Source organism: Triticum aestivum, chromosome 1A (genome assembly GCF_018294505.1).
Source record: "Triticum aestivum cultivar Chinese Spring chromosome 1A, IWGSC CS RefSeq v2.1, whole genome shotgun sequence".
NCBI classification, from domain to species: domain Eukaryota; kingdom Viridiplantae; phylum Streptophyta; class Magnoliopsida; order Poales; family Poaceae; genus Triticum; species Triticum aestivum.
The window spans coordinates 469039750-469111838 of record NC_057794.1 but is presented as its reverse complement, the minus strand read 5'-3'; positions in this window follow the sequence as shown (position 1 = coordinate 469111838).

The window sequence follows — 72089 nt, the reverse complement described above, 5'->3', positions numbered from 1 at the left end:
GGGCGGTTGACGGGAGGACTTACTCGGGAAAGTAAGGCACGAGGAAGTTATCCTTATCTTGATTTGCCAGAATGACGCCTTCGAGGTAAGAAGTCGCGACTTGCCGATCCCCAGCGCTGCCCATGATCTTGGCACGCATGTAGAAGGGGTCGACTATCACGATGTCCGGGGTCTTGTCGCGAATGATCCGCATCTCCATACTCAGCGAAAATAGCCGAACGAAGGTGTAGTGCAGCGGATGAAGGTTCAACATAGTGTGGATGTCATCAAACGGCAGGACGATCTTACCCTCGATGGAGTTATCCACAAAGCCCTTGCCCTCTGGCACCTTGGCCGCGAAAACCGGGTATGCCACATCCTTCTCTCCGAGACGCCACTTCTCCAAAGAAAGAACACTATCATGCAGACTCCGCATAGCACCGGTTGCAGCATCGAGCATATTTCTCGGTAGCATCGGCCTACCCGCCACATGCACCCTCCTCGAGATATCCTCAGGTGAAGGTGGCCCGTCCTGAGCACGGATCGTACTCGGTGCCGGCTGGCCCACACCCTTGTTAGTCTTTCTTTTGCGTGCCTTCTTCTTCTCCTGTAATGGGACCGAGTTCTGCTCACAGACCGCCTTCTTGAGTGTGTTGGGGCTGATAATATTTCGCACCTCGCCTATCTGAGGCTCGGTGAAGTTGGCAGCTGGAGGCGTCTCCTGAGAGCTGAACGGCAGACGATGCCTGTTGCAACTTGGCTTCTCCGCGGTACCAGCTAAATCGCGCACGTCTTTTGTTGGGTTGGGTTCTTGAGAAGGAGGCCCCATGAAGTCGCCACTGTACCCATGATCCGCAAAGTACTGATCAACGTTGGCAAATGTATCGTCGTCGTCGTCGTTCTGATCCTGTGCCATATGCATGTTTGGATCCAGTGGCATAGGGATGTCCGGCACCGTTGCCGTGTTCTTGCCATGGGGCCGACTTGGCGCCGGCACGACTGGCGGTGTTGTCTTTGGGGTGGTGTCCCCCTCCCCCAAACGAATCTGGCTCTTCGGCCAAAGCAGGGGCCAGCTCAGGCAGGCGCTGAGGGTAATCACGTCATCATCGTCGGCCCCGACGGGTCGAATCGGAGGTAACAACTCGTCGCAGCCTGGCAGCACCTGAACCAGTTGAACCCTAAACAAGTTGGGTGGCATCTGGGTACCGTGGAACAAGGGGTTGCTCGGTTGAATGATTTTGCCCTTGGCGACATCGACCAACTCGTTGTTCACGAAGTGCAGGAGAGTGGAAGGAACGTCGGTGGCACCCTTCGAAAACATGTAGGGCGTCAGGGATGCCCAGTCAACGGCAAGGAGATGAAGTCCTCGGCCAAGAGAGGCTTAATTAGTTACCGTGATGATGGCGTCGAGCTCGGCTAATGTCGAGGCACCGCCAACGGCGGGCGTGTAGTTGACGGAGGGGCCGCTTGCTGCAGAGGTGCCGGCCGGCGTACACCCGGGTGCATTAAGCTCCCGTGCCGTCGTCGGAGACGCCAATGGCCCCGCCTTCGCGTTCTACGAGTTGCTGGCCGTGAAGCTAGGAATCAGGGGCGGCCCCTGTTGGCCGCCCGCAATCCACGCACTAATCCCCTGGATCAAGGTAGGCACAATGGCGGTGATCGTCCCTCCGAGTTGTTGTTCCACTTGCTCTTGGACAATCTCCGGAATCCGCACCACCTGTGCCCTGAGTTCTTGAACCTCGCGCGCCTGGCTTTCCGAGCTGGTCTTTTTCTCCTTTCGCCCACCAGTGTTATAGTATGACGACCATTTTGTCGACAAGCCTTTGCCGGCCACACGACCAGCTGACATCGGCTTACTGAGCTTATCCTTGTTCTTCATTACATTCAACGCCCTATTTAGAGTGGTGTCCCAAGGGTTGCTCTTAGTCGACCCCGCGCTACTGCTTTCAGTCGCCTGCGGAAGGAATGTGAACCATTTAGAAATTTGGCTTCATTAATTAGAATGCAACCATATGGAGCTAATTACGCGGGGGTGTATTCCTTACCAGAAGAAGCTCAAGCGCCCGGGTCTTCGGATCCGTGGTAAGCTCCTTTGTTTTCGGGTCCTTCTTGTACCGGGCCCTGACAAAGTTCCTGGTCTGCTTGTCACCGTATTTATCGAAGAGGGGCGGTAGGCCTTGCTCGGCACGGTCCGCCTCCTCCTTGTCCCATATAGGCTCCGCCACTCTGTAACCGCCGGGACCAAGTGTGTGTTCCCCTAAGTTCAGCTCCCGCATTTCTTTCCCCCACTTACTTGATTCGGAGTTTGCGGTGCTCGAGCAATTGATCTTGAAGTCGTTGTAGTCATCTTCGTTGATCGAAGGAGTTTTCTCCTTGATCTTCTCATAACTCTCACCTTTCTCGATCATTCTCTTCACATTGCTTTTCCAAGTAGACAGGGCCTTGCTCATCTTCGTGAGGGCAGCATTGTTCACTTTATTCCTTTTGAGGCTTGTGTTTTCAAATTCAGCGGGGAACTTGTATCATTCGTGCAACTTCGTGAAGAGGAGGTTGTGCAAATTCCCTCGGTCAGGATGCCTCAGGTTCTCGGTGTTGATCGAGACGGTGCTCCGGAGAATGCACCCGAGATGAAGCGAGTACCCCTTGACTATTCGTTCAGGCGCCGTTGGATTCCCATCGGAGTCCACTTCAGTAACTTCCTCCTTGAGGGTGCGGAGCACGGTCGGGCGCCGGTCCTTCCGTTGCCTTTTCGGTTGGCTGCCATCTGTGCATGCGCCGCCATCATCAGTGGTGGCATCCTCGGCGGCACCATCAGTGGTGGCATCAGTGGGGTCATCCTCGGCGGTACCATCAGTGGTCTCAGGATCGGTGGGGAAGGCGGCATCCTCATACAAGTGAGGTTGTTCCTCCATCTCCTGGGACAGCTCCCAGAATGCCTTGACACCCGAACCCCCGGCCTCATCGTTGTTGGCCATGTTTCTCTCTAAATAGGAACAAAGTTTGGTCAAAAAGTTGGTTACTGTCAAGGAACAAGATCATGGTCTCATCATTTAGGGTTTGTCGACACCGAGGCATCCTAAAAGCTAAGCTTTTATCATTGAGGGTTTTTCGACGCTGAGGCACCCTAAAAGCCTAATCTTTCATCATTTCGGTTTTTATCGACACCGAGGCACCCTAAAAGCCATGCATTAGTCACAAGTACGCCGGGGCACTTGATCCTACTTAATTAACTACTAAGATACCCCGGCCCATGCATTAGTCACAAGTACCCCATATGTCCTATTTTTAGCAAAGTCATGCTAAAATTCACGGAAAATTTCAGCATGACCTTTGCTGAAAATAGGACATATGGAGTACCCGAATTTGCCAGAACGGAAGTTAATCGACATTCCAGCAAACTCAAGGGCCTCTCGGGTGGACAAGGCAAAAAAGGCCTCCATCACAACATGGAAAATACATTGGCATGTGAAGAGGTGAAACAATATATGCATCTCCAAGCAGTATCTTCTGTGTCGCCAACTGGACTAAAAGATGAGTGTTTTTTTATGGTTCTTAGTTAGGCATGAAAACTAAAGCAGCAGCAGCCTGCAGAAAAGCAAGCACCAGCAGGGAATAATGGCCAACCAAAAAAAGGAAGAACTTAATTGCATTCATCACCGGCGGCTTAAATATTGATAAGATGACAGTGAAGCAGTTTCAGTTTCCGTGTAAAGGTGCTGGATCAGAAAATACTGAAAACAGAGCAATGACTTTCCCTATATATATAGCAAGCAAATAACACCCCCTAAATAACAGCACCGAGAATCTAAAAATACTTTGCGCGTAGATCATGGAGCAAACACTCATAAGATTTTACAATTAACCAAACCGATAAAAGCCTTACAAAAAATACGAATGGACCAGGAGAGGTCCATGTGAGTTATTACAAAAAAAGAAGAAGAGATAAGACCATGTGTTGGGTATTTTGTATGAAACACCCTATGCCCAAAACAAAGCTACTGAAGAAACCTGTACCTGTAGTGCTGCACAAGTGCCTACACACAAATTGCCCAGAAATCAGTATGAACCAACTCAAAGAACATGGTAATAAATTCCAAACAAGTACCATCTCAGCAGCACAAATTGGGCAAAAAATGAATGCTTTCTCTCCGTAAGATCGTCGCGTACACCCTACCCATGAGAACAATAGTGCTATCTGAACTCTGAAGTCCTTCCTTCCTTCTCTGTAGAAGCAAGAGAACATGCTAGTACTAATACTAACTGTACCACTCTACCAAGTGGAGTCCATTGCTTAGGATGCACTGCCACTGAAGCATTGGGTACAAGACTGTTACATGAAAGTAAATGCAGCAGTTGAAGCAGAGATTTGTGTATAAGCAAGAACAGAGCAAGTTCTTCTTATCCTCTGCAATTATAATAGGAGCCAATCAAATGGATAAAAGGAGAATTGGTTGATTGGGCATGAAAACTAAAGCAGCAGCAGCAGCCCTGCAGAAAAGCGAGCACTAGCTAGGGAATAATGGGCAGCCAAAAAAGGAAGAAGTTAATTGCATTCATCACCGGCGGCTTAAAGAGTGTATCATCATCGCTTTGATGCGCCTGCCTTTTGACACGGCGGTTAAAGGAGGGAGGAATGAGGATGAAGCCCATGCGCAATGACACAAAGTAGGCTACAAAGGTGGCGCTGCTGGCTATCTTTTTCTCACGCAAGCACACAAAGGCTTGACTTGCTTTGCAGCAGCAGCCGCCAAATCTTCTCTAATTTTAGAAAAATAAGAAGTAGAAGAAGATAACATATGCTCGTTTTCAAAGTCTGCCATTCTAATAATGGAGCTAAACTACACAGCACATGGCAAGTCTCTAGCAATTAACTTCAGTTTCCATCCTATCTCAAGCATCACTCAAAAACACATTTTTCGATGAACATGGTTATTTTAAATACCTTGTACAATATAGATACTAAAAACCTGTATTCGTATTATTCGATCCCAGAAGTGGCTACGCTTGACAACATAGAAAATTTAACAAGCAGGACACATATACATTTGTAATTTCACACATCAGAATCATCCATACTAAGCTACGGCGGGGGAGGATCCGCACGAGGACGGATCCGGGGCCGCGCGGCGGCGGGGGAGGATGGGAGGGGAGGGGAAGGGAAGGGCGGCGGTTGCTCACCTGCGCTTGGCGGCAGGAGGGGAGCGGCAATGAGGAGGACGACGAGAGGGAGCGGGAGCGCGAGCGCGAGCGAGAGGAGCCCAAGGACGCGTTGCGGGAGGAGGAGCCCGACGAGGTGGACGGGGAGGTGTGGACGGAGCAGCGTCCGGGCCGCCGGCGACGAGGGGGGAGGAAGGGGAGAGTGAGGCGGCGGGGGCGCGTGGGCGGCTGCGGCGCAGTGGGTCGGGGCAGCGGCGGCGGCGGTGCGGTGGAGGGAGGGATGAGGGAAGGAGCGGCGCGGTGGATCGAGGGAGAGGGAACTGGCGAGGGGGAGAGGGAAGGGAGGATTGGGCGAAGGGGGAGAGGGAAGGGGGGATCGGGCACAATACTAATGGCGCACCACCCCTCGGTGCGCCATAAGTACATCCATACTAATGGCGCACCTCACCGTGGTGCGCCATTAGTAGTTTTTTTTCTTATAGCAATGGCACGATACTAATGGCGCACCACCCCTCGGTGCGCCATAAGTACATCACCGTGGTGCGCCATTAGTATTTTTTTTTTGATTTCTGCTCGAGCCAACAGGTTATCTTCCACCTGACCTGATCCACACCAAGTTCCCTCTACTAAATCGACTGGTCAGCAGCCAGTTCTCACACTAGGAGGTCCTGGGTTTGATTCCCAGGCTCCACAATTTTTTTATGCATTTAAAATGCTGTTTGATACTTATTTGTGTTTAAATATGTTCAAACTTGTTTAAATCATAACAGTAATATTTTTTTATAAGACGGTAATAATTTTTTTTTAAATATCATCAAACAATAATGCCGGTGGAGCGGGGGACGGTGCGCGGGGTGCGGGGGGTTGGCGGCGGCGGTTGAGTAGGGGAGGGGTGCGGGGGGTCGGTGGCGGCGGTTGAGTAGGGGAATCGAGGGTGCGGAGGGTCGGCGGCGGCGGCCGGTGGACCGGGGGGTGCTCGACAGCGAGGGGGACCGGATCTGGCGAGGTGGGATAGCGATCGAGATGGAGGGGTCATTGAGATCGAGTGTCCATGAAATTTAAAAATATTCATGATAGTTCAAAAAGTGCCCATGAAAAACAATCGAGAAATGAAGGCTATGATTTAAATACAATCGATCTTAGCTAGCTATCTGTTCACAATCTTCTTGCCCTTCTTTTTCGCAAATGGAGTTCTTCTGTGGAACGGACGTCCTTTAGGTAGGGTGGTCCTGCTTCTTCTTGTGGTGTATGCTGCTACTTCATCATTGTCGTCATGTTCGATCCTCGGGTCGCCGTACTTGTCGAAGTCTTGCTCATTGGCTACTCCATCCATTCCGATGATATTCCTTTTGCCTCTCCTCACGACAACACGACTGGGCTTTGACGGGTCGGTAATGAAGAAGCATTGGTCCACTTGGGAAGCCAGTACCCATGGCTCATTTTTCTCGGTGACGTTTGCGCCCGCGGTCTTGGATTTGGCTTCGGGTATAACCATGGTGGTGAAATACCGGTCTTCTTTTTGGACGCTCTTGGCCCATCTGACACGGAACATCGGGACCTTCTCTCCAGCGTAGCTCAGCTCCCAGATCTCCTCGATCCTTCCGTAGTATCTGTGCTTGTCGTTACCGGTGTAGGATTCCATTGTTACCCCGGAGTTCTGATAACCATCACTCTTCATGTCCTTGGCCTCGGTGTAGAATGTGTAGCCGTTGATATCGTACGCCTCATAGGTCATCAGGTTGTGCTCGGCTCCCTGTGACAAGGCGAATATGAGTTGTTCTTCCGCAGAAGAATCCTCATGTAAAGGGTACGACAGAAGCTTCTGCTTGAACCAACGCATGAAACATGAGTTGTGCTCTTTGAGTATATCTCCGTCCGTCCTCTGTTGGCCTCGGTCATTGTACGTCTTCTTAATAAAGGTTTTGTGCTCTACCACCCAAGGATCGACCACGTCTATGTGTTGTAGCGCGACTAGGTTTGCTCTTTCAAAGTCGGCGAGTCGACCCTCGAAGTCGACATGCATTTTGCGACGACCCTCACGGTGACCCCATCCAGCGAGCCTGCCGAGGTGCCTGTTGACGGGCAGACCAACGGGGTTCTCGATGCCTAGATAATTCGTGCAGTAGGAGATGCACTCTTCGGTCAGAAAGCCCCTGGCTATGCTTCCCTCTGGACGTGACATGTTGCGAACGTATCCTTTGATGACACCATTCATCCTTTCGAACGGCATCATGCTGTGCAGGAACGTCGGCCCGAGTTGGATGATATCGTCCATGATATGGACCAGCAGATGCACCATAACGTCGAAGAATGCAGGCGGGAAGTACATCTCAAGCTCGCATAGTATCACCACGATCTCTTCCTGTAGCCTTCTAAGTTACCTCACGCCAACAGACTTCCGAGAGATGACGTCGAAAAAGTTGCATAGGCCAAATAGGGTTTCACGGACGTGCACATCCATGATGCCACGGATTGCAACTCGAAGTATCTGTGTCATCAGCACGTGACAGTCGTGAGACTTCATCCCGCTGAACTTCAGCTTCGCTGGGTCTAGGTATCTGCTTATCTTCCCCGCGTAACCGTAAGGAAGTTTTACTCCTACGAGGCAGGTGAAAAACTGCTCGATCTCCTCCTGACTTAGAGTGAAGCACACGGGAGGGTAGTCATTTCCGGTCTTCTTGGCCTTTTTGCCTTTGCGACGACTTTCCGTGTCCTGCTTCGCCTCATCATCATCATCATCATCATCATCATCATGATCATCATATATAGCGTGAAGCTCCTGCCTGATGCCCATTGATTTCAAGTTTGCCCTTGCTTTTGGCCCATCTTTGGTCCTCTCTGGCATGTTGAGCAGGGTACCAAGCAGACTCTCGCACACGTTCTTCGTGATATGCATGACATCAAGGCTGTGAGGCACACGGTGGATCTTCCAGTACGGCAAGTCCCAGAAAACAGACCTCGTTTTCCATACCTTCAGCAGCGGCTCTGGCGCCTTTCACTTCTTTCCCGGCTCTGGCTCCTTTTGCTTCTTTCCCGGCAATTGGCAGTCTTTCCAATTTTTCAATAGCTCTTCTATTTCCTTGCTGCTCCTCGTACGCGGGTGTCCTCGGGGTTCGGTTTCACCATCGAACAGATCCTTGCGTTTTCTCCACGGGTCATCGTCGCGAAGCCACCTTCGATGTCCCATGAACACGGTTTTCGAAGACCCGGGATCTCTATCTAGCTGGCGATACGTTGTGTCATCCATGCACCTGACGCATCCAGAAAATCCGTGGACCACCTGCCCCGCGACATATCCATAACCGAGATAGTCGTGAATCGTCGTGAGCAGCGCGGCTCTCATAGGGAAATATTCTTTCTTTGCAGCGTCCCACATATTGGCTGGCGTTTTCCACAGCGTGTCAAGCTCCTCTTTCAGCAGCCCCAGATACAGATTGATGTCGTTCCCTGGTTGTTTCGGTCTTTCAATTAGCATACTCATGTGAATGTACTTCCTCTTCATGCACAACCAGGGGGGAAGGTTGTACATCCACACAAACACAGGCCAGGTGCTATGTGTGCTTCTCTGGCTGCCAAACGGATTGACTCCATCGGTGCTCGCGCCCAGCACGATGTTCCTTGGATCGTTCCCAAATTCTGGGTCTTCAAAGTTCAACGCATGCCACTGGCTCGCATCCTTAGTGTGACTCAGCATCTTGTCTTTTTTATCTATCTCCGGATCATTTGCGTCATCTTCTCGCTTCTTCTCCTCCCTATCCGCATGCCAACGCAGGAGCTTTGCTACCTTAGGGTCCGCGAAATACCGCTGCAGACGAGGAGTGATCGGAAAGCACCACACCACTTTTCGAGGAGCTTTCTTCCTCTTCTTGTATCGAGTGACGCCACACATCGGACATATGGTAGACTCCGCGTGCTTGTCCCGATAAATGATGCAATTGTTCATGCACACATGGTATTTCACGTGCGGTAAATCCAGAGGACACACGATTTTCTTCGCCTCCTCCAAACTGGTCGGGCACTTGTTCCCCTTGGGAAGACGTTCATGCCAGAATGACATGTTCTCGTCGAAGCATGCGTCGGTCATTTTGTGTTTTACCTTCATCTCCAGAGCCATGAGCGTTACTTTCAGGCGGGTATCCTCGGGCCTGCATCCTTCATACAATGGAGTAACCGCGTCTAACTCAAGTTGATCCATCTTGGATTTCTCTCGGGCGGTAGCTCTTGCGTTATCCGTCTGCTTGAGAAGCAGCTCTTGAATATGAGGGTCCTACACCCAGCCCATCGATGGTCCAGCGTCGTCTGCTCTGCCGGCATCATCATCTTCATGATCATGCCCGTCGTCTGCTCTGGCATCTTCCTCATCATCATGTCCTGCATCTTCTACATGATGACTGTGTACAGCATCACCGTCGTGATCATCTCCTGGGGATTCTTCGTCTTCTCGCCCGCCCGAACCGCGGTGGTTGTCTTGCTGCCCTTCCTCATTTCTTGCCCGGCCCCCATGGACGACTTCATAGTCATCTTCATCACCTTGCCACCGATAGCCATCCATGAAACCATGCAAGAGCAGGTGGTCCCGCACCTGCCCGGATTCCGGGTCCGCAATAAGGCTCTTCAGCTTGCATCTTCGACACGGACATCTTATCTCCGTCTCGTTCTTTTGAAGCATCTCGGCCTTCGCGGACCTCAAAAACCTATTCACGATGCCTTCGGTCATCATACGGACCATGGTCGCCTGCGGGGTAGAGCAAAACGATATTTTAGAACCAAGAAAAAATTTGGCATGACTTTCCCTAAAAATAGGACCAAAAAGAATGCTTAATGCCAAAATTATCGCTGAAACGGAAATGAATCAACATTCCGGCAAAATATTGGCAACCATCGCATTTCAAATACCGGTACACCTCCAAACACAAACACATATGCAACACCACAAACATATGCAACACCACGAACATACATAGATCTAGCTAGGCCATAAAAAGTGCAGGTGCACATTGTTGTAGGGAGAACAACATAAATATAACTTCCCCCCTTACTTATCTATCAAAACAAGGTAATTTAACCACTTAAATTGAATGAATCTATGGTGGAAATGAGGTGAAAAAGAGGAGGCACCCGAGACAAGGAGGAGGTGGAGAGAATGAAGTGGGGAGAAAGTGAGTGTGGGTAGGAGAGGCTGTCCAAAATATCTTGTTGCTGCCCACTTACTAATGGCGCACCAACTCTAAATGCGCCATTAGTAATCCAGGTTACTAATGGCGCACCTTCTGGTGGTGCGCCATTAGTAGTTTTGCAAAAAAAACATACTAATGGCGCACGGTGGACCAGTGCGCCATTAGTAGTTTTGCAAAAAAGGGAATAAAAATATAATAAAAAAACAACATTAGTGGCGCACTTTCCGACAGGTGCGCCATTACTAGTTACAACTAGTAATGGCGCACTGTGTCTGGATGCGCCATTAGTATGTTTGGACAGGCGCACTAGTTAAAAAAAATTGATACTAATGGTGCACCCTGGGCCAGGTGCGGCATTAGTAGTTTCAACTCTAATGGCGTATCAGAAGGTGGTGCACCATTAGTATATACTAATGGCGCACCGCTTGTTTGGTGCGCCATTAGTGTCAATCCCATCTATAGCCATTTTTCTAGTAGTGTTAAGGTCTGTTGGCTTAGCCAATTGTGACAAAGCTCGGATTTTGGCTGGGTTTTCTTTGATTCCTCTATTGGAAACGATAAAGCCCAGCAGGTTTCCAGCGGGGCGCCGAAGACACACTTTTCCGGGTTGAGCTTAATGTCATACGCCCTGAGGTTGTCAAATGTAAGACGTAAGTCGTCTATTAGTGTTTCCACGTGCCTGGTTTTGATGACAATGTCAGCAACGTAAGCTTCTACTATTTTGCCAATCTGTTTCTCCAGGCATGTTTGAATCATGCGTTGGTATGTGGCGCCGGCATTCTTGAGCCCGAAGGGCATGGTATTGAAGCAGAATGGCCCATATGGGGTAATAAATGCTGTTGCAGCTTGATCGGATTCCTTCATTTTGATTTGATGGTATCCGGAGTATGCATCGAGGAAACACAGTGAGTTGTGTCCTGCGGTGGCGTCAATGATTTGATCAATGTGGGGAGGGGGAAGGGATCCTTAGGGAAGGCTTTGTTGAGGTCTTTGAAATCGACACACAGGCGCCAGGATTTGTCCTTCTTTGGTACCATCACCAGGTTTGCCAGCCAGTCCGGATCTTTGATTTCTCTAATGAATCTGGCCTCGATGAGTTTGGCCAGCTCCTCCCCCATGGCTTGTCGCTTAGGTTCGGAAAAGCACCGCAGTGCCTGCTTAAGTGGTTTAAACCCCTTTAATATATTGAGGCTATGTTCGGCCAGCTTGCGTGGGATCCCTGGCATATGCAAAGGGTGCCAGGCAAATATGTCCCAGTTTTCACGCAGGAATTCTCGTAGTGCGGTGTCAACTGTTGGGTTTAGTTGAGCTCCGATGGATACCGTCTTCTTGGGGTCCGTTGGGTGGACCTTGAATTTGATTATTTCTTCTGTTGGTTTAAACGAGGTGGATTTGGGGCGTTTGTCGAGGATCACATCATCCTTGTCCACTGTGGAGCGTAGTGCAGTTAATTCTTTGGCCGTGAGTGCTTCGGATAGGGCCTCTAGGGCCAGGGATGCGGTTAATTCTTCGGCTGCACAGTTTTTGTAGAACACTGATATTGCATCCTCGTCACGACAATATTTTACCTTGTTCCTGACAAGGAGGAATCTGGCCCAAAAGTGGTGGACCTTCTCCTAAGACTGTTGTTTTATGCTCATGAGATCCTCTATGTTCGGGTGGGTGGGTGGAATTAAATCCGAACCCCGACCTAACCGGTTGTCCGGGGTCCGACGACCTTTCGGACTAGACAGTCCGGGTTCAGGAACATCTTCTGATTGTTGGGACCCGCCGTCCGATGCCATATTCGGAGGGCTGGTTGTGTCCTTTCGCGGGTGAGTATCCGACTCTTTATGAACGGTGACCCAAACATATTCCGCCTTCGATATAGAAGAAGACTCGCCGTCCTGCTGGGCGCGCTCTCTGCCGCCAACGGACCCGCGCCGTCCCGTTCCGACAAAACCTGCCCTAAGCTTCTAATCCTGGTCCGTTGAGCATCGGAGTGGAGCCAGTGGACCTCCACGTTGATGGCCAACCCCCTAAAATTCCCGACCTAGCACTGCACAGCCGTAATCCATCGCCGGAGAACTCCGTTCACGGCCACCGCCTCGGGTTGCCTATAAAAGGGGACCCCGAGCTCGCCCTCGAGCACGCACCCCCTCTGCATCTCACCAGCACCCCGCCAGGCCAACAGGGGGACCTCGAGGAGGTCTCCTCCCCCGACTCCGGCCGCCCCGTTCCGCCTCGGCCTCCACCTCGATTCGCTCCGGTGAGGCCGTCTCCGGCGCCCAAGCCCCATCAGTTACCCCCTCTAGCTACCAGAAGCCTAACCCCCTCCTCAATTTGATCTCCGCAGCTCTCTCCGACGAGGCCCTCGATCACCCGAACCACCGTCCGCCGGAGCAAGGCTCACCGTCGACGTGGTACTCGCCGGCGACCACCACCACCATCAACCGACGCGGAATGGCACCCTAAACACGGAGGTACTCTCCGATTCCCCTACCTCGCCGTGGATCGCCGCCAGCGACCACCGCGGCTCTCGGGCTCCGGCGAAATCTGCCGCCCCGTTTGAATATTCAAACCTGACGGGCGGGACCCGCCGTCAGCTTCTCTGTCCTTTCTATGCGAAGCGTTTTCTGAAAATGCCTTCTGCCAAATGCGCTTCCCCTCTGGGCAGGCGTAGTCGCTACCGAAGTGTTTTCTGTTTTTACAAGCTAGCCCCTGGGAACTTTCTATTTCATTACAGATGGGTCCTTGGGTTAAAACCCTTATAATTTTTTAACAGAAAAGTATTTTTGAGTGATTCTTTTTCTGTCCTCTTCAGATTTTTGTCTAGTTTTTTATCATATTTATTTGAAAAATATTTGGTATAATTTTTGTGCACCTCGCGGTATTCACGATAGAGCGTATATTTTCTTTATACCGTAGATACCGAAGGAGGTGACGGGACCGCAAACTTCACCGAGCTAGGCTCCGACTACTCCGAACCAGGCAAGCATGTTTGAACTTTTGACATGATGATTGTTTTGGCATGTTTGCATTAAGTGGTTTATGGCATGTTGATGAACATACCGACGAAAGTCATGTTACTTGCAACGATGAGGCAAGTGAGTTTCGAAAATCCATGAGTGGATGGATGTGAGTATGCATGGCCATGTGTTGGCATGTAGATGGGTAAGATGGAAGTGTTGTAGCATGCCTGGCTTATGCCAGACTATGTGACTTCAATGTCAACTCGTACCATTCCAGTTCCTTCCATTCTTCCTTCCCTGTACTACCACATGTTTTCCGCAAGGAATATGGCTTAGTAAGTTGTAAACCGCTTTCCTGGTACACACCAAAAAGGAGAGGCCGTGATGATGGTTCCATGGCCCTGGATTAAAGCCAGTTATCCGGTCAGGGGGCATGGGTGTTTCCGGTTGGGACCGAGAGGGGGGCACCCCTTAGAGCACGCGTATATAAATTTGATCCCATGCTATTCGAGATGGTGATCTCCCCGTCTCAAAGTTTTTCTTGGACGATGTCTAGGGTGATTCCTAGCATCGAGAGGTAGGATGGGTGTGTACTGGTTAGCTGTGTTTTCTTCCGAAATACCGTAAACGGAACTAGTCCTTCGTGACTACGGAAATCCATTGGCTGTGGGAAAAACTTTGTACAAACTCTGCAGAGTCATATATTCCTTCGAATCATCTATTCCATGTCCAAGTTCCATATTATATTATCCTGACCAAATGTCAGTTTTGATGACAGAGACTCCGGTGAATCGCATGAGTGCTAAGTCCGGTTAAATGATTATTCCTGTGGATGGACTAACCCGTTTATTTTCATGAATTGAATGTTTGTTATGAGTATTATTTAGTTGTGAATAAAAGCCCTTTCTATGATGTCGCTCAGACGTCCGACTGTGGCGTTTCTTTTAAAGCCCTTTATGTGGCGTCGCTCAGACGCCCGACTGTGGCATTTCTTTTAAAGCCCTGTATGTGGCGTCGCTCAGACGCCCGACTGTGGCCTTTCTTTTAAAGCCCTTTATGTGGCGTCGCTCAGACGCCCGACTGTGGCATTTCTTTTAAAGCCCTTTATGTGACGTCGCTCAGACGCCCGACTGTGGCATTTCTTTTAAAGCCCTTTATGTGACGTCGCCTAGACGCCCGACTGCGGCGTGATTTATTTATTTATCTTCCTATCGAGGTGTCGTTTTAGACCCCGGTTGTGTTTACCATTATTTTGTTGGGTTTTCGAGCGGACTACCGCCGACTCCCTTTTTACCTGTCTTGTTTTTACGAATTAATGTGCCACTGTTAAAAGTTAAACATGTCGCATCCATGCTTGCATTTGTTATATCTCACGTCCGAACTGTCTTGCGAGTACATTCAAAGTACTCACCTGGCTTGTTGATTTGGCCAGATGCTGACGAAGGCGATCTCATGGATGAAGATTTTGATAGCGAGTCCGACGCCTAGAGGAATCCCAGTCAGTCTCGCGTGACCCTGGATTTGGTCACTGTATCATATCCGCTTCCGCTACCAAATAAATTCATCGAGCCTCACCTCGACGCTCGATGAGATGCCAGTTTTAGAGTCTTGCATCTCTCTCCCCGCTGTGTTTTTCCACCACCGCCCTATCCTCGAGTCAGTAGTATGCCTCCACACCATTGTGTCATGTCCGCCATTATGTATAATTATTGGCGTGCTTGTAATAATTTGGTTGAGCAACCGTAGTTCGACCCTGTAATATATTTTATGCTACTGGCTTATTGTATCAAGAATTTGTCTACCGGTAAGGAGGATTTTTGTCATATTGGACTCAAAAGATTGGTTTCTCAATAAATATTTTTATTGGAAAACCGGTCGTGACACGCCCAGCCGGAGGGTTTGGCCCGGGGCCAAAACTACCCCCGCGGTAACATTGTATTTAGCGACAAGGAGAGCCATCGAGCCTTTCATCGACGACACAGTGGAACTCTCAATGAAAGCACCAATGTCAGTGTCAAAACCAGTGGATCTTGGGTAGGGGGTCCCGAACTGTGCGTCTAGGATCGATGGTAACAGGAGACAGGGGACACGATGTTTACCCAGGTTCGGGCCCTCTCTATGGAGGTAAAACCCTACTTCCTGCTTGATTGATCTTGATGAATATGCGTATTACAAGAGTTGATCTACCACGAGATCGTAATGACTAAACCGTAGAAGTCTAGCCTATGAATATGGTAATGAGTATATGTGGTGTCCTTTCCGGACTATCCCCTTCAGTTTATATAGACACCGAGGGGATCTAGGGTTTACATGGAGTCGGTTACATAAAAAGGAATCTTCGGTCGCCAAGCTTGCCTTCCACGCCAAGTAGAGTCCAATCTGGACACGGTGCAATCTTCGGTCTTCATGTCTTCACAGCCCATCAGTCTGGCCCATGGATAACAGGTCGGACGCCCGAGGACCCCTTAGTCCAGGACTCCCTCAGGTAGAAGTTATTCCAACTAGTAGTGCTGATCATAACACCTCTATTAAGATGCTTAAAGAAGTTATTTTTCTGAGGTTTGGAGTCCCTAGATACTTAATGACTGATGGTGGTTCACATTTTATTCATGGTGGTTTTCGTAAAATGCTTGCTAAGTATGATGTTAATCATAGAATTGCATCTTCATATCATCCACAGTCTAGTGGTCAAGTAGAATTGAGTAATAGAGAGCTTAAATTAATTTTGCAAAAGACTGTCAATAGGTCTAGAAAGAATTGGTCCAAGAAACTTGATGATGCATTATGGGCCTATAAAACTGCATATAAAAATCCTATGGGTATGTCTCCGTATAAAATGGTTTATGGAAAGGCATGTCACTTACCTCTTGAACTAGAACATAAGGCATATTGGGCCATCAAAGAGCTCAATTATGATTTCAAACATGTCGGTGAGAAGAGGCTTTTTGACATTACCTCACTTGATGAATGGAGAACCCAGGCTTATGAGAATGCCAAACTGTCTAAAGAAAAGGTTAAAAGATGGCATGACAAAAGGATACAAAAACGTGAGTTTAATGTAGGTGACTATGTATTGTTATACAACTGTTGTTTAAGATTTTTTGCAGGCAAACTTCTCTCTAAATGGGAGGGTCCTTACGTTATCGAGGAGGTCTACCGTTTTGGTTCAATAAATATCAACAACTTTGAAGGCACAAACCCGAGGGTGGTGAACGGTCAAAGAATCAAACATTATATCTCAGGTAATCCCATAAATGTTGAAACTAATGTTATTGAAACTGTAACCCCGGAGGAATACATAAGGAACACTTTCCAGAATGTTTCAGACTCCGGAAAGGAATAGGTACGTGGTATGGTAAGTAAACCGACTTCAAAACAGTTCTAATGGCAATTTTTTATCCGTTTTGGAATATTTAAGAAAATAGGAAAATAAGTAGTCCGGAAAGGACACGAGGCTTCCACGAGGGTGGAAGGCACGCCCCTGCCTCGTGGGCACCTCGTGTGCCCTATGGACTCCGTTTTCTTGCACGATGCTTCTTTTGGTCGGTAAAAATTCATTATATAATCTCCTGAAGGTTTTGACCACCGTATCACGCAAATATCTCATGTTTGGTTTGAGCTGTTTCTGCTGGAGATTAGAGCAATATGTCATCCCAAGATTCGGAGAGAGAAAGCTATGTGGATGATTACCTTGCAGATCATAAGGTCTACGGGGACTTGGAGCATTGCGGTTGGACCACGGAGGAAGAAGAAGACTATGAGCCTAAGGGAAAAGAGGAGACGAGCTCAGATGAAGAGGAAGTCCCATTACCTCAACCTGGGGACATGCATCTGGAGTTCAAAAATTCAAGTCTCCCCAATAGAGCAAAGAAACCTAAGATCGAGTTTATCCCTTTTCGTCTCTTGAAGGAGAACAAATAAGAACTATGCAAAAAGTTATTAAGCCTTGAGCGGGAGATCGAGGACCTAAGGGAGCAAAATTCTATCCTCAAGCGCAAATTAAGGAAGAAGCATCCATCATCGCCAACACATTCTTCACCAACAAAAAAGAACTGAGTATTGGGTATGGGCATTCCCCTTGGCAACTGCCAAGCTTGGGGGAGTGCCCCGGTATCGTATCACCATCACTTTTATCTTTACCGTTTTCTTAGTTCGATCCTTTTGGTAATATCTTGATCTAGTAGAATAAAGTTTTAGTATGATCTAGTTTTTTAGTTTTGCTTTATGATCCTTCTATGTAATCGAGCCCGTGGGCTATATATAATAAAGATTAGTGTTGAGTCAAGGGCTTGATTATCTTACTATGATCTTGAGGAAATAAAATAAAAGAAATAAAGAGATCATATGGATTTTATGGAGAGTAATGACTTCACATATAAAGAGTATCTTATATTTACTAATCGGAGGCACTAAACGAGCTTCCACGTTAATCCTGGTGGTTAGAAAATTTTGACCATTAGATTTACTAATGATACACCGATGGCCGTCAGATAATATCCTGATGTGCACCTTCATGTATGGGAGACAATCTCTCTATTTGCACCTCCTCACGTGATAAAAAAAGAAATAGAGACCAACGGGGATGCACCTCTTTACGTGCTGGAGACAGACTCTTTTCTTTCCACCTTTTTATACATGATAAAAAAACTGAAATAGAAGCCAACGAAAGAAAACACGGCTGGGTAATCCTCGCCTCCTGCCTCCCACCACCGTTTCTTCTCCACAAGTGCGTCCCCTCGATCTGCTGACCTCCGATCTCCCTCATATGGTCATCAAGGCCGCTCCGACACCATCTGTCTCCTACTCTCCTTACTCAGGCAAACTTCGAGATTGCCTCCTCAATTTATTGAGGTGTCAGCTCCTCTCTATGCTCGCCATGTACTTAAGTAGGTCAGGCAGATTGGCCACACGTACATCGGAATTCATCAGCATGTGTTGCATTGGAGATGCACGAGAAGAATCGATCTCCCTACCCCTTTTTTCTGCAGAGGTAGGTATACATTTTCTATCTGATCTACTATTTTGTATCTATATAACAAGGGACACTAGCAGCAAAGTAGCGTTAAATCGTATAATTTTTACCAATTCAACTACTATCCATGCAGTTGGCCATCCTTAGATTTGAGTGGAACAAAAAATTGATACCAATCCGCTGCTATAGTATGCAATTTACTAAGATTAGATGGCAGTGGAACTAATCAGGTTTTTATTCAATCTGATTTCTACTATATACACCCAGTTTTGTTCCAATGTCAATGGAATAAAATATTGAACAAATTAATGTAAGAATAATTTTATACAAAGACTAAAAAATATTCTCTCCTTGATTTTTTTATTTTGTTTCCATATCTCACTGGACTGAAGATAAACAGCGGTGTTAATCGGAGGCACTAAACGAGCTTCCACGTTAATCCTGGTGGTTAGAAAATTTTGACCATTAGATTTACTAATGATACACCGATGGCCGTCAGATAATACCCTGATGCGCACCTTCATGTATGGGAGACAATCTCTCTATTTGCACCTCCTCACGTGATAAAAAAAGAAATAGAGACCAACGGGGATGCACCTCTTTACGTGCTGGAGACAGACTCCTTTCTTTCCACCTTTTTATACATGATAAAAAAAACTGAAATAGAAGCCAACAAAAGAAAACATGGCTGGGTAATCCTCGCCTCCTGCCTCCCACCACCGTTTCTTCTCCACAAGCGCGTCCCCTCGATCTGCTGACCTCCGATCTCCCTCATCTGGTCATCAAGGCCGCTCCGACACCATCTGTCTCCTACTCTCCTTACTCAGGCAAACTTCGAGATTGCCTCCTCAATTTATTGAGGTGTCAGCTCCTCTCTATGCTCGCCATGTACTTAAGTAGGTCAGGCAGATTGGCCACGCGTACATCGGAATTCATCAGCATGCGTTGCATTGGAGATGCACGAGGAGAATCGATCTCCCTACCCCTTTTTTCTGCAGAGGTAGGTATACGTTTTCTATCTGATCTACTATTTTGTATCTATATAACAAGGGACACTAGCAGCAAAGTAGCGTTAAATCCTATAATTTTTACCAATTCAACTACTGTCCATGCAGTTGGCCATCCTTAGATTTGAGTGGAACAAAAAATTGATACCAATCCGCTGCTATAGTATGCAATTTACTAAGATTAGATGGCAGTGGAACTAATCAGGTTTTTATTCAATCTGATTTTTACTATATACACCCAGTTTTGTTCCAATGTCAATGGAATAAAATATTGAAAAAATTAATGTAAAAATAATTTTATACAAAGACTAAAAAAATATTCTCTCCTTGATTTTTTTATTTTGTTTCCATATCACACTGGACTGAAGATAAACAGCGGTGTGGGGACGTTGTAATAACCATGGGCGTTGGGGCTGAGGGCCAGAGATCGTGATAGAGAATGTGTGCTAGAGCTCAGTACAGAGGGGTCTGCATCAAGGAGCATTTGGAACATACAGTATACAGCAGGGTGGAGTTTGTTCCGGAGGAAGTAGCATTTATACACGTAAATGTTGTTCTATTGTATAAGCAGTAGAAATAGAAGTCTTGCGACTGCCATGTATGGCTGTTTAAGGCAGAAAATATAGCATGAAGTGAGCAGCCGTGGAATGGGAAAAAAGTTCAGGAAGGACAACACCAACATTGTAGGAGGTATAGAGTTCTGTATTATTTTTATTTTTGTAAAACTATGAGATACAGAGGCCGGATGCGGAAGTGAAAGTATTTTTCGCGATTGTATCACCTACATACATAACAAAATCACTAAAAGCCGCAAAACATGATATTAGTTCATTGGCGCTAAATCTTAGGTTGCTCAAACGGAACTAATATATCTGAGATATATGACGCTAAACTCTGATAGATCAAACTGAGTTGATACTTTTTTATATATGGTGCTGCACTCATTCTCTTCTATGAACATTAAATTCAAAATTTCCTTTCTTAAATTCTGTACACATGGCTATGAACACATGGTTTTCAAAACAAACTAAATTACCAACTATGTTTTGGAGTACGCTTCAGGTGGTTTGTGTCCGGTCTGTGTGTGCGGTGATATTCCAGAGAATATTAGAAATAACATAATGTGTGTCCGAAAAGCAATAGTCGCTTTATAATTTCTATTGTAATTATTTCAGTAAAACATACTTTAATTTTCACCAAAATTGTGTGTACTGTTATCAACATAACTACGTAGAGATTAAATTATATATTTATCTGCGTTACAAAAAATTCTTATTAACAGATCGAGCGAAGTCCTCTTGGTGTACATAATTTTATGTAATGCATGATGTGCTTCCAGGTTATTGGTTTCTACAACATATCAGTGTCATTTTTCTTTTTTAATATGTTGAAAACCCTATAATTATTTTTAATATTGTACTTAAGTATTATTTTTCTCACATATGTACTGACCTCCATGCTATACTCTTTTCTCTGATATTTCTTGAAGGCATATGGCAAATATGGGGACAAAAAAGATTTGTTTATTGCCTAACCAAAACTAAATTCAAGAAGGTAATAATGTCAACATGTCGAAGCTTTATACTATTAAATTAGGAACTTGTAGATGGTCGCAAGTTAGTGTATTTGTAATTTACTACTGAGTGAAGCACTAAACAGTAAACTTTTCGCCAAAAAATGGTTGTAAACATGTGTAAACTTAATCCTATTACTTATTGATCCTCCGGCAAACGTTAGAATTCCAAGAAAGTACCGCCAATTTCTCTTTATTTAAAACAAATTATTTCCTACTTTCTCAGTTGTTATAATACTCCAATTACTTCCATATTAAATCATTGTTTGGTGTAGAAACATGGCAATCTTGAAACCGGTGAGATTTGTATCAAAAAGAAATGAAGCAGATATTGCTACTTCTGCATTTCCTTGCTTAAATTTAATATCAATTGTGATTAATTCGATATGTTTACATTATATATATGTTTTAAAAGGCCCTGCCTTGATGATGTTCAAATCTAAAATGAAACATTCATATGGATACTCCTACAATTTTAGTCATGCATAAGGAATCCATATTCTAAAGGTTTGTTTCTAACGACATATGTATTTTCTCTTTGTAGTTCCATTATTTAGATTTTAGATCCTCCATTCTAGAAAACATAAGAAATTAATTAAGACGCGTTATCATTTCCTAATTATACCATACCATCAATATTTATCACTAGTAGAAAACAGGGCTATGGTCCAGGCCGGCTCAGCCCATTAGTCCCGGTTCAGTGTAGAACCGGGACCAATGTGGGCATTGGTCCCGGTTCGTGAGCCCAGGGGGCCGGCCGGGCCACGTGGGCCATTGGTCCCAGTTCGTCTGGACCTTTTGGTCCCGGTTGGTGGGACGAACCGGGACCAATGGGCCTCGCTCCTGGCCCACCACCATTGGTCCCGGTTGGTGGCTTGAACCGGGACCAAAGGCTCCCCTTTAGTCCCGGTTTATGCCCCCAACCGGGACCAATGAGGTGCCTATATATACCCCCTCGCGCAAGAGCAGAGCACAGTGCTCTGTTTTTTCTGGCCGAGGGGGAGAGGGCTTTGTGGTGCTCTAGCTCACCTCCTATGCACATGAGGTGTTCGATGGAATGCCCGAGCCACACTACTTAAGCTTTCTCCTCTTGAAGCTCGGCCTCGAAGGTCCATTTTCCTCGAGATTTGTACACTTCTATTAATTTGGACACTTAATTATATATAATGCACGCAGATGAACCGGCAATGGATGTACGGTGACAGACACACCCGCGAGTACATTAAGGGCGTGCATGAGTTTCTCGATGCGGCTGAGGCAAACAAGCAGAATGGTTTTATGTGTTGTCCATGCACTGGATGTGGGAATACGAGGTCTTACTCTAACCGGAAAATCCTTCACTTCCACCTGCTTTACAAGGGTTTCATGCCACACTATAATTTTTGGACGAGGCACGGAGAAATATGGGTTATGATGGAAGACGGCGAAGAAGAAGAGTACGATGACAACTATGTGCCCCCTGAATACGGTGATGCTGCAACGGGGGGAGCTGGTGAAGATCAAGAGTAACCAGACGATGTGCCCAATGATGCTGCCACGGGTGAAGCTGCTGAAGATCAAGAGGAACCAGACGATGTGCCCGATGATGATGATCTCCGCCGGGTCATTGTCGATGCAAGGACGCAATGCATTAGTCAAAAGGAGAAGCTGAAGTTCGATCGCATGTTAGAGGATCACAAAAAAGGGTTATACCCCAATTGCGAAGATGGCAACACAAAGCTCGGTACCGTACTGGAATTGCTGCAGTGGAAGGCAGAGAATGCTGTGGCTGACAAAGGATTTGAGAAGCTACTGAAAATATTAAAGAAGAAGCTTTGAAAGGATAACGAATTGCCCGGCAGTACATACGCAGCAAAGAAGGTCGTATGCCCTCTAGGATTGGAGGTGGAGAAGATACATGCATGCCCTAATGACTGCATCCTCTACCGCGGTGCATACAAGGATCTGAACGCATGCCCGGTATGCGGTGCGTTGCAGTATAAGATCAGACGAGATGACCCTGGTGATGTTGACGGCGAGCCCCTCAGGAAGAGGGTTCCTACGAAGGTGATGTGGTATGCTCCTATAATACCACGGTTGAAACGTCTGTTCAGAAACGAAGAGCATGCCAAGTTGATGCGATGGCATAGTGAGAACCGAAAGAAAGATGGGAAGTTGAGAGCACCCGCTGACGGGTCGCAGTGGAGAAAAATTGAGAGAAAGTACTGGGATGAGTTTGCAAAGGACCCAAGGAATGTATGGTTTGCTTTAAGCGCGGATGGCATTAATCCTTTCGGGGAGCAGAGCAGCAATCACAACACCTGGCCCGTGACTCTATGTATGTATAACCTTCCTCCTTGGATGTGCATGAAGCGGAAGTTCATTATGATGCCAGTTCTCATCCAAGGCCCTAAGCAACCCGGCAACTAAATTGATGTGTACCTAAGGCCATTAGTTGAAGAACTTTTACAGCTGTGGAATGGAAACGGTGTACGTACGTGGGATGAGCACAGATAGGAGGAATTTAACCTTAAGGCGTTGCTATTCGTGACCATCAACGATTGGCCCGCTCTCAGTAACCTTTCAGGACAGACAAACAAAGGATACCACGCATGCACGCACTGTTTAGATGACACTGAAAGTATATACCTGGACAAATGCAGGAAGAATGTGTACCTGGGCCATCGTCGATTTCTTCCGACCAACCATCAATGTCGAAAGAAAGGCAAGCATTTCAAAGGCGAGGCAGATCATCGGAAGAAGCCCGCCATGCGCACCGGTGATCACGTGCTTGCTATGGTCAATGATTTACACTATGTAATCTTTGGAAAGGGTCCTGGTGGACTAGCTGTTCCGAATGACATTGAGGGACACACACCCATGTGGAAGAAGAAATCTATATTTTGGGACCGACCCTACAGGAAAGACCTAGAGGTCCGCTCCTCAATCGACGTGATGCACGTGACGAAGAACCTTTGCGTGAACCTGCTAGGCTTCTTGGGCGTGTATGGGAAGACAAAAGATACACCTGAGGCACGAGAGGACCTGCAACATTTGCACGAAAAAGACGGCATGCCTCCGAAGCAGTATAAAGGTCCTGCCAGCTATGCTCTTACAAAAGAAGAGAAAGAAATCTTCTTTGAATGCCTGCTCAGTATGAAGGTCATGACTGGCTTCTCGTCGAATATAAAGGGAATAATAAATATGCCAGAGAAAAAGTTTCAGAACCTAAAGTCTCATGACTGCCACGTGATTATGACGCAACTGCTTCCGGTTGCATTGAGGGGGCTTCTACCGGAAAACGTCCGATTAGCCATTGTGAAGCTATGTGCATTCCTCAATGCAATCTCTCAGAAGGTGATCGATCCAGAAATCGTACCAAGGCTAAGGAGTGATGTGGCACAATGTCTTGTCAGTTTCGAGCTGGTGTTCCCACCATCCTTCTTCAATATCATGACGCACGTCCTAGTTCATCTAGTCGACGAGATTGTCATCCTGGGGCCCGTATTTCTACACAATATGTTCCCCTTTGAGAGGTTCATGGGAGTCCTAAAGAAATATGTCCGTAACCGCGCTAGGCCAGAAGGAAGCATCTCCATGGGCCATCAAACAGAGGATGTTATCGGGTTTTGTGTTGACTTCATTCCTGGCCTTAACAAGATAGGTCTCCCTAAATCGCGGTATGAGGGGAGACTGACTGGAAAAGGCACTCTTGGAAGAGACTCAATAATATGCAGGGACGGATATTCTTGGTCTCAAGCACACTACACAGTTCTACAGAACTCTACCTTGGTGACCCCGTATGTCGATGAACACAAGAACAGTCTGCGCTCCAAACACCCGGAGCAGTGCGACGACTGGATTACATGTGAACACATCAGGACTTTCAGCAGTTGGTTGGAAACACGTCTCAGAGGTGACAACACTGTTTGTGATGAGTTGTACTTGTTGTCCAAGGGACCATCTTTGACTGTATTGACTTACAAAGGATACGAGATAAATGGGAATACATTTTACACGATCTCCCAAGATCAAAAGAGCACCAACCAAAACAGCGGTGTCCGCTTTGATGCAGCAACCAAGAGCGGAAAGGACACATATTATGGTTACATAGTGGACATATGGGAACTTGACTACGGACCTGATTTTAAGGTCCCTTTGTTTAAGTGCAAATGGGTCAATCTGTTAGGCGGCGGGGTACAGGTAGACCCACAGTACGGAATGACAACAGTGGATCTGAAAAATCTTGGGTACACTGACGAACCATTCGTCCTAGCCAATGATGTGGCACGGGTTATCTATGTGAAGGACATATCTACCAAACCGAGAAAAAGAAAAGATAAGGAAGCGAATACATCATACGATGATCCAAAGCGCCACATAGTTCTTTCAGGAAAAAGGGACATCCTGGGAGTGGACGACAAGACAGACATGTCTGAAGATTATGAAAAGTTTCATGAAATTCCTCCCTTCAATGTCAAGGCTGACCCAAGCATCCTGATAAACAATGAAGATTATCCATGGTTACGACGCAATAAGCAAATGACACAAGCGAAGAAAAAGTGAAGACTTTCTCCCGCAATAAGCAAATGCTATGTGGGTGAAATTATGATACCATCCCAACTTTCAACTTTTTCAGAGTTCATTTGAAATGCTTTCATGTCTTATGGTTCGAAACTTTGATACTTCGAAAGTGATTGTCCATTTTGTACACGAAGTGCATCAAGTTTTTGTCATAACCCTCTCTACTTTTTGGAACATGCTATGTGGGTGAAATGATGAGACCATGCCAACTTTCAACCTTTTTAGAGTTCATTTTGAAATGCTTTCCAATTTCAGAGTCATTTAGCTCAAAGAATGAATTAATAGCAAACAGAATGAACTACAAAACTTTTATGAAAATAAAAACAATCAATTAAAATATTATGTTATGATCAACTAAAACAAAACTATAATATTCTTCAATAGCAAAAAGAATATAATTTGTGTGACCTAAAATCAAACTATAATTTGTGTGACCTAAAATAAAAAATAAATAGCAAAGAAGAAAAAAATAAATAGAAAAAAATTCTAATTTTATAGTAAAGTTATTCATAAACTAGTGATTCACACAAATTTTTAAAAATTCAAATTTAAACTATTTAAAATTTAAAACTAATGGCAGTAACAGAAAGTTTATAATTTTTGTGACCTAAAAGCAAAAAGAAATCACTAAAAAACTGTAAGTATTTAGTTGTAAGTAGAAATAAAAAATAAAAAAAATTCTAATTTTATAGTAAAGTTATTCATAAACTAGTGATTCACACAAATTTTGAAAAATTCAAATTTAAACTATTTAAAATTTAAAACTAATGGCACTAACAGAAAGTTTATAATTTTTGTGACCTAAAAGCAAAAAAAACCAACAAAATGTAGAAATAAAAAAGAAAAAACCAAAAAAAATGCCACCTACTGGGCCTCCACGGCCTGAATACGACTAGAAACCCTACATGGGCCAGGATTCAGGCCCGCAGAAGGCCCAATAAGCCCACAGGCAAAGCAGTGTCAAATTAGGCCCATAGGCCTACAGTTCAGAGGAGTTCGAGAGGGAGGAGGCAGCAGAGCTTATAAACTGGTGTTGGGCGCTGTCAACTAGCGATGTGGGACTAAACTTTTGGGCGCGGGGCGCACAAGGGCATTGGTCCCGGTTGGTGGCACCAACCGGGACTAAAGGGTGCATTGGTCACGGTTCGTGGCACCAACCGTGACCATTTCCCCCCTTTAGTCCCGGTTGGTGCCACCAACCGGGACCAATGGGCTTCGCTTCCTGCCCTTTGGGCTGCCGAAAAGAGGCCATTGGTCTCGGTTCGTGGCAGCAACCGGGACTAATGCCCACCTTTAGTCCCGGTTGCTGCCACGAACCGAGACTAAAGCCTCTGCTATATAAGGCCACACTTTGGAATTTTTCATTCTCATCTTGCAGTTGCAGTTGTCGATGCCGCCAGGCTGCCCCGACGCCGCCCGCACCCATCGTCGCCGTCGCCCGCGCCCATCGTCGACGTCGCCCGCAACGCGCGCCGCCCCGGCCCGCCCCCATCGCCGTCGCCCTTGTCCCTGCCCCGACGCGCCCCGCCCCGTCCCGCCCTTGCCGTCGCCCGCGTCGGCCGGCCCCTTGCCCGACGTCCGCCGCCCCGGCCCGCCATCGCTGTCGCCCGTGTCTCCTACCCCAAGTGCGCGCCCACTGCCCCGTCGCCATCCTCGCCGCCGACTCCGCGGTCCTCCTCTGGTCCGGCCGGTGCCCTAGCTAGCATTTTTTTCATGTATATGTTTTTTTTCATATATATATGCTTGTTTTTTTATATATGTATACATATGTTCTCTGTGTATATATCTATGTTCATGTATATATGCAAAAGATTAGGATTAGAAGAGGGAGAAGAATATTAGGATTTTTTATATATATGTATACATATGTTCTCTGTACGTATATATCTATGTTCATGTATATATGCAAAAGATTAGGATGAGAAAAATTAGGATTTTTTTCTGTTCATAGATTTTTTTTGGTGATATTAATTATTGTAAATATGAAAATGTTTGTATATTCATATGAACAAATGAATTAGAAGAGGGAGAAGAAGAGGGGGTCGAGGGTCGTCGAACATGAGAGGAGGAAGAGGATAAAAAGAGAAGAGGAATAAGAAAAGAAAAAAGAGGAGAAGAAAGAATAGAGGAGATGATCTTCTCCTCTATTCTTTCTTCTCCTCTTTTTTTCTTCTTCTTCCTCTTTTTTTATCGGTAACGAGGGTTGTCGAGGGTCGCCGAGCGGTAGAGGAAGAAGAGGATAAAATATAAGAGGAAGAAAAAAAAAAGAGGGGTCGACGGTCGCCTAGGGGTCGAGGGTCGAGAGGGGGTCTAGGGTCGCCGAGAGGGGAGAGGAAGACGAGGAGAAATAAATAAGAAGAAGAAAAAAGAAGAAAAAGAAGAGGAGAAGAAGAAAGGAATAGTGGAGAAGAAGAGAAAATAGAATATATTCTATTTTCTCTTCTTCTCCACTATTCCTTTCTTCTTCTCCTATTATTTTTCTTCTTTTTTTTCTTCGACACGTGGGGTGGTGGTCGAGAACGTCGGACATTCATGAGAGAGGCGAGGAAGAAGGGGAAGAAGAGGGAGAAGAAGAGGAGAGAAAGAAGAGGAAGTCTTCTCCTCTATTCTTTCTTTTCTTCTTTTTTCTTCTTCTTCTTCCTCTTTATTTTATCGGGAACGAGGGTCGTCGAGAGGTCGAGGAGCGGTAGAGGAGAAACCCTAAATAGAAAGTATCGTCGGTGTGAGATACATGTACCGTCGGTGTCGGACACTACACCCACATCCCACAAGTGGTGCGGGCTTCGACGCCCACGTCACTTGTGGGACGTGGATGTAGTGTCCGAGACCGACAAAAAGAAGAGGAGAAATAAATAAGAAGAAGAAAAAAGAAGAAAAAGAAGAGGAGAAGAAGAAAGGAATAGAGGATAAGAAGAGAAAATAGAATATATTCTATTTTCTCTTTTCTCCACTATTCCTTTCTTCTTCTCCTCTTTTTTTTCTTCTTTTCTTCTTCTTCTTCTTCTTCTTCTTCTTCTTCTTAGCCGGAAGTAGAGAGAGGTTTCCTAGTGTCAAAGTATTGAAGAAATCCATGCCTTCATCATTAGCCGGAAGTAACCAGGGCATGTTGGTACGAAGTTCTGCAAAGTTATTCTAGAATGGAGTCCCGGATAGAATAATCCGCTTTTTGGTACGAATTCAGCAAAGGCCTTCCAAATAGCGATATTCGGAAGGCTCTTGCTGAACTTTGTACCAAAAAGCGAATTATCCTATCTGGGACTCCGTTCCAGAACAACTTTGAAGAGCTTCGTACCATCATGCACATGTTACTTTCGCCTAATGATGAAGACATGGTTTTGTTGAATCCTTTGACACTAGGCAACCTCCCGACCCCTCGGCGATCCTCTCGAACATGATGTAGTGTCGTCGTTGTCGATATATACCCCCTCCCGATAGCTTACTATGATTAGGTAGCTAGTTCTACGTTTGGCACTAATATATCCATCTGTCATGTTTGAATAATAATTGCCATGTTGTAAATATTTGTAGAAACTATGGACACCGCCCTAGACGAAGCAACAAAAGAAGCATTGTTGAGGGACATAATCGCAGAAGGAAGTGATGCCATCTCGTTGTTTCTCAACGAAACCGATGGTCTGGAAGGAGAGGGTGAACAAGCTGGCTACGGTGACCTAATGCCGGTGCAAGAAGAAGAACATGAGGACGGCTCCGGTGACCCAATGCCGGTGCAAGAAGGAGACCGTGATGACGGCTCCGGTGACCGAACCGAGTCCGGCCAGGTATATATATTAGTTAAGCCTATGCTGACTAGCTGATTGATGCATTCATTGTTTTGGTATGTACACATATTAATTAAGTCTTTGTTCTTTTTTCTAGCCCTCCGAATCGAGCACAACTTCGGTAAAGAGACGAGGCCCGAAGAAAAAGTTGAGCTCGGATGAAAAGTTTGAGATCATAGCAATCGTGCCCGACGGCCAACCTATTGATCCCCTCCGGACAAAGAACACATTTGTTGCTCAGTGCGGGGTTCTGGTTAGGGACAAGATCCCGATAAGCATCCAGCAATGGTTTAAGCCGGCTACAGAAGACCCTGAGGTGTCTTATGTCAATGATATGCAGAAAAATGATCTTTGGACTGAGCTGAAGTCAAATTTCACCCTACCGCCTGAGGATAATCCAGAGAACCCAGTTAAAGAGAAATTAATCAAGTCTTTTGCTCTGAAGAGGATGGCAGAACTATTCAGGAGGTGGAAGAAAGAGCTAAATAAGTTTGTCGAAAATAATGAGACACCAGAATTCAAGGGCAGATATGAGAAGATCAGAGATCACTGGCCCGCATTTGTGGCCCCCAAGACATCAGAAAAGAGTAAGAAGATATCGGCGACAAACAAGCAAAATGCTGCGAAGAAGAAGCTTCACCATCGCACGGGGTCAGGTGGCTACCTCGTAGCCCGGCCTAAGTGGTCCAAGAGTGAGAATGATCTGGTTCATAAAGGGATCGAACCAGAGACAAATAACTAGCCAGACCGTTGCCGGACTTGGTTCTTCGGGGCTGGCGGAACCCTGGACCCTGAAACAGGGAAGTGCATTTGGACGAACGATCAAATGGACATACCAGTCAGTAAGCTTAAGCAGTATATCGAAGCAGCGCAGAAAGGGATGTTCCTTCCAGACAGAGAGAACGACGAGCTCACAATGGCCCTCGGGAATCCTGAGCACCCTGGACGGACAAGAGGCACGCCAGGCTCCGTTCCGTGGAAGGTTGGGTTTCCGGACGCGAGCGGTTACAAATCCCATGAGAGGAGGAAAAAAGTGCAGCAGACCCAAATGCAGGCGCTGCAAGCAAGGGTGGACGCGATAGAGGAACGAGAAGCAAATCGTAGCAAACGTACTGCCGAAGCCTCCCCCGAAGCTACCCCGCCATCTCAGCGCAGAAGCAGCGTGGCTTCCACCGAGCTGCTTCAGTCAGAGCATGCCTTGACGGCTCTTGCCAGCTATCCCGTGGATGCTATCATGGAGTCTCAAAATTGCCACCTTATGACGCAATGGCTGAATTTGAAGGTCAAGGTGGCTGTTGGCTCTGTTTATCCTACTGAACCCGACGCAACTTTTCACTGCCGGCCGATTCCAGAAGGATATGCTAGGGTGATGGTGGATGAGATAACGGAGGGATTTGAGGACCTCCAGCTTGACCACCCTACCGGTGAAGGGGAGACTCGACTGGGGTCTGCTTTGAAGACTCCATGCCTATGGCGGAAGGAGCTCATCAACCTTCTGAACTGGACGCCTCCGCCTCCTCCTCCTCCTCTGGCTAGTCAGGGCACTCCGCCTCCACCGCCTCCTCCTCCGGCGAGTGACGATCAGGGCCCTCGGCCGGCTCCTTCTCCGGCGCGTGGCGGCACTCCACCTCCTTCTCCGCCTGCGTCGACGCGCCCGAGCAGCCAGCCTCCTCCTTCTCCGCCTCATCAGCAAGGGCAGAAGAGACCTGCCGCCGCTCCAGCTGCTCCAGCGCGTCGTAGTCCTTCTCCTCCACCGCTTAAGCAAGTAAAGAAGACAACTGCTATGTCTGCTCGGTTGGCGTCTAGCAGTACAACTAGAGGCGGGAGGACATACATATTCGGTCCTTCTCTGAAGACTCCAGAGAAGTTACCGTACGAGAGGACCCAGGAGGAGAACGCCGAGATCGCGCGAGAAGAAGTGAAGAAATTCTTTGAAGGGGTGAAAGCAAAGAAACATCCACCTCCGGAGGAGAAGGTAGATCAGGTGAAAGTGAAGCGCACTCTGGCTGCCCTGACAAAACCACCAAAGTATGATCCGCAGAAAGGAAACTATGATCGCATTATTAGAAAAGACTTTGCCGAAGCGGAGCGGTCGGGAAGTACTATCAGTGATCAAAGGCTGAAAGAATGACGAGCTGGGAAACAAATTGCCCAGCTCGGCGAACAAGCGAAGCAATCGTGCCCCCCGCTCAAGGTGCCTAGCCACAACGTCGATAATGATCCGAGGATGGTGCCCGGTTATAGCAATCTTGCAGATTACCTGCCCGACGAAGTACATTATGAACCCATGGACGTGCAGATACAAAGATACGAGTACGGGAAGCCTCTCGTCAAAGATGAAAGATCTCTATCAACGATGATGCGAAGTTTTCATGATTGGTACTTGAAAATCTGCAGAGACTCTGGGGGAGGAGTACTTTGTATGCGAGAGTTAAACCGGAGCATGACCTCGTTGGAATTGATCTATTGCCTGTTCCATTTGAGGAGTTCTATCAGTTTTTCAATCAATTGGCCCTCGATAAAACAACGGTCGCTTGCTACTGTCTGTAAGTAGTACTACTTCTGTCATTAAGTTTCTCTATATAGCTTAGCTCTTTCATTGCATGTATTTATAATCATCCTCACTATATTATGCAGATTGAAGATCGTCGAATTGAAGAAAAGACAAGTCGGTGATATTGGGTTCATTAACACATATCTCATAGATGCAACTCAGGTTAAACTTCATGCTGCAGCTACCGAGGCCAGCTTGCTACGATCGTTCGTAATAAATCAAAACAAAGATATAATACTCTTTCCTTACAACTTCAGGTGAGTGTTACTGTCTTGTGCGTATTCGGTTTCCCTTATATATTAGTCAAGGTTATAGTAATGTAATTGATGAGTTATGCATGTGTGTGCAGTTACCACTATATTCTCCTAGAGATTAAGCTTGATCAGGGAGTAGTAACCGTCTTGGACTCTAAACGAAAAGATCCCAAGGAGTATGCGGACATGACTGAAATCCTCAAGAAGTAAGTTAAATCGATCATTATCCACCATATTAGCAACTTTGTTCATTTCCTGATATCAAGTAATTGTTTTCTTTGTCCGGCAGGGTTTGGAGAAAATTCAGCAAAACAGTTCCGGGACTGCCGAAGGAGCTGGAATTTAGACACCCGAAAGTAAGTACTATAGTAGCATGTTCCGCGCATCTCCTAGTGATTCAAGCGCTAGTTTCATCAGTACCATTTAGCATTCTTGCTTATCAGTTTGATTGACCTCTATTTCTTGTAAAGTGGTTGTGGCAGGAACAAGGGAATGATTTCTGTGGATACTACATCTGCGAGTCCATCCGCCACACGACCTGTGAGCGGGGCGGGTACTCTAACGAACAATATGAAGTACATAAATAACAGCATTCACAATTTTATTTTATTACCCTCATTTGTGTTGAGTTTCATTCATTTATATATATATATATATATATGTATTGACCCCCTTCTTCAAATTAGATGTTTCGGAAGTGGGATGAACTCCTAGCACCAGCTCGCATGCGAGCAATTCAAGAGGAATTGGCGGCATTCTTTCTTGACCACGTGATCCCTGAAGACGGAGAATTCTATGTGGATCCTGAGTCCGTATGATTATATTTGTAAGAGATAATTATTGTATATATGTAGCCGGTAGTGTCAGATAGATATATGAAAACTTGTTGTTCGACCAATCTCTCGGAGAAGGAGAGGTGGTCGATATCACTTCTCTCTGTATATATGCATATATGTTCATGACGATCTTCTGTTTCCTTTGTTTGCTTACTAGCTAGCTAGCGTGTCTAGTCCTCTCTATATACGTATGTATAGTACGTAGCGTCGACCAAGCACGGACATAAGAGAGGACACTTCTCTCTATTAATTATAACTAGCTAACACAATATATGAAACACCTAAATTAACCCCGCAAAACCCCCAACCCCCCCCCCCTTTCAAAAAAAACAAAAACCCCAGCCACAGAAGTGCTGACGCGTGGATGCCTATTGGTCCCGGTTGGTGCCACCAACCGGGACCAAAGGGTCTCCTGACTGGACTCTGCGCACTGCCCACGTGGAGGGCCTTTAGTCCCGGTTCTGGATTGAACCGGGACTAAAGGGGGGAGGTATTAGTACCGACACTTTAGTCCCGGTTCCGGAACCGTGACTAAAGGCCCTTACGAACCGGGACTATAGGCCCTTTTTCTACCAGTGTAGTAATGTCTCAACATATATATCCATTCAAAATAATAATAATTGAGGGATCATCCTTCACATAAAGTTAAAAGTTATATGAGTGCCCACAAAGTATATATGCATGTTGTTTAACCCACAAAGTATATATGCATGTTGTTTAACAATACCATAGATTTCAAAATAGCGGTAGAACCCCTAGCCCATGCAGGTGCACGGGTTGATGACTTGTGATGAATAAAAATTGTTGAGAGTTGACAAGCATAGTTTTGGTCATCGTTGCAATTAATAGGAAGTAATAAAGAAAGAGAGGTTTTCACATATAAATATACTATCTTGGACATCTTTTATGATTATGAGCACTCATTAAAATATGACATGCTAAAGAGTTGTTGTTGGACAAGGAAGACAATGTAATGGGTTATGTTTTCTTACATCTGAAATAAATTATATTGTCATGGATCATCCAACATGTTGAGCTTGCCTTTCCCTCTCATGCTATCCAAATTCTTTGCACCAAGTAGAGATACTACTTGTGCTTCCAAATATATTTAAACCTAGTCTTGCCATGAGAGTCTACCATATCTACCTATGAATTGAGTAAGATCCTTCAAGTAAGTTGTCATCGTTGCAAGCAATAAAAATTGCTCTCTAAATATGTATGATTTATTAGTGTGGAAAAAATAAGCTTTATACGATCTTGTGATGTGGAAGAAATAAATGCGACGGACTACATAATAAAGGTCCATATCACAAGTGGCAATATAAAGTGACATTCTTTCTCATTAAGATTTTGTGCATCCAACCATAAAAGCAGATGACAACCTCTGCTTCCCTCTGCGAAGGGCCTATCTTTTATTCTTGTCTTATACTTCATGCAAAGAGTCACGGTGATCTTCACCTTTCCTTTTTACATTTTATCCTTTGGCATGCACAATGTGTTGGAAAGATCATGATATATATAGCTAATTGGATGTGAGTTTTCATGAACTATTATTGTTGACATTACCCTTGAGGTAAAAGGTTGGGAGGCAAAACTATAAGCCCCTATCTTTCTCTGTGTCCGATTAAAACTTCATAACCATAAATATCTCGTGACTGTTAGCAATTGTGAAAGGCTAAATAATGGTTGAGTATGTGGACTTGATGAAAAGGTCTTATTGACTCTTTCTGATGTTATGATAAATTGCAATTGCCTCAGTCACTGAGATTAGAGTTTGTTGGTTCTCAATGAAGTTTATGTTTCATACTTGAAATTGTGATTGAATTGTTACTTTAGCATAAGAGATCATATGCCAATATATATGTGTGTGTTGCTATTCCAAGAATGATCATGATGCCCTCATGTCCGTATTTTATTTCTATCGACACCTCTATCTCTAAACATGTGGACATATTTTTCGATTTGGGCTTTCGCTTGAGGACAAGCGACGTCTAAGCTTGGGGGAGTTGATACGTCCATTTTGCATCATGATTTTATATCGATATTTATTGCATTGTGGGCTGTTATTGCACATTATGTCACAATACTTATGCCTATTCTCTCTTATTTTACAAGGTTTACATGAAGAGGGAGAATGCCGGCAGCTGGAATTCTGGGCTAGAAAAGGAGCAAATATTAGAGACCTATTCTGCACAACTCCAAAAGTCCTGAAACTTTACGGGAGCACATTTCAGAATATATAAAAAATATTGGGTGAAAGAAGTACCAGAGGGGGGCCACCCACCGTCCAAGAGGGTGGGGTGCGCGCCCTACCCCCCTGGGTGCGCCCCCTGCCTCGTGGCCCCCCTGGTGGCCCTCTGATGCTCATATTTGGCTATATGGAGTATTTCATTGAGGACAAATCATAAGCAAGCTTACGGGACGAAACTCCGCCGCCACGAGACGGAACCTTGGCGGAACCAATTTAGGGCTCCGGCGGAGCTGTTCTGCCGGGGAAACATCCCTCCGGGAGGGGGAAATCATCACCATCGTCATCACCAACGATCCTCTCATCGGGAGGGGGTTAATATCCATCAACATCTTCACCTGCACCATCTCATCTCAAACCCTAGTTTATCTCTTGTATCCAATCTTTGTCCCAAAGCCTCAGATTGGTACCTGTGGGTTGCTAGTAGTGTTGATTACTCCTTGTAGTTGATGCTAGTTGGTTTACTTGGTGGAAGATCATATGTTCAGATCCATTATGCATATTAATACCCCTCTAATTATGAACATGAATATGATTTGTGAGTAGTTACGTTTGTCCCTGAGGACATGCGAGAAGTCTTGTTATAAGTAGTCATGTGAATTTGGTATTCGTTCGATATTTTGATGAGATGTATGTTGTCTTTCCTCTAGTGGTGTCATGTGAACGTCGACTACATGACACTTAACCATTGTTTGGGCCTAGAGGAAGGCATTGGGAAGTAATAAGTAGATGATGGGTTGCTAGAGTGACAGAAGCTTAAACCCTAATTTATGTGTTGCTTCGTAAGGGGCTGATTTGGATCCATATGTTTCATGCTATGGTTAGCATTACCTTAATACTTCTGTTGTAGTTGCGGATGCTTGCAATAGGGGTTAATCATAAGTGGGATGCTTGTCCAAGGAAGGACAGTACTCAAGCACCGGTCCACCCACATATCAAATTATCAAAGTACCGAACGCGAATCATATGAACGTGCTGAAAACTAGTTTGACGATAATTTGCATGTGTCCTCGAGAGTGCTTTCCTTTATATAAGACTTTGTCCAGGCTTGTCCTTTGCTACAAAAAGGATTGGGCCATCTTTCTGCACATTATTTACTTTTACTATTTGTTATCCTTTACCAATTACCTTATCACAAAACTATCTGTTACCGATAATTTCAGTGCTTGCAGAAAATACCTTGCTGAAAACCGCTTATCATTTCCTTCTGCTCCTCGTTGGGTTCAACACTCTTACTTATCGAAAAGGCTACGATAGATCCCCTACACTTTTGGGTCATCATGGAGCAGAGAGGGTATTTTAGGCACTTGATGGCGAACTTCACAAAAAAATTCAAAGATGATGTGTTTGGTAGGATGTGGCCTACTGCTAGGGCATATAGGCCTAAAGTTTTCTCCCATCATATGCAGAAAGTCTTGGCAGCTTGTAGCTGTGTGCATGAATATTTGTCAACCTATCACAGTATGAAGTGGATGAGATGTAGTTTCAATGCAGACATCAAGTGTGATTAGATAGACAATAATATGGTTGAGTCTTTTAATAACTGGATAAAGGACTATAAAGACTTGCCATTTGATGAGCTTGTTGACACATATAGAGAGTTGTTGATGAAACTAGTATACAAAAGAAGGAGAATTGGGGAGAAATTGAGGGGAAAGATCATTCCTGCTGTTATTTAACAGATTTTCAATAGGACTAGAGGGCTTGGTCATCTAAAAGTTGGAAAACCAGGTAATGGTAGTTGTGAAGTCAGGGACACAAGCAAAAATAGTCTTAGGCATGTTGTGAAGGTTGAGAAACATGAACGAACTTGTTTGGAGTGGCAGCACACTGGAAAGCCATGTGAGCATGCTCTAGTATTTTTTATGGGGTTGAGAAACCCAAAATGGGTATACTATGCTCATAATTATTTCTCCTTGGACAAGTTTAGGGCAGCTTATGCAGGTGAGATTGAGCCCATGACAGATAGGAGTCAATGCCCTCATGTGGATGTTGGTTTCGACATGGATGCACCGATTCACAAAGGAAGACCGCCTGGAAGGCCTAGAAAGAAGAGGTACAAGAGTGCCCTCGAAGGTGGAAAGGGTGGTCCAAAAAAGAAAGAACCTAAACAATTGGGCAGCCAAAACAGATGCAAAAGATGCAATGAATTAGGTCACATACAACCTGGTTGCCCTTTAAATGGTCCTCAAAAAAGGTAACTATATAACCAACTATATTTTGCATTACTTTTGTCATGTTATGAATTTTTTCCAGTTATATGCATTTTGTATCATGTTGTAGGAAGAGAAAACAGAGAGCAAGAACATATCCTGCTAAAGATGATGAGCCAGAACCTCAAATTTGTGGTGCTCCTGTTGGCACACCCAATAGGTAAATGTTTACTATTCCTGCCTGTCTCCGTGATAGTCCTGGGCTAGTGACAAGAAGGTAATATGCAGTAAAATAATTATTTCATTGCAGTGCAAAGTTGATCTCTCATGTTTACTATTCCACTCTTTATAGGATGTTGTCTATGGCCTCGGCTGATGAATCATCAGAGCCAGCAGAGATGCCTTCAACCTTGCATGCCAGAAAGTTAACCCCTAAGAGAAAAAGAACATAGATCGTGGCGTGCTTATGTGGTGAACTAGATGTTGTGCCATGTGACTTTTTTGGGCTAAACATACTAAGTCGTGTCCTTTTGTGTCAAACTATGTTTGCTGATTCTTATGTATGGATGTCATACTATCTATTATTGTAACCAAATGTTTGCACTTGCCATGGTTTGTGAAGAAAAGTTGTCCAAGTGGTAGCCTAATGATGCACAAGTTTTTTGGCCAAAAAATCAAACTACCCGGAAAAAGTTGAAACAATTCCAGAAAATAAAGAGTTTTGAATTGAGAATTATGGGAAAATTTGAGCTCATTTGGCCGAACAGAAATTGAGAAAATTCAAAACATATCATTTCTAGCCTATTTTTGGGTCAAATTTGTCCTAAAATGGAAATTATGCAGGAAACATTGAAACAATTACTGAAAACCATGAATATTACACTGAGCATCATTTGGCTCAACAGAAAATGAGGAACTAAAAAATCATTTTCAGCCTTATTTCAGGTCAATTTGGTCTAAAATTGAAATTATCCAGAAAATTTGACATAATTCCTGAAAATTACGATATTGCATTGAGTATTCTGGGAGAATTTGAGATCATTTGGCAGAGCAGAAATTAGAATCTTAAGAAGTACCCAGAATGACAAATATGAAGTTCACAACTTTAGAAAGTACACAAAACGACAAATCCGAAGTTCCTTAGATTTGGGAGAGCACGGACCTGTTGCTACTTCTTGAGCTTGCGTTGGTTTTTTCCTTGAAGAGGAATGGGTGATACAGTAAAGTAGAGATAAGTATTTCCCTCAGTTAAGAACCAAGGTACCAATTCAGTAGGAGAAGAACGCGCAAATCACCAATACCTGCACAAACAATCAAACGCTTGCACCCAACGCGATAAATGGGTTGTCAATCCCTTCACGGTCACTTGCAAAGGTGAGATCTGATAGAGATAGATAAATAAAAGGTAAATATTTTTGGGTTTTTTGGTTTATAGATCAGAAAGTAAAAGATTGCAAAATAGTAGATTAGAAACTAATATGATGGAAAATAGACTCGGGGCAATAGGTTTCACTAGAGGCTTCTCTCATGATAGCAAATAATGCAATAGGTGAACAAATTACTGTCGAGCAATTAATAGAAAAGCGCAAAGTTATGACGATATCCAAGACAATGATTATAAAATATAGGCATCATGTCCGTGTCAAGTAGACTGACTCCTGCCTGCATCTACTACTATTACTCCACACATCGACCGACTCCTACCTGCATCTAGAGTATTAAGTTCATGAAGAACAAAGTAATGCTATAAGTAAGATGACATGATGTAGAGGAATAAACTCAAGCAATATGATGTAAACCTCATCTTTTTATCCTCAATGGCAACAATACAATATGTGCCTCGCTACCCCTACTTTGTCACTGGGTGAGGTCACTTCAAGATTGAACCCAAAGCTAAGCACTTGTCCCATTGCAAGAAAAACCAATCTAGTTGGTCAAACCAAAATGATAGTCTGAAGAGAATTACAAAGATATCAAATCATGCATATAAGAATTCAGAGAAGATTCAAATAATATTCATAGATAAGCTGATCATAAACCACAATTCATCGGATCTCGACAAACACACCGCAAAAGAATATTACATCAGATAGATCTCCAAGAACATCAAGGAGCACATGGTATTGAGAATCAAAGAGAGAGAGAGAGAGAAGAAGCCATATAGCTACTAGCTATGGACCCGTAGGTTTGTGGTAAACTACTCATGCTTCACCAGAAGGGCAATAGAGTTAATGCAGATGCCCTCCGTGATTGAATCCCCCTCCGACATGATGCCGGAAAAGGCCCCAAGATGGGATCTCACGGGAACAGAATGTTGCGGCGGTGGAAAAGTGCTTTCTTGGAGGCTTCTGGTGGTTTGGGAATATATGTGAATATATAGGAGGCAGAACTAGGTCAGGGGGTCACCGAGGGGCCCACAAGGTAGGGGCGCTCCCTACCCCCCCTAGGCGCGCCATCCCCCCTTGTCACTACCTCATGGCTCTTCTGACTTGAACTCCAAGTCTCCAGGGTGTCTTTTGGTCCAAGAAAAATCATCGCGACAGTTTTATTCCGTTTGATATTCCTTTTCTGAGAAGCTAAAAACAAGGAAAAAACAGAAACTGGCATTGGGCTCTAGGTTAATAAGTTAGTCCCAAAAATAATATAAAATAGCATATTAATCTATACCAATATAAAAAGACCCAAATGGGAAGATCCAAACCATCTCGACCGTCAAATCATGTTATCTAGCGGTTCAAATCGCTCCAATGTTGAGCACCAAACACGTTTAACGCTCTAATTACCCACCACTGTCGTTGGTTATAAACACGTTTTGAGTCAACGCTATCCCTTGAAATCTGCAATGAAATTAATATCCTACCATTCCCGTGAAAAACTAATTGATATCTTACCAAATACCAACATGCAACAGATATATCTTACCTAATATAACGTGCAACTAATATCCTACCTAATATAAACGTGCATTGCACGTACATTATTACTAGTGCATATAAAACATACAAAACAGATAATATAATAGCATGGAACAATAAAAAATTATAGATACGTTGGAGTCGTATCAAGCATCCCCAAGCTTAATTCCTGCTCGTCCTCGAGTAGGTAAATGATAAAAACAAAAGTGTTGATGTGGAATGCTACCTAACATATTTATCCATGTAATTTTCTTTGTTGTGGCATGAATGTTCAGATCCACAAGATTCAAAACAAAAGTTTAATATTGATATAAAAATGATAATACTTCAAGCATACTAACAAAGCAATCATGTCTTCTCAAAATAACATGGCCAAAGAAAGCTATCTCTACAAAATCATATAGTCTGGCTATGCTTCATCACACAAAATATTCAAATCATGCACAACTCCGATGACAAGCCAAGCAATTGTTTCATACTTTTGGTGTTCTCAAACTTTTTCAACTTTCACACAATACATGAGCGTGATCCATGGACATGGCACTATAGGTGGAATAGAATATGGTGGTTGTGAGAAGACAAAAAGAAGGAGATAGTCTCAACTAGGCGTATAGGCTATAGAGATGCCCATCAATAGATATCAATGTGAGTGAGTAGGGATTGCCATGCAACAGATGCACCAGAGATATAAGTTTATGAAAGCTTAAAAAGAAACTAAGTGGGTGTGCATCCAACTTGCTTGCTCACGAAGACCTAGGGCAATTTGAGGATGCCCATCATTGGAATATACAAGCCAAGTTCTATAATGAAAAATTCCCACTTGTATATGAAAGTGACAATATTGGAGACTCTCTATCATGAAGATCATGGTGCTACTTTAAAGCACAAGTGTGGAAAGGATAGTAACATTGCCCCTTCTCTGTTTTCTCTCATTTTTTATGTGGGATTCTTTGGCCTCTTATTTTATTTTATTTTTATTTTCCGTCCGGAGTCTCGTCCCGACTAGTGGGGGAATCATACTCTCCATCATCCTTTCCTCACATGGGACAATGCTCTAATAATGATGATCATCGCACTTTTATTTACTTACAACTCAAAAATTAAAAGTCGATACTTAGAACAAAATATGACTCTATATGACTGCCTCCGGTGGTGTACCGGGACGTGCAATGAATCAAGAGCTACATGTATAAAAAATGATGAATGGTAGCGTTGCCACAAATACGATGTCAACTACATGATCATGCAAAGCAATATGACAATGATGAGACATGTCATAATAAACGGAACAGTGGAAAGTTGCATGGCAATATATCTCGGAATGGCTATGAAGATGCCATAATAGGTAGGTATGGTGCCTGTTTTGAGAAAGGTATATGGTGGGTGTATGGCACCGGAGAAAGTTGCACGGTACTAGAGAGGCTAGCAACGGTGAAGGGCGAGAGCGTGTATAACCGATGGACTCAACATTAGTCATAAAGAACTCACATACCTATTACAAAAATATATTAGTCATTGATACATCCATTTTGCATCATGTTTTCCTACTGTTATTTATGATGTTTTTATGGATAATAATGCTTTTTGGAGTAATTCTAATGTCTTCTCTCTCATAAAATGCAAGGTACACACAAAGAGGGAGAATTCCGGCAGCTGGAAATATGGACCTAGAAAAGCTATGACAGGCTACCTATTCCACACAACTCCAAACAAGCTGAAACTTTACCGAGAATTTTTATGGAATATATTAAGAATATTGGAGCCAATAAGTACCAGCGGGGGCCCACCATGTGGGCACAACCCACCTGGGCACACTAGGGAGCCCAGGCGCGCCCTGGTGGGTTGTGCTCACCCAGGCGCACCCCCGGTGCCCATCTTCTAGTATATAAGTCATTTTGACCTAGAAAAAACTAAGGAGAAGACTTTCGGGACGGAGCGCCGCCGTCTCGAGGCGGAACTTGGGCGGGAGAACTTTTGCCCTCCGGCGGAGCGATTCCGCCGGGGAAACTTCCTTCCCGGAGGGGGAAATCACCGTCATCATCATCACCAACAACTCTCCCATCTTGGGGACGGAAATCTCCATCAACATCTTCAACAGCACCATCTCATCTCAAACTGTAGTTCATCTCTTGTGTTCAATCTTGTTACCGGAACTATAGATTGGTGCTTGTGGGTGACTAGTAGTGTTGGTTACATCTTGTAGTTGATTACTATATGGTTTATTTGGTGGAAGATTATATGTTCAGATCCAATATGCTATTTAATACCCCTATGATCTGGAGAATGATTATCATTTGTGAGTGGTTACTTTTCTTCTTGAGGTCACGGGAGAAATCATGTTGCAAGTAATCATGTGAACTTGATATGTGTTCAATATTTTGATAGTTTGTATGTTGTGATTCCATTAGTGGTGTCATGTGAACGTCGACTACATGACACTTCACCATATTTGGGCCTAAGGGCATGCATTGTGGTGTAGTTATTAGATGATGGGTTGCGAGAGTGACAGAAGCTTAAACCCTAGTTTATGCGCTATTCCGTAAGGGGCCGATTGGATCCAAAAGTTTAATGCTATGGTTAGAATTTATTCTTAATACTTTTCTCGTAGTTGCGGATGCTTGCAAGAGGGTTATCATAAGTAGGAGGTTGTTCAAGTAAGAACAACACCTAAGCACCGGTCCACCCACATATCAAATTATCAAAGTAGGGAACACGAATCGAATCAACATGATGAAAGTGACTAGATGAAATTCCCGTGTACTCTCAAGAACGCTTTGCTTACTATAAGAGACCATTTTGGCATGTCCTTTGCCTCAAAAGGATTGGGCTACCTTGCTGGACTTTTGTTACTACTATCTTTACTTGCTCGATACAAATTATCTTGCTATCAAACTACTCCGTTACTTACAATTTCAGTAATTGCAGACATTACCTTGCTGAAAACCACTAGTGATTTCCTTTTGCTCCTTGTTGGTTTTGACACTCTTATCAAAAAGAGCTAAAATTGATCCTATATACTTGTGGGTCATCAAGTCCATTTTCTGGTGTCGTTGCTGGGGAGTGAAGCGCCTTTGGTAAGTGGAATTTGGTAAGGAAACATTTATATAGTGTACTGAAATTTACTGTCACTTGTTACTATGGCAAACAATCCTTTGAGGGGTTTGTTCGGGGTATCTTCACCTTGACTGGAACCACAATTATCTACCCCGCAACCTACTGCACCTACTGAAAATATTGAATATGAAATTCCTTCGGGTATGATAGAAGAACTGCTAGCTAATCCTTATGTAGAAGATGGAACCGAACATCCTGATATGCACTTGATATATGTGGAAAAAATTTGTGGATTGTTTAAGCTTGCAGGTTTACCCAGATATGAAGTGAAGAAGAAAGTTTTCCCCTTATCTTCGAATGGAAAAGCATTGGCATGGTGTAGGCTATGCGATGATATTGGATCTAGGAATCGGAATTGATTGAAATTGGAGTTTCACCAAAAAAATTATCCTATGCATCTAGTTCATTGTGATCGGAATTACATAAATAATTTTTGGCCTCGTGAACGAGAAACTATCGCTCTAGCTTGAGGGAGGCTTAAGTCAATGTTATACTCATGTCTCAATCATGACACTAGTAGAAAATAGGGCTTCGGTTGGAGCCTGCCAAGACCATTAGTCCCAGTTCAGTCAAGAACCGGAACCCATGGGGGGCATACGCCCCGGTTCGTGCGCCCAGGGGCCCGGCCGGGCCTCGAGAGGCATTTGTCCCGGTTCATGTGGACCTATTTGTCCCGGTTCTAGACACGAACTGGGACCAATGGCCATTGGTCCCGATTCGTGGCTAGAACCGGGACAGAAGGGGGTTCTTTAGTCCCGGTTCCAGCCATGAACCAGGACCAATGAGGTGGTGATACGTCTCCATCGTATCTACTTTTCCAAACACTTTTGCCCTTGTTTTGGACTCTAACTTGTATGATTTGAATGGAACTAACCCGAACAATATATAAAAAATAATAGAAAAAGAATCCACGTCAGGGGGCCCACACCCTGTCCACGAGGGTGGGGGGCACGCCTACCCCCCTGGGCGCGCTCCCCTGCCTCGTGGGCCCCCTAACGCTCCACCGACCTCAACTCCAACTCCATATATTCGTGTTCGGGGAGAAAAAAATCAGAGAGAAGGATTCATCATGTTTTACGATACGGATCCGCCGCCAAGCCCTAAACTCTCTCGGGAGGGCTGATCTGGAGTTCGTTCGGGGCTCCGGAGAGGGGAATCCATCGCCATCGTCATCATCAACCTTCCTCCATCACCAATTTCATGATGCTCACCACCGTGCGTGAGTAATTCCATCGTAGGCTTGCTGGATGGTGACGGGTTGGATGAGATTTATCATGTGATCGAGTTAGTTTTGTTAGGGTTTGATCCCTAGTATCCACTATGTTCTGAGATTGATGTTGCTATGACTTTGCTATGCTTAATGCTTGTCACTAGGGCCCGAGTGCCATGATTTCAGATCTGAACCTATTATGTTTTCATGAATATATGTGAGTTCTTGATCCTATCTTGCAAGTCTATAGTCACCTATTATGTGTTATGATCTGTTAACCCCGAAGTGACAATAATCGGGATACTTACCGGTGATGACCGTAGTTTGAGGAGTTCATGTATTCACTATGTGTTAATGCTTTGGTTCGGTACTCTATTAAAAGGAGGCCTTAATATCCCTTAGTTTCCAATAGGACCCCGCTACCACGGGAGGGTAGGACAAAAGATGGCATGCAAGTTCTTTTCCATAAGCACGTATGACTATATTCGGAATACATGCCTACATTACATTGATGAATTGGAGCTAGTTCTGTGTCACCCTATGTTATAACTGTTGCATGATCGATCGCATCCGGCATAATTCTCCATCATCGATACAATGCCTACGAGCTTTTCCATATATTGTTCTTCACTTATTTACTTTTCCGCTGCTACTGTTACAATCACTACAAAACCCAAAAACATTACTTTTGCTACCATTACTTTTTTCCACCGTTACCACTACTATCATATTACTTTGCTACTAAATACCTTGCTTTAGATATTAAGTTTCCAGGCGTGGTTGAGTTGACAACTCAGCTGCTAATACTTGAGAATATTCTTTGGCTGCCCTTGTGTCACTTGGGATTTTATATCTACCTATCGCTATGAAGAACTTGAAAGATCAAAGAACCAAGATTTTCCCCTCAACTACGAGGGGAGGTAAGGAACTGCCATCTAGCTCTCCACTTGATTCACCTTCTGTTTTGAGTAAGCTTGCGACACCTAAACCTGCTTCTGCTATTAATTCTGATATGTCGCATGTTATTGATGATGCCACTTCTGCTTTGCATGATACTTATGATGAAACTACTTCTATGCTTGATACTATTGTGCCACTAGGTGAATTTCTTGATGAACAACTTGCTAGGGCTAGAGAGAATGAAATTATTGAAACTGATAATATTGATGAAAGTGATGATGAAGATTCTCCCCCTAGATATGAATTGCCTGTTGTTCCTGAGGGTTATGTTATGGATGAAGAAACTGCTAGAGACTTCTTAGCTTGCAATGATAGATCTGATCTTAAGAAACTATTAGCTAAACTAAAAGAAAAATCTCTAAATGCTAGAATGAAATATGATCCTACTTATGCTACTTCACCTATCTTTATTACTGATAAGGATTATGGTTTCTCAGTTGATCTTGATATAATTACTTTGGTTGAATCTGATCCTTTTTATGGCTATGAATCTGAAACTGTTGTGGCACATCTTACTAAATTAAATGATATAGCTACCCTGTTCACTAATGATGAGAAAACTCACTACTAGTATATCCTTAAATTATTTCCATTCTCATTAAAGGGTGATGCTAAGATATGGTTTAATTCTCTTGATCCTGGTTGTGTGCGTAGTCCCCGGGATATGATTTATTACTTCTCTGCTAAATATTTCCCATCTCATAAGAAACAAGTTGCTTTAAGGGAAATATATAATTTTGTGCAAATTGAAGAAGAGAGTCTCCCACAAGCTTGGGGGAGGCTTCTCCAATTACTTAATGCTTTTCCTGATCAGCCCCTCAAGAAAAATGAAATATTTGGTATCTTTTATAATGGACTAACCGATGCTTCCAGAGATTACCTGGATAGTTGTGCTGGTTGTGTTTTCAGGGAAAGAACAGTTGATCAAGCTGAATTGCTATTGAATAATATGTTGACTAATGAAAATAATTGGAAACTTCCTGAACCAGCTCCTAAGCCAACTCTAAAGAAAAGGGGTATTCTATTTCTCAGTCCTGAAGATATGCAAGAGGCAAAGAAATCAATGAAAGAAAAAGGTATAAAAGCTGAAGATGTTAAGAATTTACCTCCTATTGAAGAAATACATGGTCTTAATTCATCACCTATTGAAGAAATACACGGTCTCGATAACCCGACATAGGTAGTAAAGGTAAAGTCTCCCTATAGATATGATAAAGCTGAAATCCCTCCTGCTAAGTTTGCTAGCCAATGCTTAGATGAATTTTATAACTTTATGGTTAAGCAAGAAGATTTTAATGCTTATTTTGGTAGACAACTGAAACGCAATGCTTATATGATTGAACACTTGAGTGATTATATTGCTAGTGTTAAAGGTGAACTTAAACTTATTAGTAAACATGCTTCTATGGTTACCACTCAAGTAGAACAAGTACTTAAAGCTCAGATTGATTTGTTCAATGAATTGAATAGTAAGAATAATGACTTTGCTGTTAGAGTTGCAACTAGAGGAGGTAAAGTGACTCGGGAACCTTTGTATCCTGAGGGACACCCTAAGAGAATTGAGCAAGATTCTTAGAGAAATAACGTTGATTCACCTAGTCCTTCTAAGAGGAAGAAAAAGAAAAATGAGAGGACTTTGCATGCTTCCAGTGAACCTATTGTAGACACACCTGAGAATCCTAATGATATTTCTATCTCTGATGTTGAAACACAATCTGGTAATGAACATGAACTTAGTGATAATGTTAATGATGATGTTCATGTTGATGCTCAACCTAGCAATAATAATGATGTAGAAATTGAACCTGTTGTTGATCTTGATAACCCACAATCAAAGAATCAACGTTATGATAAGAGAGACTTTGTTGATAGGAAGCACAGTAAAGAAAGAGAACCATGGGTTCAGAAACCCATGCCTTTTCCTCCTAAACCATCCAAGAAAATGGATGATGAGGATTTTGAGCGCTTTGCTGAGATGATTAGACCTATCTTTTTGCGTATGCGTTTGACTGATATGCTTAAAATGAATCCATATGCTAAGTACATGAAAGATATTGTTACTAATAAAAGAAAAATATCGGAAGCTGAAATTTTCACCATGCTTGCTAATTGTACTTTTAAGGGTGGAATACCAAAGAAACTTGGAGATACAGGAGCACCAGCTATACCATGCTCCATTAAAAGAAACTATGTTAAAACTGCTTTATGTGATCTTGGAGTTGGTGTTAGTGTTATGCCTCTCTCTTTATATCGTAGACTTGATTTGAATAAGTTGACACCTACTGAAATATGTTTGCAAATGGCTAACAAATCAACTGCTATACCTATCGGTATTTGTGAGGATGTGCATGTTGTGGTTGCAAACGTTACTATTTTAACGGACTTCAATATTCTTGATATTCCCGAGGACGATAGTATGTCTATTATTCTTGGAAGACCCTTTTTGAATACTGCAGGGGATGTTAATGATTGCACCAAAGGGAATGTCACTTTTCATGTTAATGGTAATGAGCATATGGTACACTTTCCGAGGAAACAACCTCAAGTCCACATTATCAATTCTATTGGAAAATTTTCAACAATTACTATTGGAGGTTTTGAATTTCCTCTTCCTACTGTCAAGAAGAAATATGATATTCTTATTGTTGGGGATGTGCATATCCCCGTAGAGGTAAACTAGTGTTATTCGAAAATTCTCCGGTTTCATGTTATTCTAAATGAGTTTGTTAACAAGACTTGATCAACCTTGTTAGTGGATTCCTTTTGATGAGCATGAGATGGATGAATTTACAAAACACAACTCTCTGTACCCTATTTTTACTTTCTGTTATTTATGTTAATAAAGAAAAAATAGTATTTTCGGTCTATTTTCTGACTTATCCAAGCAATAAAAAAGTACCCCGAAAATAAAAGTTCTCCAAATGCCCTGAAATTTAAATATGATTTTTTCTAGAATATTTGAGAATATCTGGCACTGAGAACACACCAGGGGGAACAAGCACCTAGCCACGAGGGTCCAGGGCGTGCCCCCTGCCTCGTGGGCCCATGGTGGCTCCCCTCCACTTATTCCAGCCACCACACACTCCTTCTTCCTCCCAAAAAAATCACCAACCAGCTCAAGCATTAGTTCTAGCTCATCTTGCTGCCATTTTCGATCTCCTAGCTCAAAGCTCCATTCACAAAACTACTTTGGGGGATTGTTCTTTGGTATGTGACTCCTCCAATGGTCCAATTAGTTTTTGTTCCAATACTTTATTCATTGCAAATTTTTGCTGCCTAGGTGACCCTATTCTTGAGCTTGCATGTCAAATTTATGTGGTCAAAAGTAGTTTTAATGCATGATATAGTCTCTAGGCACTTGTGGGAGTGGTTGCTGTCAATTTTGTTGAGTTTGGTCCACTTTTATTTTTAAGTTACTAAAAATGTCAGAAATTTTCAGAAAAAGATGAAGAGATTTTTGAGGGGCTCATCCACTTGAAGCTCGAAGGATAAACAGAGTGATGAGAACAAGAAGCCAAAGTATAATCTCCCTCGCACCACGGAGGTTCGGCCTTGTGAATGGCCTTGTGATGATTTCTTCAGAGCAACCGGGATTTATGATGATTTCTATGAGTTGGCTGAGAATGCAGGCCTCACCGCCTTCCTCCACGACCAACGCGAGCAGTATCTCTTACTCACCAATATCTTTGTGCAAAACTTTCATTTCCATGCTAGGAGCTCACCACCTTTGGTGGAATTTTATTTATATGATGAGCATAAGGAGATGTCACTTCGTGATTTTTGTCTGGTTTGTTTGATACCTTTTGAGGGCAGCATAGAGGAACCACATCGTGATGATGTGGAGGGATTTATTGATATGATTGTTGTAGGGGAAACGAGGAAAGTTTCTGATGCAAGAATCACTAGCATACATTTTCCTGTTTTACGTTACTTTGCAATATTTGCTAGTAGATGCTTAATTGGTCGCGGAAACTATGGCAACCTTAGTGCCCATGATATTGTTATTTTGTGCCATGCCTTGTTCCGTGATGAAACATTTAGTTTGGGCGCTAATGTTGCAAAGCGGTTAAATCTTAACCGTATGAAGGGCCCCATCTTGGGAGGTAACTTCGCCTCGCGCCTCGCTGCACATTTTAACATACCTATTAGGCATTATGAGAAAGCAGAAAAGGTGTTGCCTCCTGTTTTTCTAGACTATAAGAGTATGGCCGCACATGATTTTATCATTAAGAATATGGAAAAGATGCTTAATTACAAGCTGATATTTGATAAAAATCACCCTCAGACTATTACTTTGCATGCTCCTTCCTTGTTTGACTTATCTGCAGGCAAGTACCTTGTTCCGCCGGAGGCCATTCACACCTACCGAAACCCCACACCAGCTACAGAGCCAGAGCCGGAACCACAATTTGATCCTCACCCGAAGTCTATTTATTAGTGGAATCCGGAAGAGATCGCCAACCAGTGGCACCAGGAGGATCCTTCTCAATACGACCCCGACTATAACTTTGGAGTATGCTAGGCCAGCCATGGCCATAGACCAACTTAGGCCAAAAGCCTAAGCTTGGGGGAGTATGTACTTCTCACCGACATTACATTCCTGCTCACACACTCATGCCACTTGTCGGTGCTCGTGCTTTTTCATTGTAATATCCATGCTAGTTTATTTCCCTTTTATGCTTTCTTGTTGTGTGTTTGATAAACCTTAAGAAAAACCAAAAAATTAGTTGTAGCTTTTAGTTAGTTTACTTTCCATGCCTATAGTGGTAGTAATTAAAAAGAAAACCCAAAAAGATTTCTCGTTCTTCTTTTTGCTTGTTGGGAGCTTTCCCGTGTAAATAGTTTTTTTCTTTTCTTGCTCTTTGGGGGGCGAGAGGAGAAGACCATAATGAAAATGATGAGTGGCTCTCATATGCATTATTGTTGATCTAACGAAGAGCCCATATTAACTTGTCTTCTCTCTTGAATTGAATGCTTGCAGATTCCAGCTTAGTCCAATGCACGTGCACTATTATTATTATCCACACTATTCGGTCGTGCAAGTGAAAGGCAATAATGATGATTATATGATGAACTTATTGAGATGAGAAAAACTGGTATGAACTCGACCTCTCTTGTTTTTGTAAATATGATTAGTTCATCATTCCTGATTCAGCCTATTATGAAAGAAACAAGTTTGCAATGAAAATTAGAGATTGTAGTTGCTTATGCCATGCTTAATTAGCTAGGAGTTTATAATGGTTTACCTTGCGTGCCAACATGCTATTAAAATGGTTGTGATGTGGTATGATAGGGTGGTATCCTCTTTTGAATGATTCGAGTGGCTTGACTTGGCACATGTTCACGCATGTAGTTGAAACAAAATCAACATAGCCTCTACGATATTTATGTTCATGGTGAATTATATCCTACTCATGCTTGCATTCGGTGTTGATTAATTTTAATGCATGTTCATGACTGTTGTCGCACTCTAGCTGGTCGCTTCCCATTCTTTTTCTAGCCTTCACTTGTACTAAGCGGGAATACTGCTTGTGCATCAAACTCCATAAACCGCAAAGTTATTCCATATGAGTCCTGAAGGAAATATGCCCTAGAGGCAATAATAAAGTTATTATTTATTTCCTTATTTCATGATAAATTTTTATTATTCATGCTAGAATTGTATTAACCGGAAACATAATACATGTGTGAATACATAGACAAACAGAGTGTCACTAGTATGCCTCTACTTGACTAGCTCGTTAATCAAAGATGGTTATGTTTCCTAACCATGAACAAAAGAGTTGTTATTTGATTAACGGGATCACATCATTAGTTGAATGATCTGATTGACATGACCCATTCCATTAGCTTAGCACCCGATCGTTTAGTATGTTGCTATTGCTTTCTTCATGACTTATACATGTTCCTATGACTATGAGATTATGCAACTCCCGTTTGCCGGAGGAACACTTTGGGTGCTACCAAACGTCATAACGTAACCGGGTGATTATAAAGGAGCATTACAGGTGTCTCCAAAGGTAGATGTTGGGTTGCCGTATTTCGAGATTAGGATTTGTCACTCCGATTGTCGGAGAGGTGTATCTGGGCCCTCTCGGTAATGCACATCACATAAGCCTTGCAAGCATTGCAACTAATATGTTAGTTGTGAGATGATGTATTACGGAACGAGTAAAGAGACTTGCCGGTAACGAGATTGAACTAGGTATTGGATACCGACGATCGAATCTCGGGCAAGTAACATACCGATGACAAAAGGAACAACATATGTTGTTATGCGGTCTGACCGATAAAGATCTTCGTAGAATATGTAGGAGCCAATATGGGCATCCAGGTCCCGCTATTGGTTATTGACCGAAGACTTGTCTCGATCATGTCTACATTGTTCTCGAACCGTAGGGTCCGCACGCTTAACGTTACGATGACAGTTATTATGAGTTTATGCATTTTGATGTACCGAAGTTAGTTCGGAGTCCCGGATGTGCTCATGGACATGACGAGGAGTCTCGAAATGGTCGAGACATAAAGATTGATATATTGGATGGCTATATTCGGACACCAGAATTGTTCCGGGTGATTTCGGAGAAAACCGAAGTGCTAGAGGGGTTACCGGAACCCCCCGGGGAAGTAATGGGCCTTATTGGGCCTAAGGGGAGAGAGAGGGCAGCAGCCCAGGAGGTGGCGCCCCCCCCCATGGGGAGTCCGAATTGGACAAGGGAGGGGGGCGCGGCCCCTCTTTCCCTCTCCATCTCCCTCTCTTTCCTTCCCCCTTAAGTTTCCTAATTGGATTAGGAAAGGGGAGTCCTACTCCCACTAGGAGGAGGACTCCCCCTCCCCTAGGCGCGCCCCATAGGGCCGGCCGACCTCCCCCTTGCCCCTTTATATACGGGGGCAGGGGGCACCCTAGGACACACAAGTTGATCCTTGTGATCGTTCCTTAGCCGTGTGAGGTGCCCCCTGCCACCATATTCCACCTCGGTCATATCGTTGTAGTGCTTAGGCGAAGCCCTACGTCGGTAGAACATCATCAACGTCACCACGCCGTTGTGCTGACGGAACTCATCCCCAAAGCTTTGCTGGATCGGAGCCCGGGGAGCGTCATCGAGCTGTACGTGTGCTAAGAACTCGGAGGTGCCAGAGTAACGGTGCTTGGATCGGTCGGATCGGGAAGAAGACATACGACTACTTCCTCTACGTTGTGTCAACGCTTCCGTTGCAATCTACAAGGGTACGTAGATCATACTCTCCCCTCTCGTTGCTGTGCATCACCATAATCTTGCGTGTGCGTAGGAAAATTTTGAAATTACTACGTTCCCCAACAGTGGCATCAGAGCCAGGTTTTATGGTTTGATGTTATTTGCACGAGTAGAACACAAGTGAGTTGTGGGCGATATAAGTCATACTGCCTACCAGCATGTCATACTTTGGTTCGGCGGTATTGTTGGACGAGACGACCCGGACTAACATTGCGCGTATGCTTACGCGAGACCGGTTCTCCCGACGTCCTTTGCACATAGATGGCTTGCGGGCGATAGTCTCTCCAACTTTAGTTGAACCAAGTGTGGCTACGCCCGGTCCTTGCGAAGGTTAAAACGGCATCAACTTGACAAACTATCGTTGTGGTTTTGATGCGTAGGTGAGATTGGTTCTTGCTTAAGCCCGTAGCAGCCACGTAAAACTTGCAACAACAAAGTAGATGACGTATAACTTGTTTTTGCAGGGCATGTTGTGATGTGATATGGTCAAGACATGATGCTAAATTTTATTGTATGAGATGATCATGTTTTGTAACCGAGTTATCGGCAACTGGCAGGAGCCATATGGTTGTCGCTTTATTGTATGCAATGCAATCGCGATGTAATGCTTTACTTTATCACTAAGCGGTAGCGATAGTCGTGGAAGCATAAGATTGGCGAGACGACAACGATGCTACGATGGAGATCAAGGTGTCACGCCGGTGACGATGGTGATCATGACGGTGCTTCGGAGATGGAGATCACAGGCACAAGATGATGATGGCCATATCATATCACTTATATTGATTGCAAGTGATGTTTATCTTTTATGCATCTTATCTTGCTTTGATTGACGGTAGCATTATAAGATGATCTCTCACTAAATTATCAAGAAGTGTTCTCCCTGAGTATGCACCACTGCCAAAGTTCGTCGTGCCCAGACACCACGTGATGATCGGGTGTGATAAGCTCTACGTCCATCTACAACGGGTGCAAGCCAGTTTTGCACACGCGGAATACTCGGGTTATACTTGATGAGCCTAGCATATGCAGATATGGCCTCGGAACACGGAGACCGAAAGGTCGAGCATGAATCATATAGTAGATATGATCAACATAATGATGTTCACCATTGAAGACTAATCCATCTCACGTAATGATCGGTTATGGTTTAGTTGATTTGGATCACGTGATCACTTAGAAGATTAGAGGGATGTCTATCTAAGTGGGAGTTTTTAAGTAATATGACTAATTGAACTTAAATTTATCATGAACTTAGTCCCTGATAGTATCTTGCTTGTTTATGTTGATTGTAGATAGATAGCTCGTGCTGTTGTTCCGTTGAATTTTAATGCGTTCCTTGAGAAAGCAAAGTTGAAAGATGATGGTAGCAATTACACGGACTGGGTCCGTAAATTGAGGATTATCCTCATTGCTGCACAGAAGAATTACGTCCTGGAAGCACCGCTGGGTGCCAGGCTTGCTGCTGGAGCAACACCGGATGTTATGAACGTCTGGCAGAGCAAAGCTGATGACTACTCGATAGTTCAGTGTGCCATGCTTTACGGCTTAGAATCGGGACTTCAACGACGTTTTGAACGTCATGGAGCATATGAGATGTTCCAGGAGTTGAAGTTAATATTTCAAGCAAATGCCCGGATTGAGAGATATGAAGTCTCCAATAAATTCTATAGCTGCAAGATGGAGGAGAACAGTTCTGTCAGTGAGCATATACTCAAAATGTCTGGGTATAATAATCACTTGATTCAATTGGGAGTTAATCTTCCAGATGATTGCGTCATTGACAGAATTCTCCAATCACTGCCACCAAGCTACAAGAGCTTCGTGATGAACTATAATATGCAAGGGATGAATAAGACTATTCCCGAGCTCTTCGCAATGCTCAAAGCAGCGGAGGTAGAAATCAAGAAGGAGCATCAAGTGTTGATGGTCAACAAGACCACTAGTTTCAAGAAAAAGGGCAAAGGGAAGAAGAAGGGGAACTTCAAGAAGAACGGCAAGCAAGTTGCTGCTCAAGAGAAGAAACCCAAGTCTGGACCTAAGCCTGAAACTGAGTGCTTCTACTGCAAGCAGACTGGTCACTGGAAGCGGAACTGCCCCAAGTATTTGGCGGATAAGAAGGATGGCAAGGTGAACAAAGGTATATGTGATATACATGTTATTGATGTGTACCTTACTAGAGCTCGCAGTAGCACCTTGGTATTTGATACTGGTTCTGTTGCTAATATTTGCAACTCAAAACAGGGACTACGGATTAAGAGAACACTGGCAAAGGACGAGGTGACGATGCGCGTGGGAAATGGTTCCAAAGTCGATGTGATCGTGGTCAGCACACTACCTCTACATCTACCTTCAGGATTAGTATTAGACCTAAATAATTGTTATTTGGTGCCAGCGTTGAGCATGAACATTATATCTGGATCTTGTTTAATGCGAGACGGTTATTCATTTAAATCGAAGAATAATGGTTGTTCTATTTATATGAGTAATATCTTTTATGGTCATGCACCTTTGAAGAGTGGTCTATTTTTGATGAATCTCGATAGTAGTGATACACATATTCATAATGTTGAAGCCAAAAGATGCAGAGTTGATAATGATAGTGCAACTTATTTGTGGCACTGCCGTTTAGGTCATATCGGTATAAAGCGCATGAAGAAACTCCATACTGATGGACTTTTGGAATCACTTGATTATGAATCACTTGGTACTTGCGAACCGTGCCTCATGGGCAAGATGACTAAAACGCCGTTCTCCGGTACTATGGAGAGAGCAACAGATTTATTGGAAATCATACATACAGATGTATGTGGTCCGATGAATGTTGAGGCTCGTGGCGGATATCATTATTTTCTCACCTTCACAGATGATTTAAGCAGATACGGGTATATCTACTTAATGAAACATAAGTCTGAAACATTTGAAAAGTTCAAAGAATTTCAGAGTGAAGTTGAAAATCATCGTAACAAGAAAATAAAGTTTCTACGATCTGATCGTGGAGGAGAATATTTGAGTTACGAGTTTGGTGTACATTTGAAAAATTGTGGAATAGTTTCGCAACTCACGCCACCCGGAACATCACAGCATAATGGTGTGTCTGAACGTCGTAATCGTACTTTATTAGATATGGTGCGATCTATGATATCTCTTACAGATTTACCGCTATCGTTTTGGGGTTATGCTTTAGAGATGGCCGCATTCACGTTAAATAGGGCACCATCAAAATCCATTGAGATGACGCCTTATGAACTATGGTTTGGCAAGAAACCAAAGTTGTCGTTTCTTAAAGTTTGGGGCTGCGATGCTTATGTGAAAAAGCTTCAACCTGATAAGCTCGAACCCAAATCGAGAAATGTGTCTTCATAGGATACCCAAAGGAGACTATTGGGTACACCTTCTATCACAGATCCGAAGACAAGACATTCGTTGGTAAGAATGGATCCTTTCTAGAGAAGGAGTTTCTCTCGAAAGAAGTGAGTGGGAGGAAAGTAGAACTTGACGAGGTAACTGTACCTGCTCCCTTATTGGAAAGTAGTACATCACAGAAAACTGTTTCAGTGACACCTACACCAGTAAGTGAGGAAGCTAATGATGATGATCATGAAACTTTAGATCAAGATACTACTGAACCTCGTAGATCAACCAGAGTGAGATCCGCACCAGAGTGGTACGGTAATCCTGTTCTGGAAGTCATGCTACTAGATCATGATGAACCTACGAACTATGAAGAAGCGATGGTGAGCCTAGATTCCACAAAATGGCTTGAAGCCATGAAATCTAAGATGGGATCCATGTATGAGAACAAAGTATGGACTTTGGTTGACTTGCCCGCTGATCGGCAAGCAATTGAGAATAAATGGATCTTCAAGAAGAAGACTGACGCTGACGGTAATATTACTGTCTACAAAGCTCGACTTGTCGCAAAAGGTTTTCGGCAAGTTCAAGGGATTGACTACGATGAGACCTTCTCACCCGTAACGATGCTTAAGTCTGTCCGAATCATGTTAGAAATTGCCGCATTTTATGATTATGAAATTTGGCAGATGGATGTCAAAACTGCATTCCTGAATGGATTTCTGGAAGAAGAGTTGTATATGATGCAACCAGAAGGTTTTGTCGATCCAAAGGGAGCTAACAAAGTGTGCAAGCTCCAGCGATCCATTTATGGACTGGTGCAAGCCTCTCGGAGTTGGAATAAACGCTTTGATAGTGTGATCAAAGCATTTGGTTTTATACAGACTTTTGGAGAAGCCTGTATTTACAAGAAAGTGAGTGGGAGCTCTGTAGCATTTCTGATATTATATGTGGATGACATATTACTGATTAGAAATGATATAGAGTTTCTGGATAGCATAAAGGGATACTTGAATAAGAGTTTTTCAATGAAATACCTCGGTGAAGCTGCTTACATATTAGGCATTAAGATCTATAGAGATAGATCAAGACGCTTAATTGGACTTTCACAAAGCACATACCTTGACAAAGTTTTGAAAAAGTTCAAAATGGATCAAGCAAAGAAAGGGTTCTTGCCTGTGTTACAAGGTGTGAAATTGAGTAAGACTCAAAGCCCGACCACTGCAGAAGATAGAGAGAAAATTAAAGATGTTCCCTATGCTTCAGCCATAGGCTCTATCATGTATGCGATGCTGTGTACCAGACCTGATGTGTGCCTTGCTATAAGTTTAGCAGGGAGGTACCAAAGTAATCCAGGAGTGGATCACTGGACAGCGGTCAAGAACATCCTGAAGTACCTGAAAAGGACTAAGGATATGTTTCTCGTATATGGAGGTGACAAAGAGGTCATCGTAAACGGTTACGTTGATGCAAGCTTTGACAATGATCTGGACGATTCTAAATCGCAAATTGGGTACGTGTTTACATTAAACGGTGGAGCTGTCAGTTGGTGCAGTTCTAAACAAAGCGTCGTAGCGGGATCTACATGTGAAGCGGAGTACATAGCAGCTTCGGAAGCAGCGAATGAAGGAGTTTGGATGAAGGAGTTCATATCCGATCTAGGTGTCATACCTAGTGCATCGGGTCCAATGAAAATCTTTTGTAACAATACTGGTGCAATTGCCTTGGCAAAGGAATCCAGATTTCACAAGAGAACCAAGCACATCAAGAGACGCTTCAATTCCATCCGGGATCTAGTCCAGGTGGGAGACATAGAGATTTGCAAGATACATACGGATCTGAATGTTGCAGACCCATTGACTAAGCCTCTTCCACGAGCAAAACATGATCAGCACCAAGACTCCATGGGTGTAAGAATCATTACTCTGTAATCTAGATTATTGACTCTAGTGCAAGTGGGAGACTGAAGGAAATATGCCCTAGAGGCAATAATAAAGTTATTATTTATTTCCTTATTTCATGATAAATGTTTATTATTCATGCTAGAATTGTATTAACCAGAAACTTAATACATGTGTGAATACATAGACAAACAGAGTGTCACTAGTATGCCTCTACTTGACTAGCTCGTTAATCAAAGATGGTTATGTTTCCTAACCATGAACAAAAGAGTTGTTATTTGATTAACGGGATCACATCATTAGTTGAATGATCTGATTGACATGACCCATTCCATTAGCTTAGCACCCGATCGTTTAGTATGTTGCTATTGCTTTCTTCATGACTTATACATGTTCCTATGACTATGAGATTATGCAACTCCCGTTTGCCGGAGGAACACTTTGGGTGCTACCAAACGTCACAATGTAACCGGGTGATTATAAAGGAGCATTACAGGTGTCTCCAAAGGTAGATGTTGGGTTGGCGTATTTCGAGATTAGGATTTGTCACTCCGATTGTCGGAGAGGTGTATCTGGGCCCTCTCGGTAATGCACATCACATAAGCCTTGCAAGCATTGCAACTAATATGTTAGTTGTGAGATGATGTATTACGGAACGAGTAAAGAGACTTGCCGGTAACGAGATTGAACTAGGTATTGGATACCGACGATCGAATCTCGGGCAAGTAACATACCGATGACAAAAGGAACAATGTATGTTGTTATGCGGTCTGACCGATAAAGATCTTCGTAGAATATGTAGGAGCCAATATGGGCATCCAGGTCCCGCTATTGGTTATTGACCGGAGACGTGTCTCGGTCATGTTTGCATTGTTCTCGAACCGTAGGGTCCGCACGCTTAACGTTACGATGACAGTTATTATGAGTTTATGCATTTTGATGTACCGAAGTTAGTTCGGAGTCCCGGATGTGATCACGGACATGACGAGGAGTCTCGAAATGGTCGAGAAATAAATATTGATATATTGGATGGCTATATTCGGTCACCGGAATTGTACCGGGTGATTTCGGAGAAAACCGGAGTGCCGGAGGGGTTACCGGAACCCCCCCGGGGAGGTAATGGGCCTTATTGGGCCTGAGGGGAGAGAGAGGGCAGAAGCCCAGGAGGTGGCGCCCCCCCCCCATGGGGAGTCCGAATTGGACTAGGGAGGGGGGCGCGGCCCCTCTTTCCCTCTCCATCTCCCTCTCTTTCCTTCCCCCTTAAGTTTCCTAATTGGATTAGGAAAGGGGAGTCCTACTACCACTAGGAGGAGGACTCCCCCTCCCCTTGGCGCGCCCCATATGGCCGGCCGGCCTCTCCCTTGCTCCTTTATATACGGGGGCAGGAGGCACCCTAGGACACACAAGTTGATCCTCGTGATCGTTCCTTAGACGTGTGAGGTGCCCCCTGCCACCATATTCCACCTTGGTCATATCATTATAGTGCGTAGGCGAAGCCCTGCGTCGGTAGAACATCATCATCGTCACCACGCCGTTGTGCTGACGGAACTCATCCCCGAAGCTTTGCTGGATCGGAGCCCGGGGAGCGTCGTCGAGCTGTACGTGTGCTAAGAACTCGGAGGTGCCGGAGTAACGGTGCTTGGATCGGTCGGATCGGGAAGAAGACGTACGACTACTTCCTCTATGTTGTGTCAACGCTTCTGTTGCGATCTACAAGGGTACGTAGATCATACTCTCCCCTCTCGTTGCTGTGCATCACCATGATCTTGCGTGTGCGTAGGAAAATTTTGAAATTACTACGTTCCCCAACAAGTCCACCATACCTACCTATATATGGTATCTACTTGCCATTCCAAGTAAATTTGTATGTGCCAAACTCTAAACCTTCAAATAAACATTATGTTTTGTATGCTCGAATAGCTCATGTATCAACTAGGGTTGTCTGTATCTTCCATGCTAGGTGGGTTATTCTCAAGAGGAGTGGACTCCGCTCCTCACTCACGAGAAAATGGCTGGTCATCGGGATGCCCAGTCCCATGCTTTATGCAAATCAAATCAAAATAACTGCAAACAAAACTCCCGCGGGACTCTTGTTAGTTGGAGGCACTCGTTGTTTCGAGCAAGCCATGGATTGATGCTTGTTGGTGGAGGGGGAGTATAAACTTTACCATTCTATTTGGGAACTGCCTATAATGTGTGTAGCATGGAAGATATCGAGAGTATACTGCTCAAAATATACTGCTCAAAATATTATTCATATCTATTTCAAAATCGAGCTCTGGAACCTCTACAAATCCCTGCTTCCCTCTGCGAAGGGCCTATCTATTTACTTTTACGTTGAGTCATCATCCTCTTATTAAAAAGCACCAGTTGGAGAGCACCTCTATCATTTTCATCCATTACTGTTAGTTTACATTGAGTATGCTGTGGTTGGATCTCTTTTACCATGAATTACAATGTCTAGTCAGTCCTTGATCTTTAAAGGTGCTCTGCATTTATGTTTTGCGGTCTCAGAAAGGGCTAGCGAGATACCATCTTGTTATATCATATTATGATTGTTTTGAGAAAGTGTTGTCATCCGAGATGTATTATTATTGCTCGATAGTTGATTATGCCATTGATATGAGTAAACATGAGACCTAAATGTTATTGTGAATATGGTTAGTTCATAATATTTGCTGAAAACTTGAATGCTGGCTTTACATATTTATAAGAACAAGAGCAAACAGAGTTTGTAAAAGTTTTTCTTTATCACTTTCAGTTTATCAACTGAATTGCTTGAGGACAAGCAAAGGTTTAAGCTTGGGGGAGTTGATACGTCTCTGTCGTATCTACTTTTCGAAACACTTTTGCCCTTCTTTAGGACTCTAACTTGCATGATTTGAATGGAACTAACCCGGACTGACGTTGTTTTCAGCAGAATTGCCATGGTGTTATTTTTGTGTAGAAATAAAAGTTCTTAGAATGACCTGAAAATCAGAAGAGATTATTTTTGGAATATAAAAAATACTGGAAGAAGAATCCACGTCAAGGGGCCCACACCCTATCCACGAGGGTGGGGGCACACCTACCCCCCTAGGTGCGCCCCCTGCCTCATGGGCCCCGTGACGCTCCACCGACCTTAACTCCAACTCCATATATTCGTGTTCGGGGAGAAAAAATTAGAGAGAAGGATTCATCGCGTCTTAAGATACGGAGCCACCACCAAGCCCTAAACTCTCTCGGTAGGGCTGATCTAGAGTCCGTTCGGGGCTCCGGAGAGGGGAATCCGTCGCCATCGTCATCATCAACCTTCCTCCATCACCAATTTCATGATGCTCACCACCGTGCATGAGTAATTCCATAGTAGGATTACTAGATGGTGATGGGTTGCATGACATTTATCATGTAATCGAGTTAGTTTTGTTAGGGTTTGATCCCTAGTATCCACTATGTTCTGAGATTGATGTTGCTATGACTTTGCTATACTTAATGCTTGTCACTAGGGCCCGAGTGCCATGATTTCGGATCTGAACCTATTATGTTTTCATGAATATATGTGAGTTCTTGATCCTATCTTGCAAGTCTATAGTCACCTATTATGTGTTATGCTCCGTTAACCCCGAAGTGACAATAATCGGGATACTTACCGGTGATGACCGTAGTTTGAGGAGTTCACGTATTCACTATGTGTTAATGCTTTGGTCCGGTACTCTATTAAAAGGAGACCTTAATATCCCTTAGTTCCCAATAGGACCTCGCTGCCACGGGAGGGTAGGACAAAAGATGTCATGCAAGTTCTTTTCCATAAGCATGTATGACTATATACGGAATACATGCCTACATTACATTGATGAATTGGAGCTAGTTCTGTATCACCCTATGTTATAATTGTTGCATGATCGATCGCATCCGGCATAATTCTCCATCACCGATCCAATGCCTACGAGCTTTTCCATATATTGTTCTTCGCTTATTTACTTTTCCGATGCTACTGTTACAATCACTACAAAACCCAAAAACGTTACTTTTGCTAACATTACTTTTTGCCACTGTTACCACTACTATCATATTACTTTCTACTAAATACCTTGCTACAGATATTAGGTTTCAAGGTGTGGTTGAATTGACAACTCAGCTGCTAATACTTGAGAATATTCTTTGGCTCCCCTTGTGTCGAATTAATAAATTTGGGTTGAATACTCTACCCTCGAAAATTGTTGCGATCCCCTATACTTGTGGGTTATCAGGTGGCTATATATACCCCTCGCCCGTGAGCAGAGCACTCCACACTGCTCTGTTTTTTTTGGCCGGCGTGGGGAGAGCTTTGTGGTGCTCTAGCTAAGCTTTCTCCTCTCAAAGCTCGACCTCCAAGCTCCATTTTCCCCGAGATTTGTCTAGGTTTAGCGGTCTGTCATGTCTCGTCCCCGTCTTCACCTCCGTCGATCGCTCGCGCCGATATCGTCGCCTGCACCACTATGGTGAGCCTCTTGTTCTTATCTTCTTCTAAAAGAAAAAATTCTTACTTTAAATAGATACTTGTCTAATTTTCTTACTTTTATTATTGCTTGTTATTATATAGTGCGATGGTTTTGGTATCCGCCCCCGTCAGCCCTCGTCCTGTCTATGATTCAGATGTGGTATATATTATCTTCTATAACTATTTGGTTCATTTATTGTTTATGACAATTATGCCCATCAAGTTGACATAGATTTTATTTATCTAGGAGGTAGTTGAACCGGAAATTCCAACCGACCCTATTGTCGAGAGGTTAAATTTAATTGAAGAAGAAAACAATTATTTGAAGGAAAAACTATAAAAATTGAGGAGGACAAGATGACATTGGAGTTGCATGTTGCGGATGTCCTCGATGATCACAAGATCAAGATGGATGCAATGCGGTTGAAGATTAGAAAGATCAGAAAATATGCCATTCGTACTGAGGCTTGGTATCATTATGTTGTTGGATCAATTGTTACCTTGGTTGTTGTAATGCATCTAGTGCCACCCCTAGTTGGTTTTGGAGTATTGACGACCGCTTCAGAACTGAAGAAGACGAGGACTGCCGAGGCTGAAGCCAGAAAGAGGAAAAATCATGATGCTTCTGATGTCGCTCCCTCCAAGAAGAAGTGCAGAACCAAGAAAGATTGGGATGCTCCCACAGAGCCCCTTATTGTAGAACCCATCTCTGTTGCTCGCCCTGATTCCTCGCATCAAGAACGACGGATAGTAGTTCATGAGCCTGCTTCCACAGAGGCTCCTGAAGCTGAAGACATTCCAGCAGTTGACCCCACCGCTGTTGAAGACATTGGTCACCATGACAATGTTGAAGATGATGAAGTCCTTCCTCAGATCGAGCACCAACTAGTATCATCGCCTGTGCTCACGCACAGCGAACTCATCAGCATTGGTCGTCCTCTGACGCCAACTGCTCAGGATGCATCGTGGGCTGTGTTCGGGTTTCGTAGTAATTTCAAAAAAAATTCCTACGCACACGCAGGTCATGTGATGCATAGCAACGAGAGGGGAGAGTGCTGTCTACGTACCCACGCAGACCGACTGCGGAAGTGTTGACACAACGTAGAGGAAGTAGTCGTACGTCTTCACGATCCAACCGATCAAGCACTGAAACTACGGCACCTCCGAGTTCGAGCACACGTTCAGCTCGATGACGATCCCCGGACTCCGATCCAGCAAAGTGTCGGGGAAGAGTTCTGTCAGCACGACGGCGTGGTGACGATCTTGATGTACTACAGCAGCAGGGCTTCGCTTAAACTCCGCTACAGTATTATCGAGGACTATGGTGGCTGGGGGCACCGCACACGGCTAAGGAATAGATCACGTGGATCAACTTGTGTGTTTCTGGGGTGCCTCTGCCTCAGTATATAAAGGATTAGAGGGGGGAGGCTGGCCGGCCACAGGAGGCGCGCCAGGAGAGTCCTACTCCCTCTGGGAGTAGGATTCCCCCCCCCAATCCTAGTTGGAATAGGACTCCTTGAGGGGGGAAAGAGAGAGAGGGGGCCGGCCACCTCTCCTAGTCCTAATAGGACTAGGGGAAGGGGGGAAGCGCACAGCCACCTTCGGCTGCCCCTTTCTCCTTTCCACTAAAGCCCACTAAGGCCCATATAGCTCCCGTGGGGTTCCGGTAACCTCCCGGTACTCCGGTAAAATCCTGATTTCACCCGGAACACTTCCGATATCCAAACATAGGCTTCCAATATATCAATCTTTACGTCTCGACCATTTCGAGACTCCTCGTCATGTCCGTGATCACATCCGGGACTCCGAACAACCTTCGGTACATCAAAATGCATAAACTCATAATATAACTGTCATCGTAACCTTAAGCGTGCGGACCCTATGGGTTCGAGAACAATGTAGACATGACCGAGACACGTCTCCGGTCAATAACCAATAGCGGGACCTGGATGCCCATATTGGCTCCTACATATTCTACGAAGATCTTTATCGGTCAGACCGCATAACAACATACGTTGTTCCCTTTGTCATCGGTATGTTACTTGCCCGAGATTCGATCGTCGGTATCCAATACCTAGTTCAATCTCGTTACCGGCAAGTCTTTTTACTCGTTCTGTAATACATCATCCCGCAACTAACTCATTAGTTGCAATGCTTGCAAGGCTTATGTGATGTGCATTACCGAGAGGGCCCAGAGATACCTCTCCGACAATCGGAGTGACAAAACCTAATCTTGAAATACGCCAACCCAACATGTACCTTTGGAGACACCTGTAGTACTCCTTTATAGTCACCCAGTTACGTTGTGACGTTTGGTAGTACCCAAAGTGTTCCTCCGGTAAACGGGAGTTGCATAATCTCATAGTTATAGGAACATGTATAAGTCATGAAGAAAGCAATAGCAACATACTAAACGATCGGGTGCTAAGCTAATGGAATGGGTCATGTCAATCAGATCATTCTCTTAATAATGTGATCCCGTTAATCAAATAACAACTCATTGTTCATGGTTAGGAAACATAACCATCTTTGATTAACGAGCTAGTCAAGTAGAGGCATACTAGTGACACTTTGTTTGTCTATGTATTCACACATGTAGTATGTTTTCGGTTAATACAATTCTAGCATGAATAATAAACATCTATCATGATTATAAGGAAATAAATAATAACTTTATTATTGCCTCTAGGGCATATTTCCTTCAGGCTGATCACCCACAGAGACAAGACACTCCAAGCTCTCCCCAACCGCAAGCCCCACCACCTGTGCAAGACGAAGAAGACGACTTTGAGGCCCAGCCAACTCCATCTCCACAGGCGTCGCCAACGCTACGCAGTCTTCGCAAAGGACCAAGGCCTCAAGTCCCTCTTTCGAGCGTTCCAGAAGGAGAAGTGCACCACCAATCTGTTGCACGTCAAGTGTTTCCAGATGCCACTCCTACTGTGACTGACTCTGAATCTGAAGCCAAAATGGCTGAAGATGTTCCGGCTGCATCAGCCGATGAAGAAGAAGCCCCAAGAGTTGCTACACCCCCGTCTCACCAAGATGTTGTTCTCGTGGAGAACGTGACCGACCCTCCAGCTTCTGAAGTGGAGGTTGAGAATCCTGAGGCTGCCACCACTAACACCACTGAAGCCAATGACGTGGTCATCGCTGAAGACACTGTGGAGCCTACACCTAACACTGTGCCAGAGGCCAATGAAGCCAATGATGCACCTGCAACAGATGTGCAGCTTGACGCCTCTGTTGATGCCACTGCTCATGTTCCGCCACCAAGGCCACACACTATCGAGCAAGCATTCAACAATGGCCAACTTATCACTGTCAAATGGCCTTTTCTGACTCCTCCGCCTGCTGCTGGTCCTCAGTTTGACTATCACGTTGAGCACAGGCCTCAGGTTCAGAAGCCAATGCCAAGGTTGCCCAGGTTTCCAGGTACTGCATCTGCACCCGGATCTTTTAATCAATGGCTTCAAGGCACACAACACCTTCTTTGATAGCGCCAAGAACCCCTACACCAAGGCAAGAATATCTTCTGATCGGTTCTGGAGCTATCAGCAGCGCAGTTATTACTCATGCATTCTGTACAATCAAGGTCGCGTTTTCCCACATATGCGTCTTGACACTGAAGCCATAACTGGTCTGCCTTGTTTGGAAGAAGCTCTGGATTGCTTCAGAGAGTCTGGATTGTTGTCGTTCGTCACTAACAAGGAGCACTGGAACAAAGAATTGCTGCTCCAATTCTATGCCACTCTTCATATTCGTGGCTACAACAGAGATCCAAAGACTTGGGTCCTTGAGTGGATGACAGGCAATGTTCATCATGAAGCCAAAGCCTTTGATATCATTGAGCTCACTGGTCTACCCACTCCAGGAGATCTTTATGAACCTGGTTGTCAGCTTCACAGTGCAGCTATGGAGAGCATTTTTCACAAGCCTGAACCAAACATGAGTCAGATGCTTAGCATGATGAAGCCTTTGCCTCCAGATGCTGCATATCCTAAGGAGTTCTTTGTTGAAGACCTTGAGTATCTGCCACGCACTATGTATCACATTATAAGGCCAACTCGCTGGCTCATCAAAGGACATTCTCCACATGCAAAGCTAGAAGGTGCAATGAAGACTTTTGTCTTCCATATTCTTCATGGAAAATGCTTCAATGCACAAGACTTCTTCATCCGCCAACTTGCTGCATCAGGATCTGATCTCTTTGGCTTGAAGTTTTACGCTCCATGGATTATGCGGCTGATCAAACTACACTCAGCTGTCACCTATCAGCCCTCTGCTCGCAATCATCGGATCTTTATGCCTGACGTCGATATGTCAGTTGAAGCCATCTATCCAGAGCCTGCCAAGGAGCCCCTTAGTCTTCAGAATGCTGATAAGCAAAGTTTCTCACAACACATTGACGGAGATCCAGCAGTTGCTCGTGTTTATCCTCTGGCTGGTACTACCCGTGCACCTCATCATGCCCGCACTGAAGCAACTGAAAGCACCATTGCGCAACGCTTGTCTGAACGCTTCAAGTTTGACTCAACACCTGCAAGAAGGACTGTGTTGCGATGTACTCCGTCTCTTGAAGACTCTGAGTTCTCCTCCTCTGCTACAACAATGAATGCACGTGTCATCGATGATGAAGACGATGCTACTTCACCACCTTCGGCGCGAATCACCACTGCACCGAGTTCATCTGCACCGCCAACCAACTCCGACGACCCTACTGCTTCACCAACTCCTCATGGGAACGAGTAGGTGCTCTATGTCTTCAAACCTTTTTGGTCCTTACTGACAAAAGGGGGAGAAGCATATGAGTTTGATAGTCTTCAAGCGGGTCCATATGGGCGGTGGTTTTATATTTTGCCTAGTGTTTACAACCCTCGCATTTTGATACATTTGGTTCTTTGAGTTGTAACACTCAAACTCGATGGTCGTCTGCTACTTATTTGCTTTTTTGTGATGCGATGATAAATTCCGCATGTGCGATGATAAATTCCGCACTTAGATCATTTTGCAGACGTCCATTTTTCATTATGCATGTCATTATCTTCACATACTTTTCATGCATGATGAATTGTCATCATAAGTTGAAGAGGATCTCCACAAGTACAACCTGCCATGTGCATTTGCATACCAAAAGCAAATTACTTATATGCACATCTTCAGGGGGAGCCCTTGCAACTTATGAAGACAATCCCCTATCCTTTACAATTTCACGTATTATATTCCCCGTTGAAAACTTCAACTAGTTTGTCATCAATCACCAAAAAGGGGGAGATTGTAAGTTCATCTAGTGCCACCCGTAGTTGGTTTTGGAGTATTGACGACAAACCTAGTTGAGGGACTAATGTGTTTGTGAGAATTGCAGGATAACACAGGTAGAAGTCCCTCATTGATTTGGTTTTCCTACCAGAGATGACCCCTAAAAATGTATGAAGACATTGAAGTCAGAGGTGGTATGTGAAGACATTCACATTGAAGACTATGATAAGAGAAGACATCGCGTGAAGACTATGGAGCACGAAGACTTAGCAGTTTCGTCGTTCTGTGTTTTTCTTTGTTGAGTCATAGGAACCACCGTACTGTTAAGTGGGGTCCAAGAGAACCAGTCAGAATGACTGAAGTGATGCTTAACCAAAATCCTATGTCTTCGAGTGAAGACTATGAGAGCAAATCTTGTCCAGAGTTGGATAAGTCGACTTTGCTTGTAGTCCAAGTAAAGTTGCCGTGTGTGTTTGAAATCTGACCGTTGGAACACGTGTCAGTTCCTTAGTGACCAAGGGTCATTTCGGACAAACCAGTTCGGGTTGCCCAGTGGCTATAAATAGCCCACCCCCTACAACCATAAACAGTTGGCTGCTCAGAGTTAGTGTACGGCTTTTGTTGTTTGAGAGCAACCCACCTCGAAGCCTTTGAGAGAGAATTCCGATATGCCCGATGATGATGATCAAGAGGAAACTGTTGAAGATCAAGAGGAACCAAATGATATGCCCGATGATGGTGATCTCCGCCGGGTCATTGTTGATGCAAGGACACAGTGCGAAAGTCAAAAGGAGAAGCTGAAGTTCGATCGCATGTTAGAGGATCACAAAAAAGGGTTGTACCCCAATTGCGAAGATGGCAACACAAAGCTCGGTACCGTACAGGAATTGTTGTAGTGGAAGGCAGAGAATGCTGTGTCTGACAAAGGATTTGAGAAGCTACTGAAAATATTGAAGAAGAAGCTTCCAAATGATAACAAATTGCCCGACAGTACGTACGCAGCAAAGAAGGTCGTATGCCCTCTAGGATTGGAGGTGCAGAAGATACATGCATGCCCTAATGACTGCATCCTCTACCGTGATGCGTACGAGGATTTGAACGCATGCCCGGTATGTGGTGCATTGCGGTATAAGATCAGACGAGATGACCCTGGTGATGTTGATGGTGAGCCCCCCAGGAAGAGGGTTCCTGCGAAGGTGATGTGGTATGCTCCTATAATATCACGATTGAAATGTCTTTTCAGAAACGAAGAGCATGCCAAGTTGATGCGATGGCACAAAGAGGACCATAAGAAAGACGGGAAGTTGAGAGCACCCGCTGACGGGTCACGGTGGAGAAAAATCGAGAGAAAGTACTGGGCTGAGTTTGCAGGTGACCCAAGGAATGTATGGTTTGGTTTAAGCGCAGATAGCATTAATCCTTTTGGGAGCAGAGCAGAAATCATAGCACCTGGCCCGTGACTCTATGTATGTATAACCTTCCTCCTTGGATGTGCATGAAGCGGAAGTTCATTATGATGCCAGTTCTCATCCAAGGCCCTAAGCAACCCGGCAACGACATTGATGTGTACCTAAGGCCATTAGATGAAGAACTTTTACAGTTGTGGAATGGAAACGGTGTACGTGTGTGGGATGAGCACAAACAGGAGGAATTTAACCTGCACACATTGCTGTTTGTAACCATCAACGATTGGCCCGCTCATAGTAACCTTTCAGGACAGACAAACAAGGGATACCACGCATGCACGCACTGTTTAGCTGACACTGAAAGTATATACCTGGACAAATGCAGGAAGAATGTCTACCTGGGCCATCGTCGATTTCTTCCGATCAACCATTAATGGCGAAAGAAAGGCAAGCATTTCAAAGGTGAGGCAGTTCACTGGAACAAGCCCGCCATGCGTACCGGTGATCACGTACTTGCTATGGTCAATGATTTACACGTAATCTTTGGAAAGGGTCCCGGCGGACTATCTGTTCCGAATGACGCTGAGGGACGCGCACCCATGTGGAAGAAGAAATATATATTTTGGGACCTACCCTACTGGAAAGAGCTAGAGGTCCGCTCTTCAATCAACATGATGCACGTGACGAAGAACCTTTGTGTGAACCTGCTAGGCTTCTTGGGCGTGTATGGGAGGACCTGCAACGTTTGCACAAAAAAGATGGCATGCCTCCAAAGCAGTATGAAGGTCCTGCCAGCTACGCTCTTACCAAAGAAGAGAAGGAAATCTTCTTTGAATGCCTGCTCTGTATGAAGGTCCCGTCTGGCTTCTCTTCGAATATAAAGGGAATAATAAATATGCCAGAGAAAAAGTTCCAGAACCTAAAGTCTCATGACTGCCACATGATTATGACGCAACTTCTTCTGGTTGCATTGAGGGGGCCATTGTGAAGCTATGTGCATTCCTCAATGCAATATCTCAGAAGGTGATCGATCCAGAAATCATACCAAGGCTAAGGAGTGATGTGGCGCAATGTCTTGTCAGTTTCGAGCTGGTGTTCCCACCATCCTTCTTCAATATCATGACGCACATCCTAGTTCATCTTGTCGACGAGATTGTCATTCTGGGCCCCGTATTTCTACACAATATGTTCCCATTTGAGAGGTTCATGGGAGTCCTAAAGAAATATGTCAGTAACCACGCTAGGCCAGAAGGAAGCATCTCCATGGGCCATCAAACAGAGCATGTCATTGGGTTTTGTGTTGACTCCATTCCTGGCCTTAATAAAATAGGTCCCCCTAAATCGCCGTATGAGGGGAGACTGACTGGAAAAGGCACGCTTGGACGGGACTCAATAATATGCAGGGACGAGCATTCTTGGTCTCAAGCACACCACATAGTTCTACAGAACTCTATCTTGGTGACCCCATATGTCGATGAACACAAGAACAGTCTGCGCTCCAAACACCCGGAGTGGTGTGACAACTGGATTACATGTGAACACATCAGGACTTTCAGCAGTTGGTTGGAAACACGTCTCAGAGATGAAAACACTGTTTGTGATGACTTGTACTCGTTGTCCAGGGGACCATCTTCGACTGTATTGACTTACAAAGGATACGAGATAAATGGGAATACATTTTACACGATCGCCCAAGATCAAAAGAGCACCAACCAAACCAGCGGTGTCCGCTTTGATGCAGCAACCAATAGGGGAAAGGACACATATTATGGTTACATAGTGGACATATGGAAATTTGACTACGGACATGATTTTAAGGTCCCTTTGTTTAAGTGCAAATGGGTCAATCTGTCAGGAGGCAGGGTACAGGTAGACCCACAGTACGGAATGACAATAGTGGATCTGAACAATCTTGGGTACACTGACGAACCGTTCGTCTTAGCCAATGATGTGGTGCAGGTTTTCTATGTGAAGGACATGTCTACAAAACCGAGAAAAAGAAAAGATAAGGAAGCGAATATATCATATGATGAGCCAAAGCGCCACATAGTTCTTTCAGGAAAAAGAGACATCGTGGGAGTGGAGGGCAAGACAGACATGTCCGAAGATTATGAGAAGTTACATGAAATTCCTCCCTTCAAAGTCAAGGCTGACCCAAGCACCCTGATAAATGATGAAGATTATCCATGGTTACGGCGCAATAAGCAAAGGACACAAGCGAAGAAAAAGTGAAGACTTTTCTCTCCACAACTATTATTATGATGCCTTTGATCTATAATATCCATGTACCAGACGAGTTTCCTTATGATGATACCATGCCAACTTTCAACTTTTTCAGAGTTCATTTGTAGTGCTTTTCATTTTTTAGGGTCATATAGCTCAAAAAATCAGTAAATTGATGAAAAATAACAAATGAAGTCAGAAAGGGTTGAAAATTGATGACGTCGCTTTGAATGGTGCATTTTGAACACACAAAAAGTCTGGAGTTCAAATAAATTCAAAGAATTGAATCCCTTTGTAACAGATGAGCTTTCGTCTGAAACCCTAATACTTCGGAAGAGATTGTCCATTTTGTACACGAAGTGCATCTAGTTTTTTTCGTAACCCTCTCAACTTTTTAGAACATGCTATGTGGGTGAAATGAAGATATCATGCCAATTTTCAACCTCTTCAGAGTTCATCTGAAGCGCTTTTCAATTCCAGGGTCATTTAGCTCAAAGTATGAACTAATATAAAAAATGATCTGGAAAACTTTTATGAAACTCTAATAGCAAAAATAATAAACTAAAAGAATGAACTAGAAAACTTTAATGAAACTCTAATAGAAAAAAGAATGAACTAGAAAACTTTATGAAACTCTAATAGCAAAAGGAATCAACTAAAAAGTTTTATAAACCTCTAGTATTATTGAAACATAAATTATATAAAATTTATGCAACTAAAATTATCAAAGTATTTTCTGTTCAAAACATTATAAGCAAAAAGGAAATAAAATAAATAAGTAGAAACAAAATAAAATAAATATGTAGAAATAAAATAAAATAAACTTTAA